The sequence below is a fragment of the Bactrocera dorsalis genome, chromosome 1 (genome assembly GCF_023373825.1).
Source record: "Bactrocera dorsalis isolate Fly_Bdor chromosome 1, ASM2337382v1, whole genome shotgun sequence".
Classification (NCBI taxonomy): Eukaryota; Metazoa; Arthropoda; class Insecta; order Diptera; family Tephritidae; genus Bactrocera; species Bactrocera dorsalis.
Window position 1 is genome coordinate 58,673,795 of NC_064303.1, and position 72,089 is coordinate 58,745,883.

The 72,089-nt window shown below is 35.5% G+C and overlaps 1 protein-coding gene and 2 pseudogenes across 1 annotated transcript; 1 reads left to right on the forward strand and 2 right to left on the reverse strand.

Annotated features, from left to right (window-relative positions):
• Window positions 1–22,588: 22,588 nt before the first annotated feature.
• LOC125775538 (uncharacterized) lies at window positions 22,589–27,122 on the reverse strand. The gene is made up of 2 exons (XM_049446193.1): window positions 26,594–27,122; window positions 22,589–22,936 (listed from the first exon to the last, which is right to left on the reverse strand). Exons 1-2 carry the CDS (start codon window positions 27,020–27,022, stop codon window positions 22,736–22,738), a joined length of 630 nt encoding a protein of 209 aa, XP_049302150.1. The 5' UTR covers window positions 27,023–27,122; the 3' UTR covers window positions 22,589–22,735.
• A 1,861-nt stretch (window positions 27,123–28,983) lies between these two features.
• LOC105224500 (adenosylhomocysteinase-like) lies at window positions 28,984–30,477 on the forward strand (annotated as a pseudogene).
• A 31,185-nt stretch (window positions 30,478–61,662) lies between these two features.
• Window positions 61,663–61,839, reverse strand: LOC125775919 (small nucleolar RNA U3; annotated as a pseudogene).
• Between the last annotated feature and the right edge of the window lie 10,250 nt (window positions 61,840–72,089).

Below are 72,089 nucleotides of genomic sequence, written 5' to 3' on the forward strand. Positions count from 1 at the left end.
AAGTCGTGGAGACTTAGCGTTTTTAGAAGCGCAACTTTTGCTTTTGCCGCTAATAGGTCGCTTGTAATTGCGACATCGCTTTGTGTACGCACATATATAGTGCCACAATATGCCTTTTCAGAGGCGTCGCAGAAGCCGTGTAGTTCCACTTTGTTTTCGGGGGAATAGCTTACCCACCGTGGAATTTGCATCTTCGAGATGTCGTTCAAATTATTAGCGAACTGGGAATTTGGCGTTTTGTAATGGCGGATAATGCGGATATGGACTCAGTCGTGTATGAAAACTGGTCCGACATTGCATTCCAACGGATGCCTAGTGTTTTTGTTGTAGTTTCCTTTTCAAATATACGGAAATTAGTATCCAACAAATGGTCTTTAGGAATATTTTTTAAAATATTTGGGTGATTGCCTGTAATCTTTTTTAAAGGAAACCCTGCGGTATTGAGGGCATTTATTACCTGTGATAAAGTTTCGTATGTTTGTGGAAGACTGTGGCTTCCAGACAGTATATCGTCTACATACATTTGCGTTTTTAAGACTTGTGTTGCCAGTGGAAATTCTGGCTTTGTGTCTTCTGCCAGTTCGTGGAGTGTACGGAGGGCTAGATATGGGGCACAGTTTACGCCAAAGGTAACTGTTTTCAATTTAAGGTCGCGTAAGGGACTAGGAGGATGGAGTCATGTGTAGAAGTTCACGCAAGTGAGGAAAGTTCTCTGATCGCCATTCACTTGGGAGTGGCCAGAAACGATTCTTTTACATATGACTCAAGCAGCTCACGACTTCCGGTCTTTGATCAAGTATCCTCTGGGTAGCCTAAGAACATCCGTTTGGAGGCGAGCTAAAGTGAGAAGGCGAAATATCCCCTACTTAGGGTTGTGCGCTGGGTTTGGGACCCGCCACGTAAAAAAACACCCCCAATGAAAAAGCAAACACAGCCTCGGATGAGAGACCCCCCTTTTGATGACGACCATGGCAAACGAAATAAGGACTATGACATGAGGGCATGCACCTGGAATGTCCGGTCCCTTAATTGGGAAGGTGCCGCTGCCCAGCTGGTAGACGTCCTCGTAAAGATAAAGGCTGACATCACCGCCGTCCAAGAAATGCGATGGACGGGACAAGGACAGAGACGAGTAGGTCCTTGTGACATTTACTACAGTGGCCATATAAAGGAGCGCAAGTTTGGTGTTGGATTCGTGGTGGGAGAGAGACTCCGTCGCCGAGTACTATCATTCACTCCGGAGAATGAACGTCTAGCCACAATCCGCATCAAAGCGAGGTTCTTCAACATATCGCTGATTTGCGCCCACGCCCCGACGGAAGAGAAGGACGATGTGCTCAAAGATGCTTTTTATGAGTGCTTGGAGCGCACTTATGAGAGATGCCCCCGCCACGATGTCAAAATCGTGCTTGGCGACTTCAACGCCAGGGTGGGCAAAGAAGGTATCTTTGGCACTACGGTCGGTAAATTCAGCCTCCACGAGGAAACATCCCCAAATGGGTTGAGGCTGATCGACTTCGCCGGGGCCCGAAATATGGTTATCTGTAGTACTAGATTCCAGCATAAGAAGATACATCAAGCTACCTGGCTGTCTCCGGATCGAAAAACCACCAACCAGATCGATCATGTTGTGATAGACGGAAGACACGTCTCCAGTGTTTTAGATGTGCGTGCGCTCCGAGGTCCTAACATCGACTCGGACCACTATCTTGTTGCAGGCAAGATTCGCACCCGCCTCTGTGCAGCAAAAAACGCACGCCAACAAACACAAGGAAGGTTCGACGTCGAGAAGCTGCAATCACAACAGACAGCCGAACGATTTTCTACTCGTCTTGCACTCCTGCTCTCTGAGAGCACTCGTCAACAACTCGATATAAGGGAACTGTGGGACGGCATTTCAAACTCCTTACGTACAGCTGCAACCGAAACCATTGGTTTTCGGAAAGTGCAAAAGAACAGCTGGTACGACGAGGGGTGCCGTGTCGCAGCGGAGAGAAAACAGGCTGCCTACCTCGCAACGTTACGATCGACCACAACACGTGCGGGATGGGATAGATACCGAGAGTTGAAGAGGGAAGCGAGACGCATTTGCAGACAGAAGAAGAAAGAGGCCGAAATGCGTGAGTACGAACAGCTTGATAAGCTGGCCGACAGGGGTAATGCTCGAAAATTCTACGAAAAAATGCGGCGACTTACAGAAGGTTTCAAGACCGGAGAATACTCCTGTAGAACCCCCAAAGGTGATCTAGCCACCGATGCCCAGAGCATACTTAGATTATGGAGGAAACACTTCTCCAGCCTGCTGAATGGCAGTGAACACATAGCACCAGGAGAAGGCGAACCCGATTCCCCAATCGATGACGATGGAGCAGACGTTCCATTGCCCGGCCATGACGAAGTTCGAATAGCAGTTGCCCGCCTGAAGAACAACAAAGCGGCAGGGGCCGACGGATTGCCGGCCGAGCTATTCAAACACGGCGGCGAAGAACTGATAAGGAGCATGCATCAGCTTCTCTGCAAAATATGGTCGGATGAGAGCATGCCCAACGATTGGAATTTAAGTGTGCTATGCCCAATCCATAAAAAAGGAGACCCCACAATCTGCGCCAACTACCGTGGGATTAGCCTCCTCAACATCGCGTACAAGGTTCTATCGAGCGTATTGTGTGAAAGATTAAAGCCCACCGTCAACAAACTGATTGGACCTTATCAGTGTGGCTTCAGACCTGGTAAATCAACAACTGACCAGATATTCACCATGCGCCAAATCTTGGAAAAGACCCGTGAAAGGAGAATCGACACTCACCACCTATTCGTCGATTTCAAAGCTGCTTTCGACAGCACGAAAAGGAGCTGCCTTTATGCCGCGATGTCTGAATTTGGTATCCCCGCAAAACTAATACGGGTGTGTAAACTGACGTTGAGCAACACGAAAAGCTCCGTCAGGATCGGGAAGGACCTCTCCGAGCCGTTCGATACCAAACGAGGTTTCAGACAAGGCGACTCCCTATCGAGCGACTTCTTCAATCTGCTGCTGGAGAAAATTATTAGAGCTGCAGAACTGAATCGAGCTGGTACAATCTTTTATTAGAGTGTACAGCTGCTGGCGTATGCACCCTCGTCGTTAGTTCTGCTTTCTCCAGACTGAACAAGGAAGCAACACAAATGGGTCTGGCAGTGAACGAGGGCAAGACGAAATATCTCCTGTCATCAAACAAACAATCGTCGCACTCGCGACTTGGCACTCACGTCACTGTTGACAGTCATAACTTTGAAGTTCTAGATAATTTCGTCTATTTAGGAACCAGCATTAACACCACCAACAATGTCAGCCTAGAAATCCAACGCAGGATTACTCTTGCCAACAGGTGCTACTTCGGACTGAATAGGCAATTGAAAAGTAAAGTCCTCTCTCGACGAACAAAAACTAAACTCTATAAGTCGCTAATAATTCCCGTCCTGCTATATGGTGCAGAGGCTTGGACGATGACAACAACCGATGAGTCGATGTTGCGAGTTTTCGAGAGAAAAGTTCTGCGGAAGATTTATGGTCCTTTGCGCGTTGGCCACGACGAATACCGCATCCGATGGAACGATGAGCTGTACGAGATATACGACGACATCGACATAGTTCAGCGAATTAAAAGACAGCGGCTACGCTGGCTAGGTCATGTTGTCCGGATGGATGAAAACACTCCAGCTCTGAAAGTATTCGACGCAGTACCCGTCGCGGGAAGCAGAGGAAAAGGAAGACCTCCACTCCGGTGGAAGGACCAAGTGGAGAAGGACCTGGCTTCGCTTGGAATATCCAATTGGCGCCACGTAGCGAAGAGAAGAAACGATTGGCGCGCTGTTGTTGACTCGGCTATAATCGCGTAAGCGGTGTCTACGCCAGTACAGAAGAAGAAGTGGACTATTTGCAGATTTTTGGAAAATAATCCTCAGAAAATCTTGATCCTCTTTATCTACCAGTATTTGTCGATTCATCTTTTCGACATCCCCATTGAATACGTATTTTGTATATACGCCAATTTAATAGGAGGAGCATTGGATCTGGTTGGAGTGTGGGTCCCGTAAATAGAATATCATTTAAGGAATTCCCCGAGCTAGTGGATCTCGAGGCATTAAAGACAACTCTAACCTTTGTGGTTTTTTTTTATCAGGCTTTACTACTACATGATGTGGCAAGTAGAATGAGTAATATTTGCCTTTTATGATTTTTTCGCATGGGCTTACTTCCTCCATGTGGTCTAAATGGAGGTATTCTTCTAAGACACCATAGTAATCTTGTTTAAGCTTACCTTTTCTAAGTAGGTTTTTTTCCATACTTAGAAACTGTTGTATTGCAGAGGTTCGAGAGTGACCTAAGGCGAGTGTGTCTAGAAAGTGTTGTTTTCGAGGTAGTCGTACGACATACTGACCATTATCTGATCTAGTAGTTGTAGCTTTGTAAAAGTCTTCACAATACAGATCTTCTGGTGTTGTACTTGAAATGGGGGGGAGTTCTTCTAACTCCCAAAATTTTCTCAATTGTGAATTGAGGTACTCGTTTGAGATTTCCTCAACTTGAGTTGTCATTGTTGTGACTGGTTCCGCAACTAGTCCACTTAGGACCCAACCGAAAATGGTATTTTGGGCCAGAAGTGTTTTCGAAATTTTTTCAACAACTTCTATTATAATTTGTGACATAAGGTCGCTGCCTAATAGAAGGTCTATTTGAGCGGGGATGTTGCATTTGGGATCTGCTAGCTTTAGGTGTGTAACCTTTTGCCAATGCTTGCTATTTATATGATAACTTGGAAGCATGTTCGTGAGTTGCGGTAAGACTATTGCATCTGTTTGTATGCGCTTATTCGCTTGGGGGAAAATTAGGGTAATGGGGCAGATTTTATTGGAGTTTTGAACTACTCTTCCGTCCATTCCCGTAATTTCAAAATTGGCTAATTTTGTAGGCAGTTATAGCCTATTTTGTGCCCTAGACGCAATAAATGATCTTTGTGATCCTGAGTTTAAACAGTTCTTCTCAGTGTTCGATTGAGACGATTTCTGTGGGTAGTAGTATCATACTTTGAATCTCGCTGTGCAGCGTTTAAGTTTTTAATGCCTTGGAGCAGCATGGTGTCTCTTGGCAAAATTCGTTATCTTGTGTTTCGGGAGTTGCGGTTGCCACTAAACCCGTGGCTCTTTTGAGAAAGCGCTACTTTGAGGTGTGTTGTGAAAGTTATTTAAGTGCAACATAGAATGATGCCTTTTGTGGCAATATACGCAGTTGAATTTGCTTTCGCAATTATTGAGATTGTGTGAGTGGGACAAGCAGTTTGCACAGAGACTTTTTGATCTGACAAAGTTGTTCCTTTCATTGATATTAAGATGTTTAAACTTTTCGCAAGACTTTAGATTGTGCCCTTCTTTACACAGTTTGAATGACGTTAATTTATTTTGTTCAGATGTGAACGATTGATTTTTAAAAAAGCTTCTGTTTGCACTGTTGTTATTACTAGCTTGGTTTCTAATGAAACTTCGATTTTGGTCGTGTTGAACGTTTTTGGTTCTGACCGTTTTTTTATCTACCCTTTGAAGTTATAGATAATTTCGTCTATTTAGGAACCAGCACTAACACCACCAACAATGTCAGCCTGGAAATCCAACGCAGGATTACTCTTGCCAACAGGTGCTACTTCGGACTGGGTAGTCAATTGAAAATAAAGTCCTCTCTCGACGAACAAAAGCCAAACTCTATAAGTCGCTCATAGTTCCCGTCCTGCTATATGGTGCAGAGGCTTGGACGATGACAACAACCGATGAGTCGACGTTGAGAGTTTTCGAGAGAAAAGTTCTGCGAAAGATTTATGGTCCTTTGCGCGTTGGCCACGGCGAATATCGCATTCGATGGAACGATGAGCTCTACGAGATATACGACGACATTGACATAGTTCAGCGAATTAAAAGTCAGCGGCAACGCTCCGCTCCAGCTCTGAAAGTATTCGACGCAGTACCCGCCGCGGGAAGCAGAGGAAGAGAAGACCTCCACTCCGGTGGAAGGACCAAGTGGAGAAGGACCTGGCTTCGCTTGGAATATTTAATTGGCGCCACGTAGCGAAGAGAAGAAACGACTGGCGTGCTGTTGTTGACTGGGCTATAATCGCGTAAGCGGTCCCTACGCCAGTAAATAAGAAGAAGACTCATGCGTTGATCCGCTGATTAAAGGACTTAAATAGATTCTCTTGCTCATTTAGTTTATCCAAGATTTGGGATAACGGACTACTTTTTTGCATTGTATTTGCATGGCCTTGTTTAGCTATTTACGAAACTTTAGAACCAGAAGGAATAGATTTTACTGCTCCTGTGTTCACAACGGGTTTGTTCGTCGGAGCATTGGCATTCTGCTCAAGTGAATTACTATTCTTTTTACCTCTTAGTTTTTGCAGATCTTGTGCGACGACACAACCACGGTAGCTTGCAGGATGAGAATCACCGCATTTGCAACATTTAGCAGGCTCTTTTTCGTCATTCAATAGTAGGTTGTTCGCCTCCACATTTCACACACCTCGATCACTTGCCACAGAAGTTTTTAGTACGTCCAAAAGCTTGACAGTTTTTGTACTGTGGAATTAATTTAGATAAAAGCTGTTAAAGCAGGCTCAACTTTGACAACGGTACTAAGAATGGTTTTGATCTGGTGAATTTTCTTAATATCCTCTGTGGCATCTAAAACTACTAAAAACTTTTCTAGCAGTTCTTTAGTCTTCTATTTAAGCTTATTAATTGCATTTATGACCTTAAAACCTTGATATTTTAGATCATTTAAAATGAATTGTGTATCGCATGAGTGGTGTAAATTTTTTATCATTACCATTATTGGCCTATTACTGGTATGTTTAGTCTCGTAGCTAAACCAAGGTATATTTTCATTAGATACGTATTTTGTTATTGTACGATAATTGTTTGCATCGAAGACATTAAGTTTGTAGGCGTCGTTGCTCAAAAGCTTAATTAAAAAGTTTTTCTTTATTAGATCTGTTATATTACAACGTAATTTATTAAAATCCTTTACGTCGTTTATTATAATGGGTGGTGGGCGGTGGGTTTTAGTATCATTGTTGGCCGCCTGCTCTTTATTTTTATTTTTCGAAGGGCTGACAATTGTTGGAGAAATATCAGCTTTGCGTTTTTTTGAAGAGCGCTTCTTTTTGAGTATCCACTCTTTTTATTTAACTAGCTCATCTTCATCCGTTTCGTCTATTTGATCTATATTCACACTAGAAGGTTTTGCTTCAACACTCACATGCTTTCCTTTACTAGATTTTAGTTCTTCGTTTTCTCTTTTTAGAAACAGCTGATGTGCACTTTTCTCACGGCGAAAATTAATTATTGGAGTGTTTATATGATTTGTTATAGTTAAAAAAAAAAAAAAACTTCGATTAAAAATGTAATTTCGAATAAGTTTTACCAATTTCTACCATTAATCCAAGGAAATCGATTGAAGCGTGTTGACAACATCAATGCTTCCCACAGCGCACACACCCACGAATTACCACAGACTGATTTATCGGTAAATTGTCGCAATTGCACACTTGGATTTTGACCGCACTCAATGATATCAACAACACTGATGATGGGATAATGGAGTAACTTTGTATGTTATGCATTTCTTTTCAATGACTGGATATTTATAAATTACAATGAAAGTGTCGTCTAATCTGCCTACATGTGTGTCTGCATATTCGAGTATGTCAATAACCGGTATACTAGTTTGTTCCATTTCTAATATCCTTTCAATCTCGTCCGTATTTATTGCTGCTGAATAAAAATTTCCGTTCTTCGCGAAATTAATTGTCGTAGTTAAGTCAAATAACTCCTTGTATAATTCTTGCAATATACCTTTTTGTTTAATCGTCTCAATATTAAATGTTTTCATCATTATTTCAAAGTTGGAATTAATTTGTCTTTGTTTGTTATTATTTTCAATTATGTCGTTGAGTATTGTTTTAATTTCAATCAGGTCGTCGTGGTCTGAGACTCCTGTGATAAATTTCAAAATTGATCCTAAGAAATCAAGAGATCGTCTTCAGCGTCTGGCTCGTCCATTATTCAGTAGTTGTTTTCTGAGGATTTCTATTCTGTTGAACAATGTTGTTTCTGTTGCGTCTTCACTAGGAATCTCTTCTTTATGTCGGCGCTACGAGCTATTTTGCTTAAGTTCGTCATATGGAATAGGTACTCATGTTCTTGATACAAAATGGGTCAGTCTCGGTTAACACGTACTTGCGATCTTGTAAGTCGGTTATTTCTTGAGCTAAGGATGTTGCGAGGATTCATGTTAGCGTTATCTTCATCATTGTTTCTGAGGTTGTCTTTGTGTACGATCTTCCCCTCCGTTGTTAAAATTGTGTCGTCACGATTCTCTTGTACTGTTTTCTTCAAATAGCGTGGATTTGTTTTATTTCGTCGGTTTTGTTTCACATAAACTGTTTGTCCTGTTTTATATTACTTTTGTGTTCGTTTTTTATTGTGGTATGATAGCATATACTCCTACTTATTTTCGATCAGTTTTTTTATTCCTTCAGTCTTGCTCCTTTCAAACAATAATACGATAGGTTACCTTTTTGTGACGGAATGTATTGTCCTGTTATATTCCTTAATTGCGTTGAATAGTTCTTCCGTCCCAGTTGATTTATTTTGTTTAATGCGAATTCTAGTAATTTCCAAAATGGTTGAATACAGCCGTTCAACTTTAGCGTTCGATGTTGAATGGTTTGCTGTGGTCATTGATTGTTCAATATATAGCCGTTGGAATAGAGCTCACGCAGAATTCCGATATAAATATAGTCTCGTTATCTGTCATTAGGTTATTACAAAATGGGAATATTTCGTCACCTGAAATGCAAAATAACGTAACATGAATTAAACATGACATAAAATGGAAAATAAGTGAAAAAAATTTTTAATATTGGTTAAAACTGGTTTATATCTGAGCGCAGAACCTGAAAATGTTGGACATATGTAATATTATATATGTAATTTTAAGTAGTGAATCATAATCAATAAGACACTCAATTTCGAATTTTTTGATGATTCGTTGTTTTGCATTTCAGGAGACGATTTGTATGAGTACTTCCTCTAATATTTTGTAGAATTCTCTTTTGTCGTTTAATTTTCTCATATATGCGTATTTTGAGTATCTATCTATGCATGAGAGATACATTGTTCCATCGATTTCAAATATGTCCATTTGTATTTGTGTGCCTAAAGCTTCGAGTATGGGTGTTTTTGCATAAACTTGTTTTGTCGGGTGGCGTTTGTATTTGTTCTCTTTACAAATGCTACAATTTCTTCCTCCATATTAAATGAAGAGTTTATAATATCATGAATTTCATACCAGGTTTCTGGTGTAGTGTGAAATGCGGTTGCGTGATATTAGGTTTGATAATTTTCGTTAGTGTATCTATCAAGTCTTGTGGTGTGACGTAATTAATCCAGGAGGGACTGACGTTACCGTGTGGTAACACAGAACATGAATTTGAAAGAAACGTCTGTTTGTGGCATTCAAGTTTTCCCAGTAGAAACCAAAGATTTTATTAGAAGCTTAAAGCTCCAAATTTGAAATTCGTAACGATTGCTGTTCAGTTGTTAAACGCAATTTGTTGTGAGAGGTCGTTCAGAAGTGCATTTTTATTTACGGAGCAAAAAGTTACAAAATGGCATCTGGGAGAAAGTAAGTTTCATTGCTATGTATTTATTTGTAAATATATTCCATAAATAATCACAAAAATCTGAAGTCAAATTACCACATTTCACTCTCAGTAATTAGTTTCAAAGATTTATGCACTTTTTGTCTTATTTTTTGGTGGTTTAATAAATGTGTTACCATATGGTCACGTCAGGACCTACAGGGTACAGGTTTGCAAATGAGTTTCAAATCACTACTGATTCGATATTAATTTTGAGAAAAATTTTGAATAATTCGTTATTTTGTTGTAGAAAATTCACGCTTAAAGATATTGCAGACTATTTGGATGAGTTAGACGACGATTAAACATCATTTGGCCAACAAATAGACGGAATTTATATTGAGCCATCTAATGAAGATGGAGAACTAAGTTGCGAAGACGATGCTAACAAAGATAACGGTGGAATTATTGACAATGTGTATCGAAATCAATTGAACGAAGGGTGTGAACTTGTGCTTAAAAATAGTGCGCATGTAGATTCTGCTTCAATGGTGGACTCATGTGACGTAGAGGGTAATATTGAAGCAGCTCTAGCGGATCTATTAGGTGATGGATCTCAAATGTAGAACAGCAGCTTTACGAGTATGTGAAATCAACCTGCCCACAGTCCATAAGCGCACAGACCACCAAGGAAAGTACAGAAGGAAAACAACGACAGCTAACAGATGAAAATATTCCCATAGCGCCTGTATCCAGCAGGTTAAGAAGAGTAGAAGGTACCCCGTCTGAAAAACCTCTTCCGGTAGCAAATAAGGACACTGTGTTTAATTGGTCGAAGGATTGTAGAAATGATCCAATGCCTTTATTTCCGGAAGCAAACTACAATGATTGTCGTGGCTTGCAGCCTCACGAGTTGTTTGAATTTTTGAAGTAAAACTTCTTTAGGCGCGCTTGGCTTGGGGAGTAAACTGGTGAAAAGTGTGATTCGCCTAAGTGTGATTCGCCTAAGTGTAATCAGGCGAGGTGAACGCAGAGAACGTATAATATAGACAGAGAAGGTTTAATATAGAGAAGGTTCACGGCGCGGAGATCGTAAAAATATTTTTGGCTAACTCGGTCGAGATGGTCCAGTTTCACCACAGACAAATTATAAGCTGTTAACACATTGACGGACAGTAGGAACAAGTAAAAATTGACACTATGCGGCCATAACCGTCATGGACGTTTCGTTTTAGACGGCTGTCGCCGTCATGCCACATAGTGAACTTCGCTTTGACGGCTATAGACGCAAGTGTCCGTCAACGTGTTAAATGAGAAAAATAATGCGAATTCCAATGTAAAGTAATGTACATATGCGTACAGATTCGCTTTTTTACTATGCTCAAACGACTCTGCTTATAATTTATAGATCGGTATACATACATATGTATATTTGTTGTGAAAACACATAAGTGTGTATTTTGAATTTGACCTATGTATTTGTATACCATAAAATCTTTGCAAGTATTAATACCTAAATATACATTTTATGTGGGTTTGACAGGTCATATATGTATTTGCTATATACAAAAATATGTATATGTACATACATATATTTCCTTTAATTATTAAAAGTTTCGATATCATGTTAAAAGACCAAGCGGTCGCACATGTGCTCATATATAATTATGTGTGCATATAAACAAATATGCTAGACCATACGGATAATGTTTGTAAATTTGTCTAGATGCAGTACATATGTATGTACACTCAATGCTTCATGCGAAATCTCCGTTGAGACGGACAACCAATGGCGAAGCTCGCGTTTTTTGCTTCCATGTCAACGAGTCAATCTGTCGACACAGCATTGTGTTGTTGGTAGAAAATCCTAGCTGTGCCGAAACAATAAGCTTCGCCAACAAACTTGCGTAAATATGTATGAATATATATAAATGAGCTTGCATACATATCGACGCAGATTTTTGCAAGCCGCGTAAAATACAGTCAATCCCGGTTATGTGGCACAATCAAAGATACAGATTTTTGTGGTTTGTCAAAAATAAAAATATAATATGGTACATAAGCGACTGCGGATACTTAACCGAGTCGTACATACTTAAAACAATAGTTTGAATGTATTTCAAAAAACAAACCGTGAGATGCAGCAAGATATAGGCAGTTAAGAAGGATGACTTTCATTTAAGCGGAGTACTACTTAACCGGGATTGACTGTACACATGAATAAGAGGAATATTGAACATTTTCACATGTACATATTAAAAGACCAAGCGGTCGCGCATATTCATATACATACATATGTAATTATGTAAACAAATTTGCAAGAGCCAGAGAACTTAAAAGTATAGACAGAGAACATAAAATTTGTTAACATTGTATGTAAGGTCGGAATTCGCCTCGCAATTTTAACATTGTTTACAATTCTCTCACATATTCTAACCGAGAATATGAAGAGACAGAAATATACATATGTATTTACGGCATATGATGACAAGGCATATATGCCGAAGAAGAGAATATGAAGAGACTCCCAACGAAGAATTTCGTTTTGCTTGTTTATATTTTGTTTCATTTTAACACCGAAAATGTGTACAAAATACATTATGTCTCTGTCTCACATACGCAAGAATATGAAGAGACATAAATATATGTATGCATGAATATGAATATGAAGACATAAACACATGCATGCATGCTCCTTATGCAAGTTCATACATATGAATACATATTTACGCACGTTGGAAGGCGAAGCTGTTACAGCGGCAAGGGAAGCGGTAACAATCGGCGATCGTTTGTTAGTTTCTTTCGTGTCTCGTCGCGTCAATGCTTCGACAGATTGATGTGCTGAACACATAGAACGCGACAGACTGCAAGCGCCATCTGAATCTGATATTGAAATACACACATTCTTAAGGACACAGTTATTTAGGCAGCTGCACAACTACATAACTGTGTCCATAAGAACGTGTGTATTTTAATATTTGACAGATGTCGCTTGCAGCCTGCCCCGCTCTATGTGTTCCGGGCGTGACTCTTTGAGTTTCGGCACGCACAGTGATTGGACTTATATCGGTATTCTGCGTGAGACGATTGTCTCATGTCTCTAATAGTGACTATAGTAATTTAGTGATTCTGTTAGTCAGGATTCTCATTTTGGTATTCTGGCAAATAGAGTATACTACTATACTGTAACTGCCAGAATACCAAAATGAGACTCCTGACTAACAGAATCACTAAATTACTATAGTCACTATTAGAGACATGAGACAATCGTCTCACGCAGAATACCGACATTAAATAGAAACTTTTGCGTATGAGCTGATTCAAGGAAAAAGTGAGTTTTGCAGTTCCTGGTATGTATCAGAGACATGGAGCAACAATCGATGCAGTTTTTTCTAGATTTCTGTCTAAATTTTTAATTCTAAAATATATGTATCGTATTCCTCGTAACATAAGCCTATTGTCTCGGTTTTACAATCAACCAGAGTAATTACTGATGTACCCAATAATGAAAATAACGAATAAAACAATGCAAAAAAATAAAAGATCTATGCAAAAATATTAATTTACTAATGAAAACATAAAATAAATTTAAATATTTATAGGAAATAAATATATGTATATGTGCATACATGTATATATTGCACACACACAGTCATATATATACATACATATAGATAGAGAGAAAGAAGTTTTACTTCAGTCGTGCGGTCATAAGCACACTCTCTTTTTTTTTTTGATGACGCTTTATTAGAGCATATCGTGCAATGTGCATCATTGTATGCCACAAAGAAATTTGAAAAGCCTGTGTTGAATATCAATATTCGTGCTGAGTTAGTAACTTTATATACTTTTTCCTCTTGACTTTTAATACATACATATTTACATTTTTACAGAATTGCGTACATTCATTGGTATACTTTTAATAACCGGCTACAACACCGCTGCTAATGTGAAGATGTATTGGAACAGCTCAGAGGACTTACGCAACGAACTAATTGTACAAGCCATGCGCCGAGACCGTTTTAAAGAAATTTGTAGGTGCTTAAATTTTGAACCTAACCTGGTTGCGCCTAATGATAATGAAGACAAATTTTGGAAGTTGAGGCCTATGACGGACCATTTAAAGGCCAATATATTGAAGCACTTCAATCCATGCCAACAACTGTCTTTCGATGAGAGTATGATTGCGTACTACGGTCGCCACGGATGCAAGCAGTTTCTAAAAGGCAAACCTATCCGTTTCGGCTACAAAGTTTGGTCTTTATGCACTCCGTCCGGATACCTAGTCAATTTCAACATATACCAAGGAAGAAATCCGCGTTCAAACACGGAATACGAACAGTGCTTTGGAAAGTGTGCAGCACCTCTCATAAACATGGTAAATGATTTTGACGAAAACACAAGGAGTTTACCATTTTCTTTCTATTTCGACAACCTTTTTACAAGTTTTCCATTACTGACTTATCTGAAGACGATGGGGTACAATGGAACAGGAACGATAAGAGAAAATCGTATTCCTTCCAGCTGCCCTTTGAAAACAAAAGTGGCAATGAAAAAGTTTAATAGAGGTTCATTCGAAACTGCTACAATAGAAAATATTGGAATAAAGCTGACTAAGTGGGTTGATAACTCTGTTGTGTGTGCCGCTTCAACTTGTTACGGTAGCTCGCCAATTTCATCAGCTTCGCGATACTGCAAAAAAGCTGGGAAAAAGATCGCCATTCCACGTCCATGCGTGATAACGGAGTATAATAAATACATGTGTGGTGTTGATAGGCTCGATCAAAACGTAAATATGTACCGAATAGCATACCGGGGAAAGATGTGGTGGTCTTCAATATTTACTTGGCTTATTGACGTTGCAGTATCCAATGCTTGGCACCTTCAACGGAGTTCGAAGAAGCTTTCGCAATTAGAGTTTAGACGTGAAATTGCAGTATTTTATTGCAAACATTACGGCGAACCGCCGGTTCAATCTGACCCGAAACGACCCCGGCTGCACGATGGCGTATATAGAAATATTCGCTTTGATCACACTGATCATTTTATTGAACCAATCATAAATAGACGTCGCTGCTTAGGTGAAACTTGTAAAAGTGTTGTGAGAACTCGATGCATTAAATTCAATGTAGGTTTATGCGTCAAGTGCTTCGCTCAGTACCATATTGACAACGAAAACCAAAAATAAATATGTTTTTTTAACTACCTCAATAAAGTTCATTATATTATTCACATTACTTGGCTTAATTAACTTATTTTCTTATAGCACATTACATTTTTAAGGTAAATGTAAACCTGTACCCTGTAGGTCCTAGCGTTACCATATGGTCACAGGTCATTGTACCGTTATCTGATTGAATTTCCTACAAAATCTAAGGAACAAGATATTTTTTCAAGTAGTTGGAATCGAGATGTAAATTTTTCTATCTCATAATAAAAAAAATAGAAAACTGTATGTAGGAGGACCTTCCCGTTACAATTAAAAACTCATATTTGGAGAGGTTTTCTTACCATTCGAAAAAAAAAATTTTTTTGAATCACCCTAATCTACACGTATGAGCATACTGTCCATATTGGTGAATTGTACGGGCTTTCGCTTGGCTGTATTATTTCATTATCTAATAATTTTTTTATTTCAGTTTCTACAAATGTTCTATCCGCTTGGGGATATGGATACTGTCTGACCTAAACTTTTTACTTTGCTCATTTCTTTTCATTAATTCATTTATTCCTTTTTTATACATATCTTCTCATATCATATAATTTATTCTTTTTCACAATTAATACATCTATCATTGCTTTCATCTGCTTTAAACCTTTAATTTCTATCAAGAAATCGAAATCTTGTAAGGTATCGAGTTCTAAAAATCCCATACTGAATCCTATTATATTCACTTTCTTTTTATATTTAATTAATTATTTACCGTGTAAAATAGCGGCTTGTGCGAGAGTTTTGGATTTACATAATTTTCGGGAAGAATTTAGTATACTGTCCCAGGATATCAAGGATAAAAAGGATATGGTCGGATAGAGGAGATTATAGCCGCAGGAAACTTATAGTTTCCGAGTTATTCGCGTTTAAATTTGAAAATTTACATATTTTTGATATATAAAATTAACTTCGGCACTGCTTCAAAAAAATTACCCTTGTCGATCCAACACCGGATGTATACATTTGAACTCATTTTTACATTGGCGGCCTTCAGGCCGCTTAATTTTTTTATATATTTTTTATTGTTTATCAACGATTATGTTTCCTGTATTTAGGGTATAATATTTCCTTATATTTTTTTGTTTTAGTTTGTAAAATATTTTAGTATGGTAACACTGATTATTTGAAAGTTTGTAATTCATTTTTTATTCTAAAATAATAATAATTCAACAATAAATTAAATGTACATTAAAAGCAATTTTCGCACTATATTACATAAAATTAATGTGTGCAAATGAATAAGTGATGTGCTAGTGTATATAAAATTGAAAAATATATGTGCAAAATTAATTTAATATATGGAAAATATGTAAATAAAATATTGCAAATTTTCAACTTTAAACGCGAATAACTTGGAAACTATAAACTTCCTGCGGCTATAACCGTATATATTCGTGATCAGGAAAATCTCCTCTATCCGTCCATACCCATTTTATTCCCGAAATCCTGGGACGGTATACTAAAGCCGACCCTAATTTTATTCTGCACCACCATCAATTAAAATACACACTGAGTTACCTTCTTCTGTGGTCCTTACAAGCGTTGGTAACCCATGACTTAAAATAAAAAATATTCTTCCTGTTCATATTTTGTTTTTAATCGTTGATCGTGTGTAATTTAGTTGATCCGTTGATTCTTCGGTTGTATATTAGAATGACTTATAATATCTCGTTCTCGTTTGTATCCCAATGCTCCTGCTACTTTCATAAATGGATTTTGATAATTCTGTCGAAGCTGCCGATTTCATGGTGGTTGTTGCTGATTCTTGTTGTAACCTTGTCTCGTTGGTCTACGGAATATGGTGGAAGAATCGATATCCATTGGTTACACTGGAGGTTGTTGTTGACAAGAATAATTATTCTGATGTTGATTGCTGAAATTATGATTCTGATTGTTCAGATTTCTGAACAGTTCTTAACGGCTACAATTGTAAAGAAGATATTTTTGTAAAGATACAATTGTCATAGTTCAAATATTTATGTTCATTATCGCCAGTGTATACGAATGTAGTCTTAAACGTAGATATCTATTTACAAATACCCATTTTTATCAACAATGTAATAAATGTTCATTTCGGGTATATTGTTTAGTGACCTTAGTATTTAATGTATACAATGTAAAGGATTGTTTGCCCTTGACACTGCAAATGATCCTAACGAATAATAGACAAGAAACAATTGTGTCTGCCCTTGAGATCGCAAATGATCCTAAACTAACAATAGACAAGAAACAATTGTGTTTGCCGTTGAGAACACTTATGTTTAAGATATGTGTACATACTTCGGTATGTATAGTAGATTAGTGTTAAGATGTGTGTATGCACTCAGCATGTGGTGCATACCTGAATTAGGATAAGGAATGCTATAAATAAAGGAGCTCTGGGCAACCAGAGCTGAGTACTATTTTATAACCGAACCCAACGCGTTTCATTTAACATTTTGGTGACCCCGTAGTTTTTAAAACACGCGAGTGCAGTAACAGTGAAAGTTAGTGTTAAAAAAAAAAAATTTTTGAAGTGAAAAAGTGCGTTTAAAAAAAAATCAAGTTAAGCGAATTGATCGCTATTATTAGAGAAAATAGTGCTCCCAGGAAAATGGAATGCCTTCCAAATCCTGGTTTAGTTCGCAGGCTTCAATTCTTATTAACAGAATTAGAAAAAAATATTGAAGACTGCGAATTAAACGAAATATGCTCTCTAGACAGCATAGAGAGACTAATAGAAAAAACTCGTGATACTGTGCTTGAATTTATTAGCCAGCACGAAAATGAAGAGTTAACTTGTAAATTCTATGATTTAAGAAATAGATTTTACAAACTCAAATTAAAATCTATTGACAAAAAAAATGCTACTAATTTTACGCTGCCTCAAGTAGACATTCCCATCTTTTCAGGAGATTACGCTCAGTGGCAAACTTTTAAACAGGGTTGGGCATAGTGCACTAAAAAATAAATGCAATAAGGTTTCACTAGCACTACTTCTTCAGTGGTAGTTAAACAGCAAAATTCACTATCACTGAAAATTTAGTGATAGTGAAAAAAAATGCACTACCACTAAACCTTTAGTGATAGTGAAAAACAAATTGCACTATCACTAAACCTTTAGTGATAGTGAAAAACAAATCGCACTACCACTAAACCTTTAGTGACAGTGAAAAACAAATTGCACTACCACAAAATATTTAGTGATAGTGAAAATCTTTAGTGATAGTGAAAACCCTTAGTGATAATAAACATTTTTCAGTAACATAACACTGTTTCTTGAAGAATAAAAATAAGATTATGTATGTACATATATGTATAAGCTGAAGCAGTATGAGGCAATGTATTCAAAATAAACCATATATTTGAGTAGAGACTTCTAATTATGCCGCACCAAAATTAGGAAAACATAATTCATTTTTTATGTGCTTTTTTTAATACCAACATTTCAAAATTACGGTCGGTGAGATTTTGCCTTGTGGATCGATTGACAATTCCAGCAAAGGAAAAAAGTCTTTCCACTGGCGTAGAGGAAGGAAGAGGTGTGTTGTATTTAAAAATTTTTTTTTTTATAATAGGAAAGCGGTGCAAAGCATCAATGCTTCTATCAGCGTCATTCAAGTACAAAGTTACTTCGGTTGCTACAGCTCCGCCTTGTATACATTGATTTTCATCTGAAAAAGGAAGTTATTTACAAAAATTTCGCAGGTTGGTTTCTTTAAATCGAATACCTGTGGACTCGTCATCGAATTCGAGAAATGATGTACTAGCACTTATGGATGGCTGTAAAGTAAAGGTTTAGTGATAGTGCATTTTTTTTCACTATCACTAAATATTTAGTGGTATTGCAATTTGTTTTTCACTATCACTAAATATTTAGTGGTAGTGCAATTTGTTTTTCACTATCACTAAAGGTTTAGTGGTAGTGCAATTTGTTTTTCACTATCACTAAATATTTAGTGGTAGTGCAAATTAGTGGTAGTGCAAAAATGCCCAACCCTGCTTTTAAAGAATTGTTTGAGCAACTCGTCGTCTCTCAAAATGTTTCAGACACATATAAAATGTGTATTTTAAAAACAAAATTAAGAGGATCGGCTGCAAGTTGTATTGCAAATTTGCCTTCAACCTCGACTAATTTTTCAGTTGCCTGGAACCTTCTTAATGAAAAATTTACGAATAAAAGGTTACTCGCAAACACTTATTTCAAACAAATTTTAGATGCACCAGTAGTGACTGAGACTGCTTTTAGTGTACGAAAATTTCAAGAAAAAATTTCTGAAAGTACACAAGCATTGGAAAGTCTCAGTTTGTCTTCTGATAATTTGTTACAAGCTTTATTAAATTATACGCTTGTGCAAAAATTGGACAACAATTTAAGACTTAGGTATGAAAATTCCCTTAAAAACCCTAAGGAAATACCTACCTTAAATTCACTACAATCGTTTCTGATTCATGAAGGGAATGCACTAGAAGCAGCACAAGTTTCAAAAACATCACCAAAAATTCAAAATGCAGAATTTAAATGCATAATGGGATGTAATAACTCTCACAATATATTTTATTGTCATAAATTTAAAGCCCTTTCTACACTGGACAAATGGGATGCAGTAATTAAACACAAATTATGCACCAAATGTCTTAAAACAGGGCACAATATAAAGGAATGTACAGGCGAAAGTTGCCTCACTTGTCAAGGAAACCATCATTTATGGCTTCACAAAGACAAATCCATTAAAGCAAAAAGCGCAGTAATTAAAAATACTAAAAATGCGAAATTAAAAAATGATTCTATACATATCCTGCTAACAACAGCAGTTGTTGGTATAAAAGGCCGTAATGGAAAAATAATAAAGGCACGTGCTTTATTAGATAGTGGGTCTCAAGTTCACCTAATAACCAAAGAACTAAAAAATAAATTAAAACTTCCTTCCAGCAGAGAATCTGCGGCTATTGAAGGGGTTGGACGAAACAAGATCAATACAAAAGAAAAAGTTAGTCTTCAATTAAAATCAGTAATAGATCCTTTCGAGACAAATTTAGACACATTTGTGGTAAAAAATATTGTGTCAAATGTGCCAACAGAACACATAAAAGTCAAAAATATTCCAGAGAATATAAAACTAGCAGACCCTTCATTTAATGTTCCAGGTAAAATTGACTTACTTTTAGGTGCGGACATATTTTTTGATCTGTTAAAAGAAGAGAAAAAAACTATTGAAAATATAAATTACAAACTGCAGAACAGTGTGTTTGGGTGGTTGATATATGGATCAACTAACAAAAGCTCCAATTTAGCGCGAGTTTTAGGTTTGTTCGAGCGGAGGAATAAAAATGCCAATGATGTTATTTCTATGACATTATATTTTATTCTCTGATGTTTCAAGTTATGTTCTGCTTATATAACTACTAAAGTGATTACAATTTTCTTAATCTATTTCTTTGTTTTGTTTATTTTCTTATGAAATACAATATTTGTAAAATGTAATCTTATTTTCTATTGAATGCAAACAAACATGACTGTGGGGTTTACCCGATAACGTTTGGGTTATCATTACAGTCAAACAAAAGGACCAAAACATGTTTGTATGCATTTGCATTATGAATACAATATTTGTAAAATGTAATCTTATTTTCTATTGAATGCAAACAAACATGACTGTGGGGTTTACCCGATAATGTTTGGGTTATCATTATAGTCAAACATAAGGACCAAAACATGTTTGTATACATTTGCATTATGTTCTTTATCTCTACTTGTTATCTTATATTTTTTGTAATGTTTACTTGTTTTTCTTTAATCTTTTATTTTGTCCAATTTATAATATTTTGTTGTGTGGTGTCTGGTTGGGATGATAGTGTACACATAACTCCTCCCTCCCTTAATGGAAAACTCTCCTGAGTTTGAATAGTATTGTTTTTCATTTTTTTAATTTTACAAGATATTAAAATTATTATTATAATCACAATAATACTTAAAATTGATATTCCAATATGAGAGATATTTTTGTGATATTTTAATTCATTAATTTCTTTTAAATTTTCTTCGTTTTTAAATACAAGGTCGTTAATTGTAATTTTGTTAGTGAAATTGTGAGTATCATAGTTTGGATAATAGAATCTCTGATTGTATGAAATTTTAGTATTTGAGAATGTTTGGTATAGGGTCTTAATAGTGCAGTTATTATAATGAATCAATGTAGTGTTTTTCAACTTAATTTTTCTGTTGTCGCAGTTCTGGTTTAGTTCTATGCCATTTGCATTTTTTATTAAAATAGTTTCTTCATCAATTTGTAAAATTTCTGTAATGCTATTTTTGATAAGTTCACAATTTAATAAGTAGATGCAATGTTTAGAAATTTGTAGTTCCTTGAGTGTTTTAGCTTCTTCGAATTTATAAGTGACATTTTTGTATTCAAAAACATTTTCGATTTCTGCTGTTATTTCTTTACCTGCTGTGTTTGGTATAGGAATAATAGTTTTTAATTGTACCGATTGAAATTCTTTTGGGATTTTGACTACGAACATTAACAAATTTTCTTTATAGTCCAAGGCGCATAATTTTATATATTGAAGTTTGTTGAGGTCTATGTTGTAATTATAAATTTCTTCATTTGTTAAAATGCTTGGGTGAAAAATACCATTTTTTGCTGAAATAATGTTTTCCTGAATCTGGTTTACTGCGTCTTTGAGAATGTTTATCTTTATTGTTTGTTCATGAAGAATCAATATTTTGTCTGTTCTCTCTTGATACACTAAAGAATTATTTCTTTCGTCTTCAATAATTTGTTTTAATTTTGTAAACGTGTTCGAAAAGAAATTATTAATTTTTATTTGGTGGTCGAGAGCTGTAATTGAATTATGTAAATTTTCATCTACTTTCTTAAGGTGATTTTCAATATCTATTCTATCTCCATCATCCATCGTTCCAAATAGAAATTTATGTACAGAACCTATACCGTTAATTAACCCTCTCTTTTTTCTACTAACTTCTTTTCTTGGGATTAATGTTTTGATTTTACCTCTCAAGATTTCAATTTCATTAGATAGGGTGTAGTAATGTAAATGTGAATATGTTTGCGAGATTTTTGTTATATTAACGGGTGATTTTTTTGAGGTTAGGATTTTCATGCATTAGTATTTGACAGATCACGTGGGATTTCAGACATGGTGTCAAAGAGAAAGATGCTCAGTATGCTTTGACATTTCATCATGAATAGACTTACTAACGAGCAACGCTTGCAAATCATTGAATTTTATTACCAAAATCAGTGTTCGGTTCGAAATGTGTTTATCGACAAATTTTGTTCAGCGATGAGGCTCATTTCTGGTTGAATGGCTACGTAAATAAGCAAAATTGCCGCATTTGGGGTGAAGAGCAACCAGAAGCCGTTCAAGAACTGCCCATGCATCCCGAAAAATGCACTGTTTGGTGTGGTTTGTACGCTGGTGGAATCATTGGACCGTATTTTTTCAAAGATGCCATTTTGAGGGAAAACTTCGGACAACAATTCATCTCAAGAAATGGACCCGTAAGTTGGCCACCAAGATCATGCGATTTAACGCCTTTAGACTATTTTTTGTGGGGCTACGTCAAGTCTAAAGTCTACAGAAATAAGCCAGCAACTATTCCAGCTTTGGAAGACAACATTTCCGAAGAAATTCGGGCTATTCCGGCCGAAATGCTCGAAAAAGTTGCCCAAAATTGGACTTTCCGAATGGACCACCTAAGACGCAGCCGCGGTCAACATTTAAATGAAATTATCTTCAAAAAGTAAATGTCATGAACCAATCTAACGTTTCAAATAAAGAACCGATGAGATTTTGCAAATTTTATGCGTTTTTTTTTAAAAAAAGTTATCAAGCTTTTAAAAAATCACCCTATATTTAGTATGTAAAGAATTTCGCGAGGGTCAATTATGTGAATTACGAGGTCAGATGATGTAACAATCTGTTTAGTGTTGGTGATAATTTCTGCGTATCCATTGTCGGTATGTATTTCATGTACTTCCAGTTTGGCTGCATTGCTAATTATTACAATTGCTATCATCAATGTTATTTTGAAGATGTATTTGACCTAAAAATTTGTTTGGACGTTTAATATTTGTCGGGTGAATATTATCTAATGGTAATTTTCTATACCTTGGTTCGAATTTGTGCCGAACTGCTTTATAATTTTTTACGTAACCTTCTTTTTGAGTGTTATTAAACTCTTCTCTATTTCTATTTAGTTTTCCTATGCATTTTTCTTTAGTCTTCTGAATAGTGTCTTTAATCAAATTCTTATCAGTTTTTCCATTTATAACCTCAAGAGGTGTGGCTTTAATTGTAGAATGATAAGATTTGTTATACCATTCTATGCTTTGAAATACTTTTTCCGCTGTCGAAAGGCTTGGTTTTTCAATTTCTAGGACTCTAATTCTTTCGGATAGAGTATTATGAAATCTTTCGATATCTGAATTCCCAGTATGACTGTTTGGTTTTGTAAAATGAACTTCTATTTCTTCTTTCCTAAAAAAATCTTTTATGTTAATTGAGTTGAATTCATTATCTAATATTAACATTCTGGGTCTACCTTTGATAGAAAAGAATAATCTAAGCTTTTCTATAATAGTTATACTGTTTCTATCTTCTAGCTGAAATGCCATAGCAAATTTCGCAAATTTGTCTATAAAAGTAAGGAAGTAACATTTTTTATTTATGTATATATCCGCGTGAACTATTTCATTTATATCTGATGGTGTTTTCGTTAATTGAAATTTTGGTTTTAAAGGTTTTCTATCATATTTTGCTCTATTGCAAACGTCGCAATTATTTATATATTTTTGAATCAAAACTTTCAAATTTTTCCAGTATATTAGTTTTTTCAATTTTTCATAATTTTCGTTAATACCTGCATGGCCTGTTTCATTTTTATGATATTGAGCAATTTGTTTATAAACTTGTTCTTCATTTTTCATATCTTTAGCATGGAATTCACATCTAAAAAACTTTACATGTCTATTAAATATTTGAATAAGCTTTTGCTGAACTATATTGTACTGATTATCGGTTAAATAAGAAAAAATACCTACTTTTCCACTATTTATGTGCTTACGACAAAGATCTATGAAATTATTATTTTTTATATCTTCTGCGCTAATAAAAATTTTCTTCGTGTTGCCTAGTTCTTCAGATTCCATAATTTTCTTGTTTGTTAAAATGATTTGTGTATTGAAGCGATTTACAATAGTGTGTAAAATTGGAAAATGATCATTTAGTTCCTCCTCTTGAGAGTGGATTGTAGCATTTGTGCTTATGTTGTCTTCTTCCAATGAATGAATCTCGCCTGTGTTACTATCTATTCTACTTAGAAAATCGGCTACGTTATTTTCCTTTCCTTTCACGTAATTTATATTAATATTGTATTCACCTAGTTTAATTAACCATCTTTGCAATCTTGGGTTAATGTCTTTTCCCTTGTTTTTTATTTGGAGCCACTTAAGTGGTTGGTGATCGGTTAAGAGATCGAATGCTCTGCCATAAATGTATGGTCTATAATATGTCACTGCCCAGACAATAGCTAGTAGTTCTTTTTCTGTAGTGGAATAACTTCTTTCGTGTTTGTTAAGTGTTCGACTAGCATAGCTTATAGGATGACTGTCCTGGGTTAATACTGCGCCAATTGCAAAGTCACTTGCATCAGTTGAAATGCCAAATTTTTTGTTAAAGTCTGGATATTTCAATATTGGTGGGCTTACTAATAGATTTTTAAGTTTTTCAAAGGATGATATGTACTGAGGATCGCGAGTGTTTATTTTAATATCCTTTTTTAAATATTTTGTTAAACCATGTGCTACTTTAGCGTAATCTCTTACAAATTTTCTATAATAACCTGTTATACCTAGGAATGATTTAATTTGCTTTGATGTAGTAGGCAACTTTAGTTTTTGTATGTTTTCGATTTTGCTTAAATTTGGTTGTATCCCTTCTGTTGTTAAAGTGTGACCTAGAAATTCAGTTGTTTTCGCGAAAAATTTGCATTTATCTACCTGAATCTTTAAATTATGTTTTCTTAATGCTGAAAATATTTTGTTGATATTTTGGGTATGTTCTTCAATACTTGAACTAAAAATTAAGATGTCGTCTAAATAAACTACACATATCTTGTTGATATATTCCCTAAGAACTGAATTCATTAAACGTTGGAAAGTTGCTGGTGCATTCTTTAGTCCGAAAGGCATTCTTATAAATTCAAAGTGTCCTTGGGGTGTAGAGAAAGCTGTTTTTGGTCTATCTTCTTCTTTTATTAATACTTGATGAAAGCCTTTTGCAAGATCTAATGTTGTAAAATACTGAGCTCTTCCAAGTTTGCTGAGTATTGTTTCTATATGGGGTATTGGAAATTTGTCATCTATAGTGACTTCGTTTAGCTTCCTGTAGTCAATAACTATTCTCCATTTTTTCTTCATTGAATTGTCTTGCTTTTTCGGTACAATCCAAAGAGGCGAGTTGTACGGGGAATTACTTTCTTTAATTATACCTTGGCGCAACATCTCGTTCATCTGTCTAATAATTTCTTCTTCATGAATTTGGGGATATCTATAAATTTTATTATAAGTTGGTCTACTTGTTTTTGTAACTATTTCATGCTGAATTTCATGAGTATGAGAAAGGTTTTTACCTTCTTGGAAAAATAAATCGCTATTTGCTTTTAGAATGTATTCTAATTTTTGCTTTTCTTCTTCATTCATGTCACTATTTGATAAAATATCTAGCAAATTCTCTTTACATTCTGTAAGTATATTAATATCTTCGTAATTGTAAGGGCATGAGTTTATAAATTTAATTTTATTGCCGTTTATTTCTACATACTCCTTTTCTAAGTTAATTATTGCTTTAATAGGTTTTAAAATATTTTGTCCTATTATTGCATCAAAGTTTTTATTTTTTATGTTGGTTAGTTTCCAATGTATATAACTTTTTTCATTGAATTCGTTTGGGGTTGGGGTGACTAACTCTTTATTTAGGGAAAAATTTTCCTTAATGGTGCTAAAGTGTATTGGTTTATCAAGCTCAATGCATTCATAATCTTTTAACACATTATATTTCAATAATGATGTTGTAGACCCTGTGTCAATAAGACATTTAGTTTTGGAATTTTTTATGGTCACTTCTATTATCGGTAACGATTGTTTTGGGCTGGCAACCGAAAATTTGCTTGTTCTTGAACGTGATCTATTTCCATCGGTTCGGGGGGGTTTTGTCTCCTTTGGACTGAATTATATCTTCTAGATTGTTGTGAATTATTTTGCCTACTTTGTCCAAAGCTAAATTGTTGATAATTGTCATTTTGGTTAGAATTGTTACGAAATTCTCTCGGCTGATTTTGTCCAAATTAAAAATTATTGGAATTTTGCATATACTGGTTATTATTGAAATTGCCAAAATTGTGAGACAAAGAATTTCTATTTGAAAAATTTCTATAATTATTTCTTTTATAATTGTTTTGTCTTTTATCAAATTGTATTAGCAAACCTGTCTCTTGAAGAACGCTAAAAGCCTCTCTAATGGTGCTTATATTTCTACTAATCACTACACTGCTTAAGTTGGGGTGTATCCCATTTAAAAATGTTTTTAGAATTAAACTTTCGTTGTTAATTGGGGAAAATTCTATAGGCTTTATCCTATCGAATTCATGTTTTAAATTTAGTTTATCTAAAATATCTTTTAAATTTTGGAAATATTGACTTACGTTATAGTTTCGTAGTACAATCGCCTGATTGTAAAGGGTGTGGTACGACTCCTTTACTCCAAAATTCTTTATGAGTTCTTCTCTCATTTGCTGCCATGTTGGTGTAGGTCCCAAAGGCCGGATGACACTTGCTGCTTCTCCTTTAATTTTTGTTTTGACGTGTCGCTGCGTTACAAATTCCAACATTGATGGGTTGGGGTTGAATAAAGGAAGGATCATGTCAACTTCCCTGATGAATGATGATAAATCTCTGCCGTCAAAGTCCATGATTCTTGAAGCTTCCTTCAAAATTTGCGATCCTGTCATCTGAAGTGGTTGCTGCTCGCCTGGATTCATTGCTGATGTATCCTCTTTTATTACAACTGAACTTGTTGTTGTTGCTTTGTATGGTGCACTTCGCTCTTTCTGCGTCTTCTGTGTGTGGGGCATTAATCTTTAATCCCACTCTTCCTGGTAATGTTGATGGGCGGAATGAAGCTATTCTTCGCCTTCACAAATTGTAGTCCTCGGAGTCGCTCTCCGACGTTCCAGATAACTTGTGTAGAAACTTAAATTTCTTAAACTTGGCTATCTGTGCCGACCGACTTATATATTTGTATATATAAGAGATCTTTTTAAAATGGGAGCTAATCTTAAGATTTGCTTCCCGTTGCTAAAGCTTACGAAACTTAAAAACTTCAGTTTTTAGTATCGCTCAACTTTGCAGTTTGTTTTTACCGACTGCGCCAGTTTTAGGTTTGTTCGAGCGGAGGAATAAAAATGCCAATGATGTTATTTCTATGACATTATATTTTATTCTCTGATGTTTCAAGTTATGTTCTGCTTATATAACTACTAAAGTGACTACAATTTTCTTAATCTATTTCTTTGTTTTGTTTATTTTCTTATGAAATACAATATTTGTAAAATGTAATCTTATTTTCTATTGAATGCAAACAAACATGACTGTGGGGTTTACCCGATAATGTTTGGGTTATCATTACAGTCAAACATAAGGACCAAAACATGTTTGTATGCATTTGCATTATGAATACAATATTTGTAAAATGTAATCTTATTTTCTATTGAATGCAAACAAACATGACTGTGGGGTTTACCCGATAATGTTTGGGTTATCATTATAGTCAAACATAAGGACCAAAACATGTTTGTATACATTTGCATTATGTTCTTTATCTCTACTTGTTATCTTATATTTTTTGTAATGTTTACTTGTTTTTCTTTAATCTTTTATTTTGTCCAATTTATAATATTTTGTTGTGTGGTGTCTGGTTGGGATGATAGTGTACACATAACTCGCGCTGTGGTGTTGTGACATATTTAGATAAAAATTTAGATAATCCACGAAAAAAGTTTCGGAAAATAGAATCCTTGGAAAAATGTGTTAATAAAACCAAAAAGGAAACACAGTACAAGAAAAATTCTCGTAATAATTTAAAATTCCCCACAGATAGTAAATTAACTGCAGCTTTTCCATTCGAAAAGAAAAATATAATCTTAAGAGATTCTTCTTCACAAACAAAAGGAAGATTAATCTCTCTAGATAGAAAATTTAAAAATAATGAACCACGAAAAAGAAATAAACGTCAGGTTTCCTTGGAAAATATTAAAAGTGGTACATTTGTATTTTTTAAAGAACAAAATATTCCACCATTGCAGTGGAAGAAAGGACGTATGGAAAACGTCATTTTAACCCACAATTGCAAATGTAGACGTAAGGATAAGCAATGGCACATCATAAAGAGCGATGCACATTGTTTACCCTTTTCCTACCAAAGAAAAAATTGATAAATAATAAAGATAAAAGCGGTCGACTCGAACTAAAAACCAAGAAAAATAAAAAACCTTATTGTTATTATTACTTTGTTAAGCTTATTTATAATTTTACAATCTATAAAATGTTTAAGTATAACATAAGTTATTAAAAAAAATAGTTCTGAAGTATTTTTCAAAAAAAAAAGAAGATCTGTTGGCTTGACCAGGACAACGTGGGATTTAATTATCCACATCGATCTATTTCAATATTCGGTTGAAAGGCAGCAAATTTTAAATCCACTGAAATATTTAAAATACTCAACAAGTGAACTCAATGACTCAGCAGCTGCACAACAAATACTTATTGAACAGCTTCACGACATCATCGCGTTCACGGGGAGGAGGATGAAAAGGAAGACTAGGTCAGTGTTACCCTTCAAAGGATCATTACACCACTCCTTGTTTGACCTGATGAATGAAGAATATTATGGAGTATTGAACAGACCTTACGGTTCTCAGATGGTCAGTTCGTGAACTTGATTCTCGATAATGGTGGTGATTTGACCAACTTAGTGCATGAAAAGTTCCCACGAATCGGACTTCAAGTGTTTGAGCGAGAAATTACAACCGGTGTACACAATTTATGTGAAATGGTGAAGGAGAGACATCTCGGTGTGCTAGCCATCAACGTCAACGACTCGGCGACCAAGAGAAAATTCTATAATCTGTATGGTTGTCGCGAGTAGCTAATTGATGGTATTAAACGGCCCACCGATGTGATGATTTCTGGCAAAGTGTGCTGTGTTGCTGGTTATGTGATATGGGCAAAAGATGCGCATAAGCTCTGAGTAGTTTCGGCGGAATCGTTATTATAACCGAAATCGATTCCATCATTGTTTTGCAAGCGGCTATGAAAAGCTATGAAGTAACCACTAAGGAGCAAGCATACAAAGAAGCTATCATCTTCGTAACAACAACTGTTTGCAAGGACATTATTACTGGCGCACATTTTGAACACATGCCTGACGATGCGATCATTTGTAATATTGGTAATTTCGGTTTTTTAAATCGGCGTCGCATTTTTGAATGCAACGCCAAAGAGAAAATTATTATCAAACCTCAAGTTGATCGTTATACACTATCCAATGGTAATCATATTATTTTGTTGATCAAAGGACGTCTGGTAAACTTGGGCTTCGTGCACGGTCATCCCAGCTTGAGGTGTTCAACTCATTCAGAAATCAATTGGTGGCACAAATCGTAGAACGTAGAATTGCATATATTACCAAAAATAATCGATGAAGAGGTCACCAGTTTACACTTGGAGAAATTGGGCATACGACCTGAAAAGTCCCGTGATTAAATTCGAAACACTTGGACTTAGAATGGCAGTAATCTTAACAGTAATCCTACGACGCATCTGCAACGCAGCAAGGAACGTATATCCCATAGGAGGATATATATTTAGAAATTAGTTATTAATCTTAGAAAATGAAAATTATATTAAAAATTTAAAATGTATGCAATAAAAAATAACTTATATTAGAAAAATTATTACGAGTTCGATCCGCCAATCTTGTAATTAAAAAATGTAATTAACATGCCCAAAATTTATAAATACTTGAATTATTTTGAAGTGTAAACACTTCAACGTGGGCAGTATGTTCAGATTTCTGAACAGTTCTTAACGGCTACAATTGTAAAGAAGATATTTTTGTAAAGATACAATTGTCATAGTTCAAATATTTATGTTCATTATCGCCAGCGTATACGAATGTAGTCTTAAACGTAGATATCTATTTACAAATACCCATTTTTATCAACAATGTAATAAATGTTCATTTCGGGTATATTGTTTAGTGACCTTAGTATTTAATGTATACAATGTAAAGGATTGTTTGCCCTTGAGACTGCAAATGATCCTAACGAATAATAGACAAGAAACAATTGTGTTTGCCGTTGAGAACACTTATGTTTAAGATATGTGTACATACTTCGGTATGTATAGTAGATTAGTGTTAAGATGTGTGTATGCACTCAGCATGTGGTGCATACCTGAATTAGGATAAGGAATGCTATAAATAAAGGAGCTCTGGGCAACCAGAGCTGAGTACTATTTTATAACCGAACCCAACGCGTTTCATTTAACACTGATGATGGTTGTATCGTGGAGTGTACTCGATGTTTTGTTGGCGTGAATCATGTACGGGCGATACTGTAGGCATCTGCTAATGTTGTGCAAGCTCGTGCATAGATGGCATTCTTGATAGCTACACTTCTCAGTCCAGTGACGAATGTTCTGATTGCTTTAGATTGGATTTCTTGTGTCAATACTTGGACTATTCGTTCTTCCTTGTGTGTCATCTCAATCTTGGATAGCACTATATTCAATGTTTGGTTCAGAATGTCATAATATACATGCGTGGTAGTTCTTTTTGTTGTATTTTCGTTATCTCTTCCTCCAGGACGTATATTGGTCGTTTGTCGGCATAGGAATCGTCTAGCCTATCGATGATGTCTTGGAAGTTTCTCTTTACGTTGTGGTTGATCAGGATCTGTGCTGCTTTGCCAGTAATTTTTCCTCCCCCTATATTATGTCCTTTGAATTGTCGTATGTCTTCCATTAGTGTGGTTGCTACTTTCCTCCAATTCCTGTATTCGTTGTAATCACCATTAAATTGTGTTATTGATATAAACATATTCAGATCCACTTCTTTTGGTCTGGTGTAAGAACATATTTGTTCTGTTCGTTGTGGAATGGTTGCACTTCTTCTTAATTGTAGTTCGGATAACTGTCGTTGCAGATCGGCGACAGCGTTGGTTAATGTAATTAAATTTGCTTGTTCTGTCATCTTGCTGATTTATTTGTTGATTTATTTTACTAAAGATCGATCTCTAGTTGTATTCTTGGAGCGCTGCTTAATATGGTATTCTTTCTATGAAAATGTGTTTTTTGCCAAGGATAGTATATTGATCCTTTACTTTCAATTTGTTGTCGTATTAGGATTTTTATGTGAATCCCTTTTCATTGACGTTGTGTGGGATCCGGTAAACTTCTTGGATGGTTTAAATTAATCGTTTTTTTGTTTCCAGGGACTAGGTTCTTCCCTTTTAGGCAGACTGACTAAGGATATTATTGATGATCCTTTTTTGTTGCTGCCCCACGTTGGGCACCAGTTAATTTATTTACTCGTTAGGAATAAAATAAATATATAATTTTAAGTCATCCAATGAGATTGGTTCTGACTGATCCTTTATTTGTATAATATTTCAACGTATTCACATGTACTTCAATATTGAATATATTACACTTAAACTGTACAAGTGTTACAAGTGGTAACTTGTTACTCGGCAGTCGATAATGATAAAGTGACCTCGAGGCAATTGTTCCAGTTGCTTATATAGGCTATGATTATCGCTGCTCATACTATTGAGATGGTGGCTGTTTACTAGTAAATAACTGTTTGGGTTGTAATTGTTTGTTGTACTGATAGTGCGCTTTTATTGTTCTAAGATAAAGTTATTTTGATGATTTTTCTTTAATGTTTACTGAAACATAAGGTTGTGGTTAAAGGTTAAAGTATTAACTCTTATTTGCCACTCAACAGAGTTCATTCAGTATCTAAGAGCACCACATATATACGTTGCTTCAATATAAAGTCCACCAAACATCGTAACTGTTGTTTGAAAATACCTGAATTGTCCTTTTCGTGACGATCGCTTGCTAATTGACCGCGATCCATAATTCCGCACGTATGTCATCGCATCCTGCGAGTACTCGTGTGTGCTTTGGGCTGGCAACATATGTTGATTGAAAAAGATCGTGGACCTACATATATTAGGGCAACCGCTTCGTGCCATTGTAACAAATTTCAATCTGTAACTGATCACTTTGTATGAAACACATATGTATGAAACACATATAAAGTTTTTACTGAATAACTTTCAGTAATTTACCTTTTGAATAGCCGAAATAAAGAAAGCAAACGACCAAAATTGAACGATTCAAATAATTTAAAATAAATCAATTGGATAACAAAACTAATAATGTAGAAAAAAAGTTGTGTGGAAAAGTCATTTTTTGGAAATTTACGCCCGTAAGTCGGTTAAAAAAGAACACTTACTGATTCCTTTTTTTTTACAAACCATCTTCATTGGATTCCCTTCAAAGGGTACAGGTCATTTTTCATTTCATGCGGGTTCATTCGGGTTAGTCAGCTATTAGTTTCATCATTCATAATTATTTTTTTCATTGAGTTATAAAATTCATAAGAAATACAAACTTTTCCCAATAATCAAACTTTAGATGTTAATATCTTTTAAACGAAAAAATCGTAGACCTTTTCTGTAGAGCATTCAATTTTCTACAAAATCTAAGGAGCAAAATATTTTTTCAAGTAGTTGGAAGCGATATATAAATTTTTCTATCTAATAATAAGAAAAAATAGAAAACTGTAAGTAAGAGGACCTTCCCGTTACAATTAAGAACTCGTGCGTGGAGAAGCTCTGTTGGAGGTGTCTAGGAACCTATTTTTCCGAGTACTAAATAAAAAAAATTTTTTTTTTTTTAATCACCCTAATGAATATAGTGAATTAATAAAATCTGCTAGATACTACCCTAACTCCATATACTGTCGGCCAGTGTATTAGTTATATAAAGTATATGAATGTAAGTATATAGTATATAGAATTGCTGGGATTCTGAATATCTAGTTGACATTTTACTCCTTAAGTTATTTCCTGGATATGATTCCTGCAAGTTGCAAGAGTATAAAATGTTTGTTTGCACTCGAACTAAGCTCTTTCATATTTTTGAAACCATATTTTAGCTTATTAGTTATAGCACTTTATAAATTAAATGAGAGCAGTCCAAACTTTTTCCTAGCTCCCATTTACTTAATATATTTAATACACAAATAAAAAGATGTTATTATGTGTGACACCCCCCCATCTATGAACGAGTCGGCATTTTCGGCCGTTTTAATATCATAACTAAAAATTTGAAAGTTCATTTCGGCAATTCCAGTGAGAGTTGCCAAGTACCTGGAAATTTGTTGTCAAAACTTATTGAATATTTTAAAGATTTTCATCAAAATATATTATTGCACATTAATTTTTACGTCAAACCCATTGCGAACTCACTAGCCGGCATTTATGAAAATTCTAACTTCAGTAAGACGCAATAAATAGCTCTATAATTGCGGAAGCAAGCTTAAAAAGACACCTTTTCGTAATTTCCACGAGGATTATTAAAACACTACAATGATCGAATAACAGTGGTTGAATATATTTTTTTTAAGTTCGAAGAATGAATTTACTATCGATCGTCATTCTTTCAAAAGTCGGTTATCTCCTAATTTACTTTTATATGTGCAATATTTATATTCACAAGAAACTCGTTCTGTTTAAATTGACGAAGGAGATTATGATTAGTTTATCATATCGTATCATACAGGTATACAGCAATGTTAAAAATTGAAATCAGCGAGTGAATCGGCGTTCAAATGAACGAGTGTTCATATAAACAAATGTTCTAATAAACGAGTTTCTAGTGTAATAATCTGAAGTCGATAAAATATTCCTATATCTAGATAATGTTGAATTAATTATGAATATAATGCGATTTGCTTTAGTTTGGTGAATATATTATGCAACTGCGAGAAATCAGGTATGAGTATGACTCGAATCGTAATTGCTGTGTTGAATAATATTATGGAATACGGTTATTAAATTTTTAAAATACCGACTTCTAAAATATCGACTATTTGAATGACATTTACGTAATAATGAATATAGAGAGTAAATCTTTCGATGACATTTCTATAGTAGCGTACAAATTGAGAAAGGTCATTCCTTCTGCGTACAAAATTGTTCATTACATAATGACTGCTCCTGTCACGTCAGCTTCATGTGAACGTTCTTTTAGTAAATTGAAATTTGTTTTCAACGATTTGCGTACAACAATGGGGGATGAACGTTTGAATTCTTTGATGCTGCTTTCTTCTTCAAAAGATAAAGTAGACGAAATCGATCTGCGCGATGTTGTTGGAAAATAGTCAATGTTGAAACATCGCAGAGTGAAAATATAATTCAGAAATTTATATTTTTTGCAATTCAATTTCTTAAGAAAATCTTGTTTTTTCCCGCGTAACACGTCGCTGAACAATATATGTATTTTATATTAAGAGAAACATATTAAATGATGATTATACTAATATGTACAATACTTATTTGAGAATAAAATAATGAATTATGTTATTATGTTGTCAAACTTCTCCGTAATACCTTATCAGAAATGAAGATATCCTTATTTTATATATATTTATAAACATATACATTAAATCGGCAAATTCTTGAAATGAGTCGGCATTTCAAAGGGACTCATTTTTTGACTTTTTTTAAAAACCCGTTCACCGCGACTTACAAGGATAGCGATAAACGTAACTATAACACCCAAACAAATACTGCGAATCTGTAGCCAACTCAGGAAGTTGACCAGACCCTCCAGGATATAACAAAAATAAAATAAAATAATTTTTCGCAGTGAAAATGACCTTAATTAAAGGCGTTAACCCACCGAAAATAACCGAAAAAAAGAAAACCTTTTGGTTTTCGCAGTGAAAACGACCTTAATTAAAGGCGTTAACCCACCGAAACTAACCAAAAACAAAGAAAACTTTTAAACCACCGAGAATAACGAAAAAAACCAAGCTTTGCAGTGAACAAGAAGAAAAAAAAATAAAGCGTGGAGTCATCATCATCGAGGTGGCAAAAAATATTCGATAACAACAGAATAATGGAACAGGAACAGATTCAGATACCCAACGTAGAGCTCATCGAGCAACTGAGTAGAAGAGAGCAACAGTTGGAGCAACTTCGACAAGCGTGTGTCGAACTCCAACATCGTCAAACAACCAAGGAAAATGAACTACAACGAGTTATAAAAAATATTCAGCATATACCCACATTCACGGGAAAAGGTGAAATAACGATAAATTCCTTTATGAGCAGCACTAAATATATGCTGTCAAATATAAGACATGAAGAGGTCAAAAAGGAAGCCACCAGGGCAATATATTATAGGACGATACAAGGGGAGGCAAAGGACGTAATATTAAATCTTCCACCCCGGACAACTGGACGGACATCAAGAAGGCGTTGAAATTAAGATACAAACCAGATCTGGAACCCCACGAAGTCTACAGAAGAATATGCAGTATAAAGGCAAACATGGCGAGCGAGTTAGCAATACTTGTACAAAATATTAAATACAAAGCTGATGAACTTAGAATATATTATAAGGGATAGACATGAGCAACGTGGACAGTCTTTTAGTGAACACAAAGAAATGACACAGGGGACAATATTAGACAAAATTTATGAGTAACATGACCTTTATAATATTATAGAGATAATGACAAAAAGAAGATATGAGGATACATGTATTAGGCCAGAATTTAAAAAAAACCAAATTAGCATATGGACAGTACGGACAATACAACACAAATAAAAAATCTATACTAATATTATAAAGCTGAAGAGTTTGTTTGTTTGAACGCGCTAATCTCCGAAACTACTGGTTCGAATTGAATAATTCTTTCTGTGTTGGATAGTCCATTTATCGAGGAAGGCTATAGGATATATAGTATCACGCTGCGACCAATAGGAGCGAAGAAACGGTGGGAAATGTGTAAAAAACGGGGGAAATTATTTATCTTTGAGGGCTTCCGTTCCTTGCGCTGCGAAAACGGTTAAAGATACACAAAAGTTATGTATGAAAGAATTATTTCTCTTTTAGTGATCTAAAAAAAGTGCGTGAGTACCGTTTTTGTGATAACTAATTTGGTCGAAATTATTTGTTAGAGTTGTATTAACAATCGATCAGTTGTTTTGATTGTTCTGCTTACTGATTCAAACTGATTTTTTGGTTCCGGTATGATGATTGGAAATGATTGAACAGAAAAACACGATCGAGTCCAATGATGCACGAAAACTCAGACATCGATCAAGTGTGCGTTGAATTGATTGTGATCGAACCAATCAGATCGAGAATTGCCTTACGAATATGTATGTGCATATTTGTGTGTTTTAACGGAAACAAGTTGCGATGCATAAAATTAACCAAAACATTACTGCATATATTTCTCATTTTTAACGCTTAAAACTAAAAGTCAATTAATGCTTAAAATTAGTAAACAAAGGAGATGCCTAAAATATTAGGGAACGCAAATTTTAATCACTTCTTCATTGAGATCAACAAAAACTTAAAATTAAAAGAAGGTTTATTTTCTGGTTTCAATCTTAATCGCTAAAACTTTTATAAAATGAATTTAAAAACAATAAGCTATCAACTGAACATGGCCCGAGCGTATTTAGGAAAAATAAGATAATAATAAAGGATAAAGTTCTTATTTTACAAGTGTATTTCTGGGAAAAATAAGATAATAACAAAGGATGAAGGTCTTTATTTTGCAAATGCATTTCTAGGAAAAATAAGATAATAAGAAAAGGAGAAAGATCCTTTTTTTCCAAATGTTTTTCTGGGAAAAATAAGAATTCATATTTTTGGACTACTATATAATAACTGTGGCATAAATTTTATATACCAAAAATAATAAATTTAAAATGATCAATGATATATTTTCCATCAAAGCACCCGGTATAACCAAACAGTAGATTGTGATCGAGCTGAATGCAAGCATCATTCTCGAACATTCGTTGCTGCTCACACAAGGCGTTCGATCGAGAAAAATCATTACGAAACAAGCAACAGTGATTGGAACTGAATGTTCGCTTTGAGCACGTTCGCTTACGATCATTCATTTTTGTTGAAGCAAAGTTTTCCGTCACAAAAAATCTGAGTCAATGATCGGGTATGATTGAAAAAACTGTGACCGTTGCAGCTCTCTGATCCAAATAAATGTGTTGTTGGTTAAGAGTCTCGTAATCCTGAATAAAATTGTCTTCGCGGCTCACTCGCGCGGTTGGCTCCGTACTGAACGGTCAAACGCAGTAGTTTACCTTATTTTCATTTTACGGTAATTCTTTCGACATAATATTCAGTTTACGTAAATACCAAGTGCAGGTTTCTGATTATTAATCTTACATTTCTTTTTTCTACATTCTTTTTATTCATTTTCTACGTTCTTTCTTTGGCAATGAAATTAAGGATGAGAATATGCATAGGTTGGGTACTCAACGAGCAATCAGTGAACAAAACCGTGCTAGAGAATCGAGCTTTGAACGTTCTCAACGTTTGGCCTCACCGAATTCCCGAACTTTGGCTGGCCGCAATCGGGAATCAAGCGCTGAACGATCCCATCGATTAGCACAGCAAAATGCCCGATCAGTAAGGAATAGAACTCGCAGGCAACGAGTTCAGTGCAGTAATTTATTGAATGCTGCGTTTATTTATGACTAGAGCAGATATTGTAAAGCCTTGCCTTAAAAGTTTTCCATTATGGAAGTTTGTAAATATTTTAAAATTATCGATAAATATGAGAGCCCATTTGCGGGGAGGTAGTATAACTTTTCCTTCAAAATTACTTTTAGTAGGAGACGGGAAAATACCTCATTTTCAAAATAAAATTGAAATGGACAGCGATTTAGGAGTAAGAGTAGGTAACATTGAGGATTTAATATCAAAAGTTTACCCTGACATCAGCGAAATAGAAAAAAAAGATCACCAATGGATGTGTCAAAGGGCAATATTGGCGGCGAGAAACAGTAGCGTGGACGAAATCAATGACATAATTTTAAATAAACTTGAAGGAGATATAGTCACATACACATCTATTGATAATGTAATGGATCAAGAAGATGTGGTCCATTACCCACAGGAGTTTCTAAATTCTTTGAACCCAAGTGGCCTTCCTCCACATTCCCTTAAGCTAAAAATAGGCGCCCCAATAATTTTACTTAGAAATCTGAAACCACCTAATTTATGTAACGGGACCCGACTTCAAGTCAAATTTCTTCGCAATAACGTGATCGTTGCAATCGTTTTGACTGGTCCAGCAGTTGGTCAAACAGTACTTATACCTCGCATCCCGATGATCCCAAATGATATACCTTTTAATTTTAAAAGAATTCAATTTCCCCTTAAGCTATCTTTCGCCGTTACAATTAATAAATCGCAGGGTCAAACATTTAAACACGTGGGGATCGATTTACGCCAAGACTGCTTTTCACATGGCCAATTATATGTCGCGTTGTCAAGATCAGGTTGCGGAGAATATCAATATGTTCTTTTGCCACCAAAAAATAAAACAAAAAATATAATTTACGCAGAAGTTCTTTGATAACAGAGATCTCAAATGGTAGGACACCCTAGTAGCAGGAGCAGCCAAAATCGCTTGCAAACGCCTAGGGAAAGCTATAGAGAACTTGAAGGTTATAGAGAAGCTAATAATTCAAATCAAGAGAGATCCCGAATAGCAGGACACCCTAGTAGTAGTAGCAGCCAAAATCACTTGCAAACGCCTAGGCAAAGCTAAAGAGAATTTGAAAATTATAGGGAAGTTAATGAATCAATTTTTTTTACAAGGAAGCCTCGGAAAGCTTACCATGAATAGTAATAACAATTAAAAATAAAAAATACATTGCGCTAATAGATACGGGAGCGTATACATATAAGTTAAGTGGATTCTGAATTGAACGAATTTCGAAAAATTCCACTTAAAAATAATATAACAATCAGAACGGTAACAAGCAAAGAAACAATTACCCATGAAGTACATAGGGAAGCACCAAAAGAATTCAATTTACCTGAAAATGCGTATATAAGATGGAGATCGACATCCTTAAAAAATAGGACATATAATTTCATAATAGGAATTGATTTATTAAATCATTTAAACACGATGATAAATCTAATAGATGGAAAAATTTCACTAAATAAAAAAGAATCAGAATTTTTAAATAAACCATTCCATTTCAGTGAAATATGTACTCTAGAAGCAACAAATGAGAAATTAAAAGAAATTAAATTAGATCATCTAAATGCAGAAGAGTTTAGAGAAATCACGAAATTATTGAAAAAATTCGAAAACCTTTTATTTAAAGAAGGAGAAAAATTAACAAGTACTACGGAAATTCATCACGAAATAAAAACTGATACAGAAGAGCAAATAAATTCTAAATTATATAGATACCCACCCCAGCATGAAGAAGAAGTTAGAAAACAAATCAGAGAAATGGAGGAACAAGGAATTATAAGGAAAAGTAATTCTCGATTTTCCAGCCCTTTAATAGTAATTCTAAAGAAAATGGATAATTCATGGAAAAGAGAGTACAGGATAGTAATCGATTATAGAAAGTTAAATGAGGTAACTATAGATGATAAATGTCCTCTTCCTAACATTGATTCAATTTTAGATAAATTGGGACGAGCCCAATATTTTACAACACTAGACATAGCAAAAGGTTATCATCAAATTACAATCAAAGAGGAAGATAGGTGTAAAACAGCGTTCGTAACACCTCATGGCTTGTATGAATTTACAAGAATGCCATTCGGGTTAAAGAATGCACCAGCAACCTTTCAACGACTCATGAACGAAATTTTACGAGACTTTATAAACAAAACATGCGTAGTATATTTAGATGATATACTAATCTTTAGTACAACGTTACAGGAACATATACAATCAATTAGAGATATTTTCAAGGTATTAGAATCAAAAAATTTAAGAATACAAATGGATAAATGTAATTTTCTGAAAAAGGAAACAGAATTTTTAGGACATATTCTAACAAAAGATGGTATCAAGCCTAATCCAAATAAAATCAAAGTAATAGAAGAATTAGAATTACCAAAAACGGATAAACAGATTAAGAGCTTTTTAGGTATAACAGGTTATTATAGGAAATTTGTTAAGGCCTATGCAAAGGGTGCACAACCAATTACAAAATATCTGAAAAAGGAGTCCGAATTAATATAAAAGATCCTTTATATATAGAAGCATTCGAAAAACTTAAACGATTAATAAGCTCACATCCAATTTTGCGGTATCCAAATTTTAAAAAATTATTAACATTAACTACAGGTGCATCAAATTATGCAATAGGAGCATTTATATCTCAAGAAGGACACCCAATATGTTATGCATCAAGAACCTTAAATAATCATGAACGAATTAAAATTAACTATTATTCTCATCAGCTATGGAACATTTAAAAGAGATTGTTACAAGTGACAGGTTAAAAATTGAAAAAGAGCTTAATTCGATAAATTTATATTTAGATCAGTACACCAAAATTCAGTTGTTAAAAAATAAAATAGAACACATACAAGAAAACGTTGTATCCGCTAAATATGGGATAATACACCCGAATATTTTAACTAATGAAGAAATTATCAAATATAACATCGATTATAATAAGCTAAAATATCTACAACTAGGAACAGTAATTGTTAATAATACATTTCTAGTATTTGGAATAAAAATACCAAAAAATCCCAATACCTAACAGAGAAAATAATGAAATAGATGCAAAAATAGAAGAAATATTTACCTACAAAAATAAAACATTAATAATACAATAACATAAATCAAATATAGAAAATATTTTTAAATTGAAAATACATACGAAAATATCTCATATTTGTAACATATTAAGCACAATTACAATTGTACTTGTAGCTATAGCCATTATCAAAAAACACAGATATATAAAAATAATATTAAATAAAAGAATTCAGGAGAATTTTACTATAAAGGGGGGAGAACTTACATGTACGAGTACGTATGTAAAAACACCTGACAATGCATTTGAACTGTTAAAGCAAATTGCAACATAACACCATTTCCGGCTTTTGCAATTTGCTTAAACAAATAAAGCAACCGAAATATAATTTAACAAGCGAAATTAATAAGAATTATTGGAATTAATAAAAGTATGCTTATTCAGCAATAATATGTTAAAAGTAAGTTAATGTTATTAATAAGCAAGTTGTAATTAGAATAAGCTTCATTTTAAGTCAATTTTATGAAATAAAGTAGTCTGTTCTTGATCGCCAACAACGTCACCTCGTTGCAATTCACTTTGATTTTTTGACTTGTTTTAAAAACCCGTTCACCGCGACTCAACACGTAATTCGCGTGAATGGCTGGACCGATTTCACTAATTCTGTTTTTTTTGTATTTGTTATTATTAGGAGAAGGTTCTTATGTAAAAAAAAAAAATTACGAAAATTGTCGGAAAACGCCTAAAAACAGTCTTTTCTTTTTCCCATACAAACGTTTTATTTTGTATATACATACATACCTATGTATGCAAGTGAAAATGAGTGTTTGTTTGTTAGTAACGCTAAGGCTCGAGAAAGGCGAAACCAATCTTCATGAAATTTTCAGAAGCTGTGGATCTGGAAAGGTTCAGAAATAAAAAAAAACTTTCATAAGAAAATGTCGAAAAATTGGAAATTACCAAAAATTGACTTTTTTAATACAATTCTTTTTTCTTTTGCTTTTCAATATTTTGATTTGTAAATTATTTGAATCGTTCAATTTCGGTCGCTTGCTATTTGTTCCGGCTATTTAAAACAAAATTGAAAATTATTCAGTGAAAACTTTATGTGTGTTTCAAACGAAGTGATCAATTACAGATTGAAATTTGTTACGTAGCCACGAAGAGGTCCCGCTAATATCGGTCGGTGTTCTTTTTGCCATCAACGCCAAGGCACATGATCGAGTACTCCCAGGATGCGATGACATACGTGTGGAATTATGGAGCGGGGTCAAACAGCAAGCGATCGTCACGTTGTCACAGCACGACTTTTCAAACAACAGTTTCGATGTTCTTCTTTGGATGGTTGATAGTGGTTCCACCAGATCAAATTGATGAAATCATTTCTGCGGAAACTCCTGATGCAGAGAAAGATCCAGTATTAAACGAAGTGATGAAAACCAATATGGTTCATGAACCTTACGGACACCACAATCCCACTTCGGTATGTATGTCTAACAATAAATGCACGAAACACTATCCACTTGCTTTTTTTCGGAATCGCAAACTGTAACTGATGGATATCCACTCTATCGTCGTAGCTCATCAGACGACCATACAACTAAGAGTAGTGAATATCGAAGTTGACAACATCGATTCAAAACGCATATCAATGTTTAGTATTGCAGTTTGGTGTAATCTATAAAATACGTTTGTAAGTACGTCATCAAAGGAACCAATATGGCGGTTATTGGTCTTGAACGATACGGTCGATACGTGAACTGCATTAAAGCGCTTTGAAGGGTAGTTACTTTTGCAATTCATGAACGTTTTTCGACTGTTGTGCGTTTTTTTTTAACTAACACAAGTTGCTTCACAAAAATGCTATATCTAATTAACTAATAGTTATAATCCAAGTAATAGAAATCATATAGATGGTAGTAGTAGTATTATCTATGTATCAGCCACAGTGAAGCGTGGACGGGTCCTCTAGTATCTCAATAAAATTAAGCGACACTTGTATTCGGTAGGAAAATTAGTAATATCGGCATGTAAAGTGGACGCCAGAAGTTTACGTACAACATATAAATACATAAATGTAAGATCTGTCTGAGTGCCAAATAAACATGTGAAACATTTTTATGAAATTTTGATATAATGTCGAAACATTTTGTTATAGAGTATTATAGTTTTGTTCACCTAACGGTTGATTGTAACCCCTAAAACTAATCGTGAAAGATATAGAGGTACACATCTATAATATATATACATATGACCAGGATGGCGAGACGAGTTGAATTCCGAATGAATGTCTGTCTGTTCGTGCAAAGGATGAACGTGTCCCCGCTCTCTAATAGGGTCAAGAGGAATATCCCACAAAGCACAAAATCTAGATTATTAATTATGCGCTGGGGATAACTGCTTTCGGTACTTCCCTTTACTCAGTGATGGTTATGTTGAAAAGTACTTAAAGACATAAAGTCTCACTAACTATGCATGTCATAAGAGTTAAATTTCACATCCTATAAGATATGAAATACATAAGAGCGCATATTAAAATTGGAAAGTGGTCGTGTCACCGCTCTCTTCTAAATGAAATTTTAATTTCAGTAATCATATGACTAATTTGAACCAAATTTCTTACATGAGATTATTCTTGTATTATTATGCTTTTTTTGTGAAAACTTGATAGAAATTCAATCTGATTCTTTTTTTTCCAGCTTAAAAATCGATTCCCGATGACATAATTTTAATAATAATAGTCCTCAGATACGGGCATACATATGACAGGGGAGCACAGTCTGTGCCCAATATTATTATATAATTAAGGCATAATTTCTTCATGATAACAATGTGTAATGATGCTAAATATGAGTCAATTCTTCCCATAACTTCTCTCGGCCTAATATAGTATGACATTTTCAAGTTTACATATAATACATTTGCTTTAAATCGTTTACATAAGTATATCAATCAAAGAACATAACATAAAAATAATCTTAATTTTTTTAAACTTTATAGAACAGCGAAATGAAACACATTCTTTAATTGAAAGGTCCCTTTTAATAATTAATCAAAAATTTTCAAGTGTTCTTTTCATTTTACATAAATATTAATATGACATGTTTTGGGGACCTAGTACCGGTATAGGATATAATCGTAAATCGCGAAATTAGATGAGACATTTCTATGTATAACAGTTAACCACAAAATTATTTGCACAAAACACTGTTTTAATACTCTCAGTACGTGTTTCGCAGATAACAAGTGTTACAAAAAATAATCGCGAGAGACTCTATTAGTAACATGAACAAAAATCAGACGATCCAAAAAATGTGGTATAAAAGTAAGTAAAGTAAAGTAAAATTTTAGTAAATACAATATATAGCAAATATTTATATATAGTAAACAGTAGAATAACTCGTTTCATGTATGCATATTCTACAAGTTTTGCTTATGTATGAATTATGTGGATGATTTATACGATACGTACTGTACAAATAATATCCTCTTAATAAAATATTTGACTTCGTTATAAACTGCGCAACTGCAGCAAAATTTATCTGATGATAGCGAGGAGCGAGGTTTTAATACAAAATCTATAATAAGTTTTGAACTGAGAATCAACATTAAATTGCGTTTGTTAATGTCGAAAGTAAGTTGGAACAGATAACTATATTGATATTGTATTTTGGAAATAAAAAACTGTTGCTCAAAAATACTTCAATCATAACGAAACTCAAGTAGAGAAAGTGATATTCAAAGTGTATTGAAGTGTTACCATGAAACCTTCGAAGGTAAGTTAAGTTTACTGTAGATGTTTAAGTTATGTTGCTGAAAATCGAATCTCTCTACCTTTTAATTTTGAAGCTATCGAAATTATCTATAAATATAGTAAAAATCCGAAATGGTGCCGGTATGTTTAAGTAGTGTCCAACGAAGTGTAAGTTCTATTGTGCAATGTATGTATAAAAAATATCAAAAAATTAAACATTATTCTATCTACTTATGTATTAAAAGCAGAATTCATTTCTGTGATGTTTGTGTTACTTTTAATACATAAGTAAATAAAACTTTAAGCTCTAAGGAATTTAGAAAGGGCTCAAATAAACAACTCATTGTTTATGGTTTAAAATATTTTATGTCTACTATGTATAAGGGTACATAACAAGTAGATTTGTTAAGGTCCAAAATTATATAAATAATGATTACTCTGCAGATGATTTTATAGCCTATTAACATTTTATACTATGTGAAATAACATATTTAACTTTTTTACACCTAATACTAGTAAGAAAGATATCCAAATGATTAGGATGACAAAAGGAGTTGATTTGAAGAATAATTTTGTAAAGCTAATTCAACGGAAGCCCTCAAAACACGTTGATTTGCAGATAGATAGAATCCAGATACGCCCACAGTGATATACGTCGATATATCACTTGTATATAGCGCCACAACTTTACCTTTACTTAAATCACGATACCCTTAGCTCAAGGAGTTACGATTAATAGAAAGATATGCTGTCTAAAAACATTTTAAAGTGGGCTTCCTTCGGCTTGTTTTACCTCAAAAGAAAAGTCAAAATAATTTTCCGTTCAGCGGTTTTAAATATGGTGATGCTGAAAACCCATTATACTTCACGCCAATATCAGTAGTTTTGTGTGATCTGTGATAGAATTCTTAATCTTTTAGATTAAATATACACAGAACTTAAAAACAATTAATAAAAAATTTGAGCTTTTACGACTGTCGCATAGTTCTCTGCATATTACGAATCTAGTTTTGTATATGAAATTTGTTTATTTTCTCACATCGTTTCCGGAAATAACGCTGAAAATCAATATTGATACTTACTGGAAAAAACGGCGATACATTCCAGGTGTATACATTTTCGAATGTTCTGCTCTTGCTCTTAATCCGTCGTCCTCGTGCACAATAATGTATTAGGGTATGACTCGCACCATCTTCAGAGATGCCTGATTTACCTCAGCTCGCACCTTCAATCGCCCAAAATTAATGTTAATTAGTTAATAAAAATCGTTAGTAATTACCTCTTGGTAGACGTTTTCAAATTTACCAAACAAATTTCAAAGTAATCTTCTGATATAATTAAATATATAATATTTTTAATTAGATTAAAACGGCAAACAATTTTTCCGCTTTCGGTTCTCCACTCTGGCAGATGACAGATAATTGTTAAGTTGTCACATGTAATATTAGCGATATCCCCAACCGAAGGGTCAAAGATACTCTCAAAGGAGGTGTAAACTTAAAATTTTTATATACACCAGGTCATGTAAACTTTACAGGTTTCAAAAGCGCTTTTAATTAACAACTCCCTGCTTCACCGACTTCATTAAAAAGAAACCTGTCTCAAATTATGAGGATAAAATTAATACTGACTACAAAACTATGCAATTATTATTCCATATTATATCAAGAACATGACAGCAAATCAAATTTAAAAACAACGTTGTTGGGCCACTCACCTCTTTTCACAAAGTTCATCCCCGAAAACGTCTTCTTGAAATAGTCGAACTACGAGTTATCCTTTTTCTTTGACCGACCTTGACCGCGTGATATCGTTCGATTTGGACCCAACTCATAATTTTAAGAAACTTTGTAAAAATTAGAATACTTGGTGTAATGTTGTTTTGCTCTATTCTCTTTGTCCTTTACATTTGCAGAAAGATCTGGAACTATCAGTCAATTTTCTTCACTTTGTTTTAAATAACCCTGAACCATTAATCCACTGTTGCATCTTCAGTTGAATTTAGCGATTCGGGTACAAATATAGAATCAAAAGATTTATTGTGAGGCTTTCAATAATTTTTGTCGTAGTCGTGCTCCAAGTACTGGAGCCTGTTGTTCGAACTCGCGATTAGGTTCCCACGTCACTGTTGACAGTCACAACTTCGAAGTCGTTGATAATTTCGTCTATCTTAGCACCAGTATTAACACCAACAAAAATGTCAGCTTCAAAATCTAACGCAGAATAACTCTTGCCAACATCTGCTTCTTCGGTCTGAGTAGGAAATTGAGAAGTACAGTTCTCTCGATGAACAAAAACCAAACTGAATGATGAGCTGTATAGCGAACTAAAAGACAGCGGCAACGCTGGCTAGGTCATGTCACCGAATGGACGAAAACACTCCAGACCTGAAAGCCTTCGACGCTGTATCCGCCGAGGAAGGCAGAGGAAGACGAAAACTTCCACTCCGTTGGAAAGACCAGTTAGAGAAGGACATGGCTTTGCTTGGAATCTCCATTTGGCGCCACGTTGTGAAAAGAGGAAACGACTGGCGCTACTAACTCGGCTATAATTCCGTAAGCGGTTTCGACGGCAGCAAAGAAGAGGAAGTGCAATTCTGTGAATTTGATCAATCGCAGAATGGTTAACTCGAAACTCAAACTCATGGAATTACGGTATTTCTATGATTTTATTAAAACGTTTTTTTTTTTAAGTTCCTAGATTATCGGTTGAAGTGATATGGGCCTGTGAGAAGATACATCATATCTTGGTTTTCCTCGTGCGCTATTTATTAAGGTAGGACCCGCACCATCTTTAGAGATGCCTGATCTATCTCAGCTCGCACCTTCAATCGCCCAAAATTAATGTTAGTTAGTTAATAAGAATCGTTGTAATTACCTCTTGGCAGACGTTTTCAAATTTTCCAAACAAATTCCAAAGTATTATTATGATAAGATGATGAAGTGATATGGGCACGTAAGAAGATACATCATGTCTTAGTTTTCCTGGCTTTTAAACGATGATAACTTCTGCTCTGATGTAGCATTTGTTGTGGCTTACTAGAGCTGTGTCATCCGCGAAAGTGGATGTTAATACGTGAGTAGCTGTTGGAATGTCTGCTGTATATATAATGTACAGAGTTGGGCCTAGCACACTACCCCTAGGTACACCAGCCCTTATTACTCGTTCTTCTGATATGGAGTTGAGCAATACCAAAAGCCCCGTCAAGATCTGGAATAACCCGATGATATTAATATTATTGGCCTCAACAAACGCGCCGTTAGTTCTGCTTTCAATAGACTGGATAAAGAAGCAAAGCAAATGGGTCTGATTGTGAACGAGAGCAAGACGAAATATCTCCTGTTATCAAACAAACAGTTGTCCAACAATGTCAGCCTGTAAATCCAACGCAGAATAACTCTTGCCAACAGGTGGTACTTCGGTCTGAGTAGAAAAATGAGGAGTAAAGTTCCCTCTCGACGAATAAAAACCGAACTCTATAAATCACTCATTATTTCCGTTCTGCTATATGATGCAGAGGCATGGACAATGACAACATCTGATGAGTCAGCGTTACGAGATTTTAAGAGGAAGGTTCTGCAAAAGACTTATGGTCCCTTGCGCAGAGATATATGACGACATTGACATAATTCAGCGAATAAAAAGACAGCGGCCACTCCGTTAAAAAAACCACGAGGAGAAGGACCTTTACCTATATCTACAAATATGGAGTTTCCCTGTTTCGCGCATGGACAATTGTTCACTAGTAGGAAAACCGTCTTCTTTATTTAATTACGCACCACATATCAAACCAGAAAGCTTTAAATTTATTAACAGACTGTATTATAACAGAGTGTGTCCGTCGATATCAAATTCAATTTTTATAAAGAGCCAGCATTTCAGAAAAACTCTGTTATGTTAGTAGGAAACATGATGTGTCGAAAATGCAATAATAATAAAACAATATGATTAATTTATAAAATGCTTTTTTTCAATACGGATTCGTTTTGTTTGTTTTAAAATTATTTTCTACAAAAGTTTAGGTCTTTAAACTATTATTTAATCGATAATTCAGGCAGTACGAAATCTGCCAGATCAGCTAGTTTAAATTAAAAAAAAATACATTCGCTTAGCATCCCGATGCTTCTCGGAGCTCGGAGTTTCGGCTCGGAGTTTCTGTTAAGGGCTTGCAATAATTTTGTGGAGTTCCAAACGAAGCCCCTGGAAATGAAGCCTGCTTTGCTGTGAATCTCTGTCACCCTTTTTGATTCCCATATGGATCAAACCACGTCAAGTGGTCCGTGGAACTTTCGTAAAATCTCCGATTTTGAAAATAAGCAGTTCATTAGGAAGAGAACCAGACGCCTATCCCGTGATATAAATATTTCGTCAAAATTCTGTTTTTTGTTAAAGTTATTGAATTTTAAAATTTAGAGCACGATAAAATTGTAAAATTATTTTCTCACAAACTACTGGAAATAAATCGATGAAATTTTGTGAAGTCAAAAAAAAAATGTTCGTGCTGCATTATAGATGTTTTTTACGATCCATTTGTTTAAAAAATAATATTTTACATAATTTTTGTTAAGCATTTGAAATTTTTTAAGTGTTCTTCACGCTAAAAAAATTAAAAAGTATGTGACACAACCCCAACAATATTCACCTTTAATAACACTGTTATAGCTTTTTTCAAAAAAAAAAAGACAAGACCAAATTCGACGGTTTCCCCCTATTTCGGGTTCTATGAATCGAACTGCATCATTACTTTTTTGAGTTACAATCATGGTTTCATACAAAAATTTTTGTTGAAGTTTTTCATCAAAGTGGCCCATTGTAAGAGAAAGGCACATTTTTCTTCGGTCTCTAACTTTTTTAATGTTGACTTTTTTGGTAAACTTTCTTTGGCAAAGCTTCTCAGAATAAGTCCGTCTTTAAGTTCTTAGATGACTGTAAACCCCAAAATCAATGTTTTTTGTGTCCTTATAGCCAATATGTCGAAAAAACTGAAATGTAATCCATTTTTTTTAATGTTTTTTCCCTCACGTTTCGTCAATATTTTAATTTACCCTTTGATACAATACATTAAGTGACATCTTGTAATAGTAAGAAACTTAAGCAAAGACAACGTTCTGAGCAAACTAACCATTATAAAAAAACTTAACAAAATTTGTATTTTTAAAAAAAGCTACACTAACTATGTTTGTGTGCTATTTTATTTTTTTTTTGTATCTTATAAGTGTTATCAATAAGTATCATAAATTTGTACACAATATTTAAATTAAATTTAATAAGACTCATCTATCAATGTCCAACACAAATCAGCATGCAACGAGTCAAGCTTTTTGCCGCTGTACCAATGCTCAAGGGGGGCGGCGACTTGGTGAAATCTTTCTCCATGCTCATCGGATTCAGTCGGAACTTGGTGCTCAAAATGGTCCTTGTGATGGTGAAGGAAATGAATTTTTAAGGACATATTCACACCTATTTCTTCAAAGAAGTCTACCATGTCATCCACATATTTTTTTCAATCTTCAGACCGGTGCACTCCTAAGCAATGGCTTATAACGGTCATAACGGAGTTCCAGGCAATTTTTTCATTTGGCCTTAGAAGTTCTCCGAATTTTGCGTTCTTCATAAGTTTTCTTATATCGGGGCCATTGAGAACACCTGAAAGTAATGTATCAACATAACATTTGTTCTATTAAAAGATTTAAAATACCTTCTTTTATTTTCGCAACACTTAGTCTTGGAAATATTTCTGTCAAACATTTAAAAGCTTTGGCATCTCGATTTATTGCTTTTATGAAATTTTTGACAATTCCCAATTTTATGTGGCAGTGGCGGTAGCAAAATGTTATTAACATTTGCCACATTTAAATGAAATTCTGTGCGAAGCTTCCAATCACGCATTCTATATTGGTTTCCGCGGAACCTTGTGTCCCAATGACAAATGAAGCACATATTTTTTGTGTATCCTGTCTGCAAACCAGTAAGCAAGGCGATAACTTTTAAATCCGCACATATCTTCCATTGATGCTGCTGATACTGAACTCCGTCCAAATTAATTTCATTGCTTCGTATGTTTCCTTTGTGTTGGAGCTTATGGCGATTGGAACCAGTTTTTTTGTGTTATCCACATACATCAATACTGCTTTTAAACTATTTTTCGACGAGTCAATAAACAAGCGCCATTGCTCTGGTTTGTACTCACAGTTCGTGTATTGTATAAGACCAGGAATATTTTTACAATACGAAAAAGTATTGTCGCCATTAACCTTAAAGAAATCTAAAAGTTCCTCCTGTCTTTTGCGATATCCATACACCTTTACATCTTTAGACAATATATTTACCGATCGAAGATGATGTGCTAGGCAAATCGCTTGTCTTTGCGATAATTTCAGCTGTCGTACCATCGTATTCAAACGGGCTTGGGAAATCTCCAAGTGACGACATGGGCTTTCAACGTCGGTTGGGTTATACATTGTGAGTAGATCTGTAGGCTCGGTGGAAAATGTTGGCGAAATATATCTGTCAGTTGGACTTGGACATCTTGGTATCGGAACATTTTCTGAGTGAGATACCGGTAGCTGTGCAGATTGAACACTTTTTTTTTTGTTGAGTCTTGCAAATTTGTTCTTGCACGCGTAGCAGTTACCAGTATGATGCCCTTGTGGATCTATCCAAATCATTGGGATGCCGAACCCCATTTTTAGGCACAGTCTTTTTGACCAGTTATGCAGGTTGTTGTTGCATTGCGTGCAAATGGTATTTGGCACCCAATCTACGTCTCTTATAACGGGCAAATCGAAATATTCCTCGTAGATGCCGGCAGTTCCCGAAGATATTTTGCGTCTACTCCGAGGGCTTGTAAATTTTCCACATACGTAGCAGAACAACGATAGGCCAATTGGACACTTATTCATTTTAATTTATTTTCTTAATATACAAGGCACTAAAACAATGTTCTTTCCGCGAAGTCAAAGTCAAATTAGCTACTGCAATCTATGCTTAAATTTTGACTCTTAGGCAAGCATTTAACGTTTCTTCCAAACGTTACTTGTTGTTATTTATTATCAGTGCAGTGGTTAAAAGCTTGACTCGTTGCTTGCTGATTTGTGTTGGATATTGATAGATGAGTCTTGTTAAATTTAATTTAAATATTGTGTACAAATTTATGATACTTATTGATAACACTTATAAGATACAAAAAAAAATAAAACAGCACACAAACATAGTTGTGTAGCCTTTTTAAAAAATACAAATTTTGTTAAGTTTTTTTTCTAATGGTTAGTTCGCTCAGAACGTTGTCTTTGCTTAAGTTTCTTACTATTACAAGATGTCACTTAATGTATAAGTATCAAAGGGTATATTAAAATATTGACGAAACGTGAGGGAAAAAACATTAAAAAATTGATTACATTTCAGTTTTTTCGACATATTGGGTATAAGGACACAAAAAACATTGATTTTGGGGTTTACAGTCATCTAAGAACTTAAAGACGGACTTATTCTGAGAAGCTTTGCCAAAGAAAGTTTACCAAAAAAGTCAGCATTAAAAAAGTTAGAGATCGAAGAAAAATGTGCCTTTCTCTTACAATGGGCCACTTTGATGAAAAACTCAAACAAAAATTTTTGTATGAAACCATGATTGTAACTCAAAAAAGTAATGATGCAGTTCGATTCGTAGGACCCGAAATAGGGGGAAACCGTCGAATTTGGTCTTGTCTTTTTTTTGACTATCACAGTGTAATCTGCCAAAAAATTTTTGTAATTCATACCATTCCTAAGATATTGAATTTTTTGTCCCGCTACCGTTCTGAAATAAACGACACTTCGATTGTTGCGTAATGCGCTTATGCTTTTCTTGCGGCACAGATGTCGGGAGCTTACGGGCGCTTTGCTCAACGATGGATTTCCTTTCATAAGCGTATAATTTAGATACATACATATATGTTTATTGTCGCGGCTGTACCGTACACCAATCTTGGTTTATTACCTTTGTTTACTTTAAAAACCGTAAATGGCATTAGTACCATATTCGCTCGCTCGGTACTTCAACTTCATCCGAAATAAAATTTTACCTGGCTAAGTTTCGAAAATAACATTCTATTGTTAGGTTTCGGAACTCCCTAATTACCTCCGTACATAACGTTTGTACAGGTAAAAACAACTTTTTGGTTTTTCGAACACCATTCATAGAAAACTTTTTATCTTTGTTTAATGAAGTTGAAATTTCTAAATTCAAATCATTTAAAACGGAGCAAATCTTTTCACTCCTAAGGCCAATTTCATTTGCGATTTGCTCTTCTATCGATTTAACTTTAGCCCCATCGTCAATAAAGGATATTACTTTGATACTACCTTTTTGACAATATAACTGAACTGTTAAAATAATAGACAAAAAATGCAAAAATCCTATACCGGTGCACGAGAGCATACATTTCAGAATCTAGTGATACTAAGTATATATGAACAGCTGATTCGGTCAATTTATTGTAAATGACTATTGTTCATGACTATTGTGAATTGGTGCACCTTCTGCATTCATTCTTAACAAAAACAAAAAACTTTAACAAATCTAATCTTTATAACTTAAATAGAAATTATAAAATCTATTTAAAACTTGCATTCCTTTACAATTTAATTTATGTAAAATGAATGAAACAAGGTTGCAATTATATTTTTACGTGTCAGTGCAGGAAAATAAACATGGGTTTCGGTCTGACATATTTTATAGCCATTGCAAATAATTTCCTGCGCGTGTTTGTTGTTGTGCCGTTGCACCAAGCGGAAAATTCTACAATTCGTGCACCGTGTAAGGGTTTTGCAAGAGCAAGAGAATACCCCTCATGTTTTATTCTTTTCTTTTATTTTGCGAATGGCTGATTCAGCAGATACGGAATTGAAGCAATTTAAATATTAAGTAATTAGTTATGATGTTTCTGGAACGATGATAAACCGCATGCGCGACGTCATGTACATATATATGTACAATTATAAACATTGTGACCTTGAGAAAAGCAAAAATGGGGCGATTTGTTTTTAAAATTTCTTTAAACTTCATGCATTGGTACAATCCAGGGAGGGGTAAATTTTTAGCCCGCAAAGTTAGCAAAGTGCGAACGAGAGCTAGAAGAGGGGAATATCAGTTTACTGAAGGAAGGGCATAAGAAGTTGTGAGAAAAGCAATCACATTCCTCCGAAACTTGATGTTGATCGCAGAATGCAGGGATAATGGGATGCCCAACTTACTCCAGTGTGAGAGCGCCTCAAAATAGGCGTTTTTTATAACATTTTCCATTATGGCCAGATCGAACAAAATAAAAATTTTTGGGCATTTTAAATTAAAACACCCAACATTTAGTACGAATGAAAACTACTATATAGTGGTTATTTATTATATGGAGAAACTATTTAAATCTTTTTAAAGTATATTAGAACAATTGACTTTTGAACTTTCAATACCCAATAAAAGGATTTAAGCTTTTTAGCTCTTAATCAAATGGTTTCAACAAATTTCCGTTGAAAATAATACTATGATGCATCTCATTACAAAACGTTTCATCAAATACCTTTAAATTTCATAAATTTATTTAATTTTCATTGTTTAACATTTTTTATAAGTGGTCTTGAACGATGCAACAAATCCCTCCGTTTTCATATTTTTTTTGTAAGATTTCAATCTGGCCATCGCTCGTTTCCAATTGCTAAACGTCAAAACCTCCTCAATCCAGTCAACTGTCAAAGTTTAGGTGGTTTTGTCGTTTAGCAATTGTTCTCTCACTTCCAGTGAGAGAAGAGTTGGACATCTCTTTATCTCTGGCAGAATGGCTGCGGCAATACTGACGTTGTACACAAATTAAAGAGCAGAAATTTCATTTCGGAATTATACAGTTGTGTGGACAAAAAGAGGTATACATATTTTGCAGGCTTAAGAGTTTCGCATTAATATTTGTTTTTATTTACCTTTGTATGGTGAAAAATTCTAATCACTGTTAGGAAAAAATTATACAAGTTTACTTGTATCTGAAACAATTTTATTTAATAAGAAAACATTACATTTTAAAACTTCACACTATTTTTGTACCTATTTTGTTCACACCAATGTATATATGATAATGGTGATGATGCCAGACGTAAAAATTCATTTTAATTACATTTGGGAAATCTTTTCTCAAGTTGCGGGCTTTTATACGTGCATATGCAAGGCAGCTTTATATATCTATATTTATAAAAAATAAAAGATACTTCTAACCATAATATATATTTTCCTTAAACTTATTGCAGCTCCATTTTACCAAAATATTCAAAGAATTGAGGTTTTTTTCTATAATTTTTTATTAAATTTTAAAGTTCTAAGTTGCCTCTGGAAATGTCTTAAAATAATAATACGCACTTTAGAAAGGGAACACATATTTTCCAAAAAAAAAAAAAAAAATAAAATCTCAAAAAGTAAAAATATATTTGCGCGATAAGGCATTATTATTTTGAGAGGTGTGTGCTGGGCGCATATGTGTGTGATGTGTGTTTGAAGAAACAGTGGTTCACAAACTGAAGTTATTATAATTTAAATGTGCAGAAATGTTTCAGCGCGTGAAAACAGTGTCCTAAAAAATAAATTCATTTAATATGGAATGGGAAGAAAAGTATTTATATCAGGATGTAAAAAGCATGTTCAGATGAAGAAATACAGTATTCAAAGGCATTATGAAGCGCAACACGAAGAGTATGATCGGAATACAGGTGAATCCCGTACCGATTTTTTTATGAACTTACAAGTATGACAACATTAAACCATAGGTTTGTAAATTGTTAAGTTGTTCAAAATATACTATTATTAGGAATATTGTACTTTTAGGAGTGTCCTGTTGATAGTAACGGTGCAATATATGTTAACTATGCGATTGCATTTAAAATGGTTTTAGGTAACCACTTATTTTCGATGGAGATTTCATAAAAGAATGCATTTTGGAAGCAGCTGGAAATTTAACCAAAAAACATATTCCGAAATATTTATTTACTTTTTATTATTTGTCTTAGATTTTATAAATTTATGGTAAATTTAGGCCCGAACGGTGCAAAATGCCACTGGTGGCTAATATGCCCACCTCTGGTACAATCGGTAATTATCTTTACAAAGTATGTAGGTTAATTTTTCCTCGTATACAAAAAGATCTGTTTTCGGTTGTTGTGTTTATTTCTGTTGCTATTACAACGTACAAGTATATTGACATTTATTGCAAATCACTAACTAAATTTGCATATTGTTGGAAATGCAGTGTATGACATGCCCATTCTTCCTGTTTATAAAGTGATAGTTCACTTACCACATAATCGAGCAGTGCGGCGTTTGAAAGATGGGATACACCACTGGAGTTCTCCTAATATATAACTAAATTTGTTACCACTGAACTAAAATTGGCAATTTCATGAAATGTTCTGACTATTGTGAGTTGGGCACATATCAGTAATACAATTCGTGCATAATGAAATTGCAACGAAGAAATCACTGTATTCACACTTGAGGGGTGCGTTATTAGCGATTAAACTTTTGATCGGCATCTTCTTTAAGAGTTTTCTGTAAATTGTCTATATTAGTGTACGCAAACATATTTCTCTTTGGATGAGCCTGAAATTGTTTTAAATCTTATAATTTGCGAATAAAATGTTGGTCTGACGCCGCGATCTGAAATTACCGTTGGAAAGAGGAGGTCCTCCTGATTAATATATATATGGGGTTAGAGATACTGCAATCGTCGTTAAAGTTCAAAAATTCCAAAGATTTTAACATTTCAACAAGCTATTTCACTACATTTAACACACTTTATGCATATTTTCACATCAAATTCATTTATTTAAACTGTAAACAGAAACATATATTATATTTTAAAAACTACTTTTTACACTCGTAATGAACATCATTTAATGCTGTGAGGAAATGGAGCGCTGCCATATGACAATAAGGCAATTCGCGGAAATTCCATCTTTCCATTAGATGTGTTTTTTGACTTGATAAATTGTGTGGCATGCAGTAATTAAAGGTGGCGCACGATGCAAAAATATTAAAATAATATTGCTGCGATAATTAATGAGAAGGTACGCCAATATGTTAAGAAATCTTTATTGCAAAAAATGCGTTAAATTGATGGAGACAAACCAAGAGTTTTACTATTTACAAATCTATTCTTCACGGCTATTCGTAAAAAAATGAACCCGGAAAAGACACTACATTTTTTAATGTACTTGAACAGAGTTTCATTATAATATATTGATAATAAAGAAAATCTTATTCACAGTACAAAGATAAGTGCATTTGCCAACAACAAACGTGTTTTAATAAGACTTCAACTCGGTCATATCCACATTGCCCGAACTGTAATGAGACCCTAACCATGCAACACCTGATGAACTGCTACAACGACACATTGCATAATATTAATTTGCACACATCTATAGTACCACTGGACTACGAAAATACCAGCAAACACTATTAAAATTAATTTATAATTAAAATATATATATAGGTAAATAAATATGTATCTATAAAAGATGTGAAGAAGACCTAAGTACCCAGTTCCCTTAGTTTCCTAGTCTGTCTGTATATTTAAATAAAATAAATACTTACTTGCAAATGCATATTTAAATTAAATCTAAAAAAACAAGAGCTAAATTCGGGTATAAACGAATATTTCACACTTTAGCACTTCGCAAGGATTAAAGCCGACATAATAAGTTCAGGGAACGTTTTCACCCGACTTTACTCATCCTAAGCACAAAAATGCTCATTATTAGGCAAACACCCTCTCTCAATTTTATGAAGATAACTCCGATATAGGTATATGTATTATAGAGTATTGACCTGATTTAAAACATTTCTGATTCACAGAAATATTATCAGGAAAAGATATTCTCCAAATATTAATTATATTGCTCACTAAGGTGATTCAAAAAAAAATTTTTAGGAGAAACCCAACCGTTTAAAAGATATTAACAGTTAAAATTTGATGATTTTTGGGAAAATTTTTTATTTCTTAATAATTTTATAACTCAATGAAAAAAAATGATTACGAATAGGTTTTTGGAGAGGCTAACTTAGAGGTGCTTAGGAACCTATTTTTCAGAGTACCAAACGAAAAAAAAAATTTATTTTTTTTGATCCACCCTAATATGCACTGATTTTTGACGATGAATACCTCGTAAACGCTTAACTTTATCGAAAAATTACAGTAGACCATTTTTATATAGCAGTAAATTTCCTACAAAACTATGAGTTTCATCATTCATAATAATTTTTTTTTCATTGAGTTATAAAATTAATAAGAAATAAATAATTTTTCCAAAAATAGTCAAATTTCAACCGTTAATATCTTTTAAACGGTTGGGTTTACGAAAAAATCATAAGAGACCATATTTTAGAGCATTCAATTTCCTACAAAACCTAATTAACAAGATATTTTTTCAAGTAGTTGGAAGCGAGATATAAATTTTTCTATCTGATAATAAGAAAAAAAAAGAAAACCGTTAGGCGGAGGACCTTCCCGTTACAATTAAAATCTCATATTTGGAGAGGCTTTCTTAGAGGTGTCTAGGAACCTATTTTTGCGAGTACCAACTGAAAAAAAAAAAAATTGTTTGAATCACCCTATTGCTCACACATTGACCGATATTTTCGCTATTATTTCAACTACAGGCTCTGCACACACCTCTGTATTTAGGTATTTTATGAGTCACTTAAACTCGCGATTGATGTGACTAAATAAGACGCATTTTTTGAGCTGATCGGAAATACGTTATAATTTATTTTTAACACAAATTACAATAAATGCCAAACTTAATTAATTGAAACAAGTGCGGGATCAATGCGAAGCGAAGTGATGTTGAACTAGGAAAGATCACGGCTGATGCCGTAGACGAATCGAAAGTATGTTTTACCAAACCGCACACGATCGGTGTTGATCGAAGTAAGTTAGCGCAGATATCGACTCGGCGCAGCGTATATGCGAATGTGGTGATGATCGAAAGTTGACGAGCGAATGTTAACGTGCGGCTTGTGTTGATCAAATTCTTTAGCACGAATTGTGTCCTCTATCCCTTTGTCCATCCTTTTTGTTTAGTGGGTAGGGGTACAGGTGTGGTTAGTTGTGTAGTAGTGTCATCAGCTGTGGTGAATTGCGCTGTTGTATTAAGAAGCGCCAGTTCTACCGGGTAAAGGGGGTGGATGCTTGACTCATTTAAAAAAGGGGTTTGAACAGTTTCAGTTCCATTTGGACAATATTTGGTCGTAAAGTGGCATATGTATTTCAAAGGCATTATTCGTGCAAGTTTTATTGCGTTACATTAATTGCTTCTTGATTTGTACAGGTTTGTAGAGAATTTAAATTGTTTTATATGGGAAGTAGGCATGGACGTCGCAAAATTTCACTCATTTTCAAACTGTTACTTAGGGTCAGTAGAATGTCATATAACGATTTTTTTTGAAATCGGCCGGTCGGGTCTCGAGATATATGATTTCACCTTAAAGTGGGCGGAACCACGCCCGGTGTCCAATATTCAACTCGGCTTATATTGAGCGCTCTCATATAATCTCGGGAATGAAATTTAATGCCTCTGGCGTATTTAATAATTAATTTATTGCGCATTGAGTAGTTCTTAACAGAACCGTTATGTGAGGATTGGGAGGAGTTATCCCCCATTTCATTTATTTTCACACCGTCGGTTTTTAAATTTGCGCCAGGCGAATTTGGCTTTTGTAGCTTTAATGGCTTAGGAGATATGTACATTAAGCGTACTAGAAGGCAAGGCCACGCCCATATTTTAGATTTTTTGCCCATCAATGTTTTTGCCAAGGAACTTGCGTACCATGTTTCATCCAGACTCCTCAATTTTGACTCAAGTTGTAGCTTTCATGGATGTGGAAGGACAGACAGACAGTCACCCGGCTATCAACTCGCCTCGTCATACTGATCATTTATATACATAACTCTATATCTATCTCGATTCGTATTAGGTGATAGATACAACCGTTAGGTAAACATTTATTACACTCTGTAGTAATATGTTAGACTCAGTAAGAGCACTTACAGTACTTAGACCAAGCTTAGCACCTGTTTTTTCGGCTATTTTCGAGCTCGTTACGAACGCTACTCTCTACTCGCCAGCTCCCTTTTTTTCTCTTTTATTTTATTTTATTTGTTTGGTAGGCCCTGCTACACAAGTAAAGCAGCCATTTTACTGACTGCACCAGGTATCCGTAATCTCCATTCGAGACTGAGCTATTTGAGGGCTCAAGAAGCCTAATTCTCGGCACGGGTCACTTGACACCTTGATCTAACTGTGTTTTGGACCTAAACAAGTAAGGCTTCTTAGTTGAATGCTGTGCTATAGAGGAATAGCGAACATCCAACTAAAAAATTAGACCTTATCTAGATACCTCCCGACCCTAACGGAGGCGAACCGCCACCACGCTATCTGCATGATACTGTGATATCAATTACCAGTCGGCACCCTCGAGGAGGGCTCAGCGAAGACGAACCGCCACCACGCTATATGCATGATACTGTGACATCAATTACACAGTACAACAGCTAATCTGGGGGGGCGAGAAATTCCAAGTCAGGGTGATGGTACTAGGTCAGTATAGTAAAACCCTCAAAGGGTTTGGCTTCGTATGTGTCAATTTTTTTTTATGACCTTTTAAATTTTTTTCTTATCTTGATGTTTTTTCGCGAACCACCTGTCCGATTTTGATGAAACAAATTTAGAAAAATTAAGAATTAAAATTTCTATTTGTTTTTATTCAAAAAAGTGTCATTTATCGCTATTTTTATTTTTTTTTCTGGCCATAAACTACTAAAAAAAATAAAGTAAACATTTTTATATTTTTTTATTTTATTTATTTATTTATTTTTATTTATTTTAATAAATATTGAAAGAAGGAATTTAACCGGATGTTTAAAAATCTTTATTATTATTTATATAGGACTAGGACTAAATAAATCCATCTAAAGCACAAAGACGCACCGTTACTAGGAAAATACGACAACTCAATTTTATTAAGATAACTCACATATTTGACGATATGTACGGTATAAAATCAGACAGAATTTAGAAAATCTTTCTTCAAGTAATAGGGGTTAAAGGATATATTCACCGAATTCAACCCCTTTTTGATATATAGACATAGTGTTAACAGCAAAAAAAAGGTGCGTGGAGTCCCTACGCGCGGATGAAGTTATACTTCTTAGTGATATTCAGAAATGCATATCATTTTGTATGAAAGAAAACTAGAAAACTTAAATTCACATTTTATAAATTTATTATGCATATAAAATGAAGAATAAAGCAAAGTCCAAATGAAGGAATTTTGACTCAGAAAGTAGTTCCGTCTCTTCGTTGCGGAAGAGAATATGCAGCGTAATCATCTCTCTTTTGTTCTTCGCCAATTTGGCTGCCGGATTGACTTGTGAAGATCAATTTTTTGTTGGTGACATATTCATATGTGTACGCATATGTATGTTTGTATGCTTGTGATTTATTTGTTCGGCAATGTATGCAAATATATGTACATATAAGTATATATGAATGTATGAACATGCAAGTCAATGCGCGCACATGCGTATACATACACTCATATGAGCATGTGCAGATACACAAGATAGGATAGAAGATGTATGCCTTTTAACATCGTATACTATACAAATAAATATTTTTCTTACTAATAGAAATTAAAATAAAGAAAAATATTTATTTTTATAGTATACGATGTTAAAAGCAAAAAATTAAAAATTTATTCCATCGGGATTCGAACCTGTGGCACACGTAGCATCTTGACTTTCCAAGCGCTTACCACCAACACCACCATTGACACTTAGGTTGCGCTGACTTAAGTATGATTTGGTTATGCATGTAAGAAACATACGATGGTTCTAATAATTTTGTTTAAGTATAGAAATATGCTTTTGTAAAACATTTGCTTTCGCAAACATTCAGACAAATGTGCAAACGACATAATATATGTACGTATAATTGTTTCGCATTTTGCTTCTGAATATCACCAAGAAGTATAACTTCTTCCGCGCGTAGGGACTCCACACGCACTCTTTTCATGAAAATCACCACTCAGAAGTCGTTTTATTCCTTGTAAGCGAGCGATTTTCGAAGAAACATTTCTAATATGCCAAAAGACAAAATGAGAAATGAATTTCTTAAATCTCACGCTCCCAGATAAAACGATAACCTCGTCCTCGTGGGTCGATTTCAAAACCCACAGAAATGATTCTGTGTGATTCTGAAAGGCCAACGCAGAGTATTTCAACCAAAACATACATAAAATAGTTGAGAATTCGCAGAAATGAAAGACAAACGAAAGAAAAAGAAGTATAACTTCAATAATGCACAAGCATACAAACATACATATGCGCACACATGTGAATATGTCACCAACCAAAAATTGAAACATTGTTCTACAAAAACAACAACAGCATAAGCATGGAACATTGTGTTGTGTTGTTGTGTCGGCCGAGCTGTGCCGAAAGAAACGAACAAACGATCGCCGATTGTCACCGCTTCGCTTGCTGCTCGCACATCTTCGCAGACAAGGTTGCGTTACATTCATATGGATGGAGCGAGGTTGCGCAACTTTGCGTTACTTTTATATGGAAGGTTGCGCAACCAGAATATATCGCAACCTTTTCCGGCGTCGTATAAGAAGTATAACTTCAAAAATTCTCTCTTATTTAATAATGTATTCACATATTAACCGATGTTTTGGATGGAAAGTCAGTCATAGTTCACCTTTCCGGTATGTGGGGCTTTGCAGCTTGCAGTCGGATTTTTTATTACATTTTATTGTCTTTGACGCATTTAGTTGTTGATTAATCGCACTTTTAATATTTTTAACATCCGATACATAGGCAGGTTCATAAATGAGTCAGCTGATTGCTCTCTCACAACGCAGGGTCAATCAGAATCAGAGTCGAATGCTATTATTTATAAATATAAAAATTATTTTTAATAGTTTGATTTCAGTTTAGTGCAGGCTCCAAAGGAAGTTGAGTATGCAAAATGTGAGGACCGGCAATTATGCTCAAATTCTTTTACCTGAGATCCCAAATAACAAAAAAAAACATGTTGCCGGTAGCTGTGCTGGTCCCTTTCCTTTTGGCCCACCCCTCTCTCCGCTATGCGCGTCGATGTGTCATAGCCCTTGTAATAGTCAGTAGCAACTAATTGTTAGTGCTTAACTGTTCATATATATATATCTAAGCAAAATTATTGATGTTTTCTTGTAATCAAGTGTTCTATTAGTGTTAGACAAAAACGTCACTACAAATGATAAATGTAAAGAAGCGAAGACTGAACGAAGTATCGTGTTTTTTGTGATAAAACGGATCATTTAGTTAAGAAACCGAAGCCACAATCGTTCATCAGCATTCAAAATGCAGCAAATCGGAGAAAAGATGACATTAGTAAGAAAATAAAAAATAAAACAGACTTTACTGAACATAATTGTTCATGGCATCGAACTTGTATGGCAACTTACATTAGTGAAGAAAAAATAAGGCGTCAAGAAATGGCATTGTATAAGCAGGAGAATGTCTCCATTTCCACATCCTCTGCAGTAGAAGCAAGTGTTTCTGGTACTTGAATCGTTTTTTCGCAATTTTTGTCGATTTTTGTTTGGTCATTTTCCGATTTAATCACTTTTTTTGTGCTATTGCTCACTTTGCGCATTTATTGGTTTGACTGTCGTATACTTGGAAATCGATATTATTTTTTGTCCCCGTTTTCGTAACCGCTTCCAAATATATTTGTTGCCAATATTTTTGGGAATATTTGGGAATCGACATATATTTTTTCGTTTTCGTTATCGATTCTCAATATTTCTGTTGCCAACGTTTATAATCTTTTTTTCGGAAATTTAATTTAACGCAACGCAAAATGAGCAAGCCAAAGCCAACCTTCGCAAGCCTGTCTAAAAGTAACTAGACGTTAAGACGTCAAAGAACGGTTGCGAAAAGTAGTATTTTGCGCATTAAAACGGGCTTTCTCGAAAAGACAATGTCTTTAGATCCAATCGAATTGGAATGTCGTCTAGACATGTAAAGGGTGATTTTTTAAGAGCTTGATAACTTAAAAAAAAAAACGCATAAAATTTGCAAAATCTCATCGGTTCTTTATTTGAAACGTTAGATTGGTTCATGACATTTACTTTTTGAAGATAATTTCATTTAAATGTTGACCGCGGCTGCGTCTTAGGTGGTCCATTCGGAAAGTCCAATTTTGGGCAACTTTTTCGAGCATTTCGGCCGGAATAGCCCGAATTTCTTCGGAAATGTTGTCTTCCAAAGCTGGAATAGTTGCTGGCTTATTTCTGTAGACTTTAGACTTGACGTAGCCCCACAAAAAATAGTCTAAAGGCGTTAAATCGCATGATCTTGGTGGCCAACTTACGGGTCCATTTCTTGAGATGAATTGTTGTCCGAAGTTTTCCCTCAAAATGGCCATAGAATCGCGAGCTGTGTGGCATGTAGCGCCATCTTGTTGAAACCACATGTCAACCAAGTTCAGTTCTTCCATTTTTGGCAACAAAAAGTTTGTTAGCATCGAACGATAGCGATCGCCATTCACCGTAACGTTGCGTCCAACAGCATCTTTGAAAAAATACGGTCCAATGATTCCACCAGCGTACAAACCACACCAAACAGTGCATTTTTCGGGATGCATGGGCAGTTCTTGAACGGCTTCTGGTTGCTCTTCACCCCAAATGCGGCAATTTTGCTTATTTACGTAGCCATTCAACCAGAAATGAGCCTCATCGCTGAACAAAACACGCGCGCGAAACACATTTCGAACCGAACACTGATTTTGGTAATAAAATTCAATGATTTGCAAGCGTTGCTCGTTAGTAAGTCTATTCATGATGAAATGTCAAAGCATACTGAGCATCTTTCTCTTTGACACCATGTCTGAAATCCCACGTGATCTGTCAAATACTAATGCATGAAAATCCTAACCTCAAAAAAATCACCCTTTATATTAAATTCATATAGTGAAGAATTAATGAAGTGCCAATCAAAGATTGAAGAAATTGATGAAGACGACATGGCCGGAGGGGAGTTAGAGGACATAATCGTTAAAACGAAGTCCATAATAAAGTCAATTTTAGCAAAAAAAAATAAAACTGCACTAGCTGAAACCTCTTTCGTAGCTTCTCACAACTCAAGGCTCCTAAAATGAATTTGCCGAAATTCAAGGGAGAATATTCAGAATTCAAAAATTTTATGAGTTTGTTTGAGAGCTTGGTTCATAACGATCCAAATATCCCAGATATAGAAAAATTTAACCATTTGGTAAATTGTCTATCTGGAGAGGCTCTGGAAACAGTTAAAGCGTTTCAGATGTCGGATGAAAAATATCCGAAAGCGTTGGCAAGTCTCAAAAAAGTTTATGATAATAAATCTATATAAATAAAAATAAATCGCCAAAATGTATGTGCGCTCATAACTTTCACACGACTGAACTAAATTTGATAATTCTTTTTTTTAAATGTTCGTTGAAATTCATAATTGAAAATTATTCAGTGAAGTCTTTACGTGTGTTCCACACAAAGAGGTCAATTGCAGATTGAAATTTGTTACGATGTCACCAAGAGATCGCCCTAATATCGGTCGGTGTTCTTTTTGCCATCAAAGTATGGCAGCACAAGGCAAGGCAAGAGTACTCCCAGGATGCGGTGACATACGTGCGGAATTATGGATCGCGGTCAATCAGTAAGCGATCGTCACGATGTCACAGCAAGACTTTTCAAACAACAGTTACGATGTTTGATTGACTTTAGCTAGATGTAGTCTGTTGAGTGGCAAAATAGAGGTTTACCGCACTCACAAATTCTTCTTTGGATGATGGTTACACCAGATCAAATTGATGAAATCATTTCTCTGTAAATTCCTGATGTAGAGAAAGATCCAGTATTATATGAAGTGCTAGAAACTAATAATGGTTCATGGACTTTGCGGACACCACAATCCCCCTTCGGTTTGTATGTCTGACAATAAATGCACGAAACAGTATCCACGTGCTTTTCTTTCGGAAACACAAACTAGAAATGATGGATATCCATTCTATCGGCGTCGCTCACCAGACGACAATGGCAGAACATTCAGCATTCAATTTAGAAGAGTGAAGATCGAGGATGGAGTCATGTGTAGAAGTTCACGCAAGTGAGGAAAGTTCTCTGATCGCCATTCACTTGGGAGTGGCCAGAAACGATTCTTTTGCATATGACTCAAGCAGCTCACGACTTCCGGTCTTTGACCAAGTATCCTCTGGGTAGCCTAAGAACATCCGTTTGAAGGCGAGCTAACGTGAGAAGGCGAAACATCCCCTGCATAGGGTTGTGCGCTGGGTTTGGGACCCGCCACGTAAAAAAACACCCCCAATGAAAACGAACAACAAGCCTCGGATGAGTGACCCCCCTTTTGATGACGACCATGGCAAACGGAAGAAGGACTACGAATTGAGGGCATGCACCTGGAATGTCCGGTCCCTTAATTGGGAAGGTGCCGCTGCCCAGCTGGTTGATGTCCTCGTGAAAATAAAAGCTGACATCACCACCGTCCACGACATGCGATGGACGGGACAAGGACAGAGACAAGTAGGTCCTTGTGACATTTACTACAGTGGCCATATAAAGGAGCGCAAGTTTGGTGTTGGGTTCGTGGTGGGAGAGAGACTCCGTCGCCGAGTACTAACATTCACTGCGGTGAATGAACGTCTAGCCACAATCCGCATCAAAGCGAGGTTCTTCAACATATCGCTGATTTGCGCCCACGCCCCGACGGAAGAGAAGGACGATGTGACCAAAGATGCCTTTTATGAGTGCTTGGAGCGCACTTATGAGAGATGCCCCCGCCACGATGTCAAAATCGTGCTTGGCGACTTTAACGCCAGGGTGGGCAAAGAAGGTATCTTTGGCACTACGGTCGGTAAATTCAGCCTCCACGACGAAACATCCCCAAATGGGTTGAGATTGATCGACTTCGCCGGGGCCCGAAATATGGTTATCTGTAGTACTAGATTCCAGCATAAGAAGATACATCAAGCTACCTGGCTGTCTCCGGATCGAAAAACCACCAACCAGATCGATCATGTTGTGATAGACGGAAGACACGTCTCCAGTGTTTTAGATGTGCGTGCGCTCCGAGGTCCTAACATCGACTCGGACCACTATATTGTTGCAGCCAAAATTCGCACCCGCCTCTGTGCAGCAAAAAACGCACGCCAACAAACACAAGGAAGGCTCGACGTCGAGAAGCTGCAATCACAACAGACAGCCGAACGTTTTTTTACTCGGCTTGCACTCCTGCTCTCTGAGAGCACTCATCAACAATTCGGTATAAGGGAACTGTGGGATGGCATTTCAAACTCCTTACGTACAGCTGCAACCGAAACCATTGGTTTTCGGAAAGTGCAAAAGAACAGCTGGTACGACGAGGAGTGCCGTGCCGCAGCGGAGAGAAAACAGGCTGCTTACCTCGCAACGTTACGATCGACCACAACACGTGCGAGATGGGATAGATACCGAGAGTTGAAGAGGGAAGCGAGACGCATTTGCAGACAGAAGAAGAAAGAGGCCGAAATGCGTGAGTACGAACAGCTCGATAAGCTGGCCGACAGGGGTAATGCTCGAAAATTCTACGAAAAGATGCGGCGGCTTACAGAAGGTTTCAAGACCGGAGCATACTCTTGTAGAACCCCCAAAGGTGATCTAGTTACGGATGCCCAGAGCATACTTAAATTATGGAGGGAACACTTCTCCAGCCTGCTGAATGGCAGTGAACACATAGCACCAGGAGAAGGCGAACCCGATTCCCCAATCGATGACGATGGAGCAGACGTTCCATTACCCGACCATGAAGAAGTTCGAATAGCAATCACCCGCCTGAAGAACAACAAAGCGGCAGGGGCCGATGGATAGCCGGCCGAGCTATTCAAACACGGCGGCGAAGAACTGATAAGGAGCATGCATCAGCTTCTTTGTAAAATATGTTCGGACGAAAGCATGCCCAACGACTGGAATTTAAGTGTGCTCTGCCCAATCCATAAAAAAGGAGACCCCACAATCTGCGCCAACTACCGTGGGATTAGCCTCCTCAACATCGCGTACAAGGTTCTATCGAGCGTATTGTGTGAAAGATTAAAGCCCACCGTCGACGAACTGATTGGACCTTATCAGTGTGGCTTTAGACCTGGTAAATCAACAACCGACCAGATATTCACCATGCGCCAAATCTTGGAAAAGACCCGTGAAAGGAGAATCGACACACACCACCTCTTCGTCGATTTCAAAGCTGCTTTCGACAGCACGAAAAGGAGCTGCCTTTATGCCGCGATGTCTAAATTTGGTATCTCAGCAAAACTGATACGGCTGTGTAAACTGACGTTGAGCAGCACCAAAAGCTCCGTCAGGATCGGGAAGAACCTCTCCGAGCCGTTCGATACCAAACGAGGTTTCAGACAAGGTGACTCCCTATCGTGCGACTTTTTCAATCTGCTGGTGGAGAAAATAGTTCGAGCTGCAGAACTTAATCGAGCAGGTACAATCTTCTATAAGAGTGTACAGCTGCTGGCGTATGCCGATGATATTGATATCATCGGCCTCAACACCCGCGCCGTTAGTTCTGCTTTCTCCAGGCTGGACAAGGAAGCAAACCGAATGGGTCTGGCAGTGAACGAGGGCAAGACGAAATATCTCCTGTCATCAAACAAACAGTCGTCGCACTCGCGACTTGGCACTCACGTCACTGTTGACAGTCATAACTTTGAAGTTGTAGATAATTTCGTCTATCTTGGAACCAGCATTAACACCACCAATAATGTCAGCCTAGAAATCCAACGCAGGATAACTCTTGCCAACAGGTGCTACTTCGGACTGAGTAGGCAATTGAGAAGCAAAGTCCTCTCTCGACAGACAACAAAATTAACATTTACAAGTTTTTGCTCAACTTTCGTCAGTGATCCGTTTGCGAGGACATTCGGAAATACCTTGATATTATAGATGGAATGCTACGTCGAAGAAATAGTTACGCAGAAAGCAAGGCCAACCAGTAGATTGACATCCAGGTGTCTACCTTCGGTTGTTATTGATAAGTGCATGCGGTTCAACTTCATTGGAGTCATTGCGAACTGTGAATGGTACGGTGTGTGCAATTTTTGGAGAAGAAAGCCAGCAAATACAATTTCTGGAACATGATAATCACTGGAATGCAAATGAATTTCGCACACTTTTCGCGATAATCATTTCGACATATCCGCCTTCAAATCCGCGTCTATTATGGGATACGAACAAAAATGACATTGCCGAAGACACATCGTCTTCGCTCAAAATTGGAGATGAATAAATTCCGGTTGATACTTCCAGTGGTTTGATATCAATTCCATCTGCCGTTTATCGATTCACGAAAGATGAACTCTTCACGAATGTTTATCCGTACATTGGCCAAATTAGCTTTACTATGATTCCTTGAGTGCACGTGCAATGATAGCTGCCAAAAATACCGATGTTGATGCCTTAAACTGGAAAACTTGCGCTTATGAAAATCGATCAATCGTCTTGACAATGAAGACGTTGCCGTGAATTATCCAGTGGAGAAGTTTAGTATGCCACCGCACCATTTGCGTCTCAAAGTTGGATCTGTCGTTATTATGTCTACATAGCCGTTATTATATCTACAAACGCCGAAATTGTGTAATGGAACCCGACTGATCGTTGCGCACCTATCGAATACAAGGGGGCAGAATGCTTGATTCTACGAATTTCTTTGAGTTCTATCGATTTGCCATTTGAGTTTAAACGGATTCCGTTTCCAATAAAAATTGCATTTGAGACGACAGTCAGCAGGACACAAGGATAGTCGCTAGAAATGTATGGCATAAATTTAGAACGGCTATGTTTTTCACAAGGCCAAAAATACGAGGGCTGTCCGATAAGTTACCGACCTCAACGTGAAGCTAGCGGCACATCTTAAAAAAAAGTTTCTACTTCAAATTGTGCATATTATAATAGCTACCCGCCAAAATTTCAGAAATTTATCTTGCGCAATTATCTGTTGACAGTCGTTTTTGTGAGTCTATTTCGGTGATTTCCCCAAAATGGAAAAAAATTGAATATCGAGCTGTAATTAAATTTTTATTTTTGAAAGGCAATACGCCTTCACAAATCAAAGATGAGTTGGACTCTTTGTATGGTGACTCTGCACCATCGTTTACCACCGTAAAATTTTGGGCAGCTGAATTTAAACGTGGTCGCAGGAGCTTGGAAGATGATGAACGTCCTGGGCGTCCAAAAACTGTAACCACTAACGATAACATCGCTAAAGTTCATCAATTGGTACTAGACGACCGCCGGATTAAAGTTAGTGAAATAGCTGAGATTATGAAGATGTCAAAAGAAACTGTTTGTCACATATTAAACCTAGATTTGGGGATGAGAAAGCTGTCCGCGCGTTGGGTGCCGCGTTTGCTTACGCTAGACCACAAACGTGCGCGCATGAACATTTCCAGCGCTCTGTTGGCTCAGTTTAGAGGCAATAAGACCGAGTTTTGGCGCCGATTGATAACTGTAGACGAAACTTGGATTCATCATTATACGCCCGAAACAAAAAACCAATCTAAACAGTCGATTGAAAAGGGGGAACCAGCCCCAAAAAAACCTAAAGCTGTGTATTCGGCTGGGAAAGTGATGGCGAGTGTTTTTTGGGACAGCCATGGAATTATTTTTATCGACTATCTTGAAAAAGGAAAAACTATACAGGAGCATACTACGCATCATTATTGGACAAGCTAAAGGAAGAAATTTCGAAAAATCGGCTACATTTGCAAAAAAAGAAAGTCTTGTTCCACCAAGACAACGCATCATCTCACACCTCAACAGTCGCCATGGCGAAAATCCACGAATTGCGGTTCGAACTGCTTGACCATCCACCTTATTCACCGGATCTAGCACCAAGCGACTTTTTTTTGTTTCCTCAACTTAAAACTGCGCTCGGCGGCCAGAGATTTTCGTCAAATGAGGAGGCAATCTCTTTCGTGAACTCGTATTATGCAGACAAAGACGCCAAGTACTATTTGGAAAGGTTGCAGAGATGAGAGCATCGCTGGGAGAAGTGTGTGGAGTTACAAGGAGACTATGTAGAAAAATAAAAAAAAAATTTTGAAAAAGTCGCGTGCATCATGGTTAGGTCGGTTATTTATCGGACAGCCCTCGTACGTGGCATGCTCACGAGTTGGAAAACTATCTCCTCTGTACATTTACGCACCGGAACAGAAACCACAAAATGTGGCGTATCGAGCTACGTTACAGTGAAAAAAAGAAATGATATATTTAACTTTCTTTTCATTTCAAAACACATATGTAATTTCCCACAGGAAAACGGCTGCGGGGTCAGCTAGTTTTACACAATTTTGTAAAGTTCCATAACACCGAATTCTATTGTCCCAACAACTTCGTTGACCACGTAAATGAAAGTGGCATTCTAATTGAAGGGTAGTGGAGACAATTTGTAGCGCCATTACATCAGAGTACGATATTATCAAGCGCTAACTCAAGACGAAGTGCTTTTGATACCCAAGATATCTTCTTAAAAATTATCTCTTTTTTAATAAATAAGTAAATAATTCAATAAATGTATTATAAAATAAATATGTCGGTTCTACGTAACCTGTATGGATTTGTATTCCTCAAAATTGTTAGCGCTGAAATAACAAAAACAACAACTACAAAATAAATAAATAACTTTTTACTTTTTTATATATTTGAAATGAATGGGATTTTATTTAAAATGATAAATATTATAAAAGATGTTAATGAAAAACTTATTTTCTACGATTCACAAAAAATTGGTGGAATGTTTGAGAAATTTGGAGTTGTAACTCCGACATTTCCAGGCTATTTAAATTAGCTCCCTCCGCCTGCTTGGCAAGGCTTTCAAAAACTGATTGAATTGCGGATCTCTCCGTGCCACCGACCAATATTTCCTCGGCTAACGACGTCACTCTTTGAAAGTCTCTATTCGAGCTTTCAAGTAATTCCTCAATTTTACGTTTCCAACCAACACAGCAAACACAGATGGTGTGAAGATAGTCTGGTAGATAAGAAAATACATTTATTTAAGAAAACCAGAAGATATGTAAAATTAAGATATGAGAAGAAACACTGATCCTAAATAAATATTGAATGCAAATAAAGGATAAGCAGCACTGTGGAATTCTCCCACAGATAAGAATTTTTGTAAATTAGAAGATAAGCATTTTTGTAAAACTATAACATGATAGTAATAAAGGATAAGCAGCACTGTGGAATTTTCCCACAGATAAGAATTTTTGTAAATTAGAAGATAAGCATTTTTGTAAAACTATAAAAGCAAGAAAATCTTTGAAATAAAGACACACATTTTTCTGACACTCTAAAGAGCCGGTCGTATAAAATTGTTTTCATAATTCGTGTGCGTAGCGGTTCGGTGACACATTTTTGTGCTTTTT

Bases quoted from the DNA above. Each gene is read 5' to 3' on its own strand.
- LOC125775538 (XM_049446193.1), bottom strand. From the start codon at position 27,022: ATGCCCCACACACAGAAGACGCAGAAAGAGCGAAGTGCACCATACAAA. The intron at 22,937-26,593 runs GTAAGTCAATAT...ACAAATTTTTAG, and splicing joins TTGTACTACGAAACTATAAC to GTCAAATACATCTTCAAAAT.